We start from the raw sequence: 72,089 nt of genomic DNA, 5'->3' as shown, positions 1-72,089 counted from the left end.
AACCAAATATGGACTTAATCAAGGTATGCTTCAACAGATGGATGGATAGAGAAAGTGATATATATATATATGTACAATGGAATATTTTTCAGTCATATAAAATAATGTTATTATTTCATCTTTGGAAATATGGATGAAAAATGAGTGACATTTTGCTAAATGAAATAAGTCAGGCACAGAAAGACAAATACCACATGCTCTTACTTATATGAGAAAGCTGTAAGTGGATCCCACAGAAGTGGAGATTAGAATTGTCATTGCCAGTGCCTGGGAAGGGTAGTGGGAATGGAAAAGAAGAGAAGAATACGAGAAATAACTTTTAGTATTCTGTTCACAGAAGGATAACTATGGTTGCTAATAAATTATATATTTTAAAATACAAGTATACATGGATTTCAAAGTTTTTTTGCAAAAAAATTAACTTATCTTTTAATTCTATTCTCCATGAACTTATTGAAGTACCCTCATAATAAGCAGGGAGGATTTTGAATGTTTAAAATATAAAAGAATAATAAATGTCAAGGTGATGGATATGCCAGTTATTCTGACTAATCATTACATATTTTTGCATGTCATCAATAAGTGAAATTACTGTATATCAGTTTTTAAAATCTGTATTAAAAATAATGTGTCAGTTTTAAAAATCTGTATTAAAAATAATGAATTAGCAAAAGCTAATATGGAAAGGAGAATCAGAGCTTAACAGGAAAAAATAGAGGAGGAATGTACTGTTTAATTGCATTGCAGAACTCAATAGCAGAATGAATGAAGAAGCTACAAGAAAGGAAAAATAAAAAGTGAGATGAAATGTTAAATATCAAGAATTTCAAATTCTTTGAATCTCAAAATTCTGAAATGCTTGTTGATTTATAACATTCAGTTAGTTTACTAAAGCAGAAGCAAGGTTAAAATGGGTAGAACAGGCACCTACATTATGGCACATCAGTTTAAGCTGCTACTTACAAGGCTGGCATATCCCATATGGGTGCTGGTTCAAGTCCCAGCGGCTCCTTTTTGGATACAGCTTTCCTCATTTGATCAGTTAATGTGCCTAGGAAAGCACTAGAAAATGACCCTCAAATGCTTGGGCCTCTGCCACCCTCATGGGAGACCTGGATGGTGTTCTAGGCTCTGGACTCCATCCTGGCCCAGCGGGCATTTGGGGAATGAACCAGTGGATAGAAGACTCACACATACACACACATACACACACTCTCTCCCTCTCTCCCTCTCTCTTTGTCACCATAAATCAACATTTAAAATAAATAAATCCTTTAAAAAATAAACAAAATGGGCACAACAATAATTTAATGGATGAGTCAGTGGATATACATACATACAAACTTGTAAACATTAAAAGTTTATGAAAAATGTATAAACTTTGTTTTAGTAAAAATTATCATGTCCTTCCTCCATATTTGTTGCGCTACTTCTGGCTCTACTTGTAATTCCTTGTTTCTTTCTAGTCTCCTTAACCTCATTTTACCTTCTGATGATTGTTAGGTTCCCATTTCTATCTTTATTTTTCTCCTTTACACATTTGTTCCTAACATTTAAAAGTCTAATTATTTCAGCTCTGAGTAGTTGATATTTATGTTAGTATCTTTAGATTTGTTCTCTCTCATAACTCTGCCACTCATTGCCTATTGTCACCTTTGTATCACTACTTTACTATTGCACTTCCACTTGTAATCCAATAAACCAAAATGGAGCCTGTTGTTCCTTCACACAAATCCAGCCACCACCAATCATTGCTATCAATGATGTTGACTAATGTTTCTGGATTTGAAGTTACTGCACTATCATTGATTGCTTTATTCCTTTGCTTCATATGCCCTACATTCCAATCCAACTTCTATTTTAAGTCTATATTTTGATATTTCCCCTATCCACCTTCCCTCTAACCTCATTGTTTACACTCAATTCAGGTCCTAATTTCTTCTCTCTTGAGTTATTGTAAGAGTGTCCGAACTAGTCTTCTTTTACACCAACTCTTTTAAAATGAAGTCAAAATATTTCTAATGAATACTCTGCTATGATCCTGTCATTACTTCCTCTCCCCTCAAATATCTCAGCAAGGGGTAGTGCTGTGTTGTAGCAGGTAAAACTGCTGTTTGCAGTGCCAGCATCCCATATGGGCACTGGTCCAAGTCCCGACTGCTCCACATCTGATTCAGCTCCCTGCTATGGCCTGGGACAATAGTGGAAGATGGCCCAAGTCCTTGGGCCTCTGTACTCATGTGGGAGATTGGAGAAAGCTCCTGGCTCTTGCCTTTAGATCAGAGCAACTCCAGCCATTGTGGCCATCTGGGAGTGAATCAGCAGATGGAAGACCTCTCTCTCTCTCTTTCTCTGCCTATCTGTAACTCTTTTTTTTTTTTTTGTTTTGTTTTGTTTTGTTTTGTTTTTTTTTTTTAATTTTTTGACAGGCAGAGTGGACAGTGAGAGAGAGAGAGAGAAAGGTCTTCCTTTTGCCATTGGTTCACCCTCCAATGGCCGCCATGGCTGGCACGCTGAGGCCGGCGCACTGTGCTGATCCGAAGGCAGTAGCCAGGTGCTTCTCCTGGTCTCCCATGCGGGTGCAGGGCCCAAGCACTTGGGTCATCCTCCACTGCACTCCCTGGCCACAGCAGAGAGCTGGCCTGGAAGAGGGACAACCGGGACAGAATCCAGCGCTCTGACCGGGACTAGAACCCGGTGTGCCGGCGCCACAAGGCGGAGGATTAGCCTATTGAGCCACAGCACCGGCATGTAACTCTTTCAAATAAATAAATAACTCTCAGTGAGAATCCTTTATATTCCCATTCTAACATCTGAAGCGTTCAGGCTCTCATGACCCTACTCTCAAGATTATTTCATATTAATTCTATTTAGATAACCATAAATTAAGTCAAATGTAACCACTGGATCATTAATTCTGAGGACATAAAATTATATAGATCCTTCTGCTAACTTTGTTTCTACCTTCTTTATGTATCCAAATACTAGCAATTGGGCAGAACCCAGCTCCTCTGTCCCAGTCTTTATAAATTCCTCTCACATCAAAATAACCACCATCCTAGAACTGAATAGTGTTTTGCTGTGCTCCTGTGTATCACATGTTTTGACTAATTAAGTGTCTTTCTCATATTAGACTATAAGCTCTTAAGGTTAGATCTGTATCTAATTACCATTATATTTCTCATAGAAAATACTCCAGTGCAAATAAAATAGCAGGAATTGAACGAATGCTTTCTTAAAGCACAAATTAACAATCATAGCTAATTTTTTGTAGGAATGGATTGCAGTGTTGCATGGAACTAAGTGTTATTTTGTTCCCTAATATTTTTAATTTAAAAAAAAACTAGGGTTCAACATTATTAAGTAACTGGTCTAAGGCTCAGACTAGAACTCTCCCCGAGATAGAGTCCTATATATCCACTTGCTTTCTGTACATTTTCATGTAGGTGTCTAATACACTTCTGTTGTCATAGCTTTCATACCTATCCTTTATAGTCCTTGCTTTTCAGTCTGGTCTAGACAATCATGATCTCATAAAAATTATGAATTTTATTTAATAACTGGTTTGCCTAACCCATACTTTCCTGCATTCAATTTGTTCTTCACTTACCTTTCCAAATTATTTCCTGTAATATTGTCACAAAACTGCTCCAAAGTCTTCAATGACTGACTATTAAAAAAAAAGACAAAAATCTTCTCTCTCTGGCAACCAACAAACTATCCACAAGTTAGCCTCAATCTATGCCTCCAATAATTTGCTCCTAATATCCCTATTCTGTAGTTTTCATACCCAACCTAATGTCTTCATTGCATTTGAATATACTATTTGAATTTTTACCTTTTTAGGCAATTATATACAGGTTCTTCTTCAACAGAATACATTCCTGATGCCTACCCACTTATCAAAGCCTACAGTGACCATGCAATTTACCTTGCAAATCATTACACTTTCAGGGGAGGTAGAGATGGGGAAAGATAACTACTTAAGGATTTCCCCAAATAAACTAGTATATACAATTAACCAGCTAAGTATTCATAGATATTTCAATGTCTCTATCAAATCTTTCCCCTCCCCCAAAATGTTCAGACTCATGGATTTTAGTGATTGCTTCCTAGAAAAGCACACAGAAGTCAGCATCCTACAACAAAGAATTCAATCCTAGCTTCTCTACTTATTTACCTACATGATCATGTGATCAGGCCATGTAAACTCTTTGGGATTCTGTTCTCATTTATAAATGGAATTATTGTTCTTATTTCTTCCTCTCCATGCAATATGATGAAACCTCCACATGCTTTGCCTTGTTACTTAGTACTGTCCTCTGTGAATGGAATATGTTTCTTTTTCCCATTGATGTTGGCCTTGGCTATGTGAGTTGGTTTGAATAATGGGAGGTTAAGAGACATGACATGACTAGAGGCTTTAAATGGGCATCTGTAGCTTAGTTTAGCTTTTTTTATGCCCCTGTGATCCACTCTGAGGATAACAAGCTCTAGGTCATTGTTTCTTTATCCTGAACCTCACAATAAAGACATATGAAGCAGAACCAAATCTAACTGGAGGCCTGGAGTCAAGTGTGACACATTTGAAGTCAGGAAAACCCAGATAAGATCAGGAAACCAAAACCAACCTACAGGTCAAAGATTAGGAGAAAAAATGTTTGCAATTATAAGCCGCAGAGATGGGGATACATAACCTTTCTCAACCCAAAACGGACTGATAAAATAATCTCATACTCTTTTATGCGACTCAAATGACATGTGTAAGTAAAAATAATTTTAGGAATTGCAAAGTATAATATACTTTTTCATAATTATTCCACACAGTACCATAAATCATTTTTATGCACATATTTTTGTTCATTTATCTAAAGTATAAAATTAGACAAATAGAATTTAAGAAAATTATTAAATGAAAATATAAGAAACAATTATATAAAAAAGTATATAAAAGGCTGGTATTGTGGCATATCTGGTAAAGCTGCTGCCTACAATGCCAGCATCACATATGGGCACTGATCATTTTTTTTTTTCCTGGCTGCTCCACTTCCAATCCAGCTTCCTGATAGTGGCCTGGGAAAAACAGCAGAGGATGGCCTAAGTGCCTGAGCCCTTGCCATCCATGTGGGAGACCCAGAAGATGCTCTTGGCTCCTGGCTTAGGCCTGACCCAGCAGTGGCTGCTGTAGCCAACTGGGGAGTGATAAAGGGGATGGAAGATCTTTCTATTTTTCTCTCCCTCTCTCTCTTTGTAACTGTGTCAAAATAAATAAATCTTTATTAAAAAGGAAGTTACATAAGAATAAGAATTTTATAAGAAATATCATTGTGGTACAGCAGGTTAAGCTACTCCTTGGTATGCCCACATTCCATATCAGAGTGCTATTCAAATCTCAGCTAATCTGCTTCTGATATAGCTTAATGTTAATCTGCTGCCTGGGAGGTAGCAGATGATGACCCAAGCACACGTATCCCTACCACCTACATGGGAGACCAGTGGAGTTCCTTCAGCCCCGCCTAGCCCAGCTGAGCCCAGCCCTTGCTGTTGTGGAAATCTGGGAAGTAAACCAGCAGATGAAAGCACTCTTGCTCTTTCTCTCTCCTTTCCTCCCTTGTTTAATCTTTAAAGAATTAGAAATGTAACCAATTCTGGTACCTGGCAAAGTGTGCTGCATAATGATTTACACAGCATGCGTACTGAAAAATCATAAATGCTACCACTATTAATATTTCTCCTAAGTATATTTTGTTTGTGTCTTTGTTTTTGTCCTTGTGGTTCTTCACATTTCCATGAGACAGTATAAAATATTATTAGTAAGGTTGATTATCAAATTAAACAGCTGAATTAGGAAGCTGCCTCAAAGCCTCATTATCTATTGGAACTTGGGCAAGTTTAAACTCTCAGACTTCTTCATTTATAAACATAATGACACCTCCTTCAATCAAATTACAATTAATCACAATAAATCATCAAACACAGTGATTGTCATGTCATAAAGCATCCCACAAATAGCAGCTCTTATTATATTATCCATATTTCTAATATTCCTGTTTCCTCTTCAGAAATTTCTAAGCAAAACACTCAGACCACCCTATCCTTCTCTAGACAAATATAACTCTTCTTATCATCTTCTAAATAAACACAAACACACACACACACACACCCCTAGAACTCACAGTTTTCCTTAATTAGGTGGGGAAACTGTGCGAGGATAAAGTGATTCTGAAAATCCTTTGTTCCCTCTTTGCTCTGTGGCCTTGTTCCTAATGTTTCCATTGCCCCTGCAACAACCCATGCTCCTTGTTATCTAACTAATATTTAACCCAACTGAATCCTACCTGGAAGGCAATGCTTAAATCTGTTTTTTATATTAATAAATTCTTTTTACAAAAGAAGTTGCGGCACCCGAAGAAATGCTCACTGCTCTCAAGTTAATTAAAACATCCTATAGAAACTTTCCCAGACGTCCTGAGTTTATGTTACACAATTCTTATAAGGAGCTCTCATGAATTTGTAATTGAAGACACTCAAAAAAAAAAGAATTACAATTTATTTTTGAATTGTCAACCTTTTCAACGTAAGTTCTTTGTGGGCATGGATTGCATTCATCACTCTTCATAGCTCCTAGCACAGTCTCAGTCCATATTAAGTACTTAAAGATATAAAAAGTGGGAAAAAAATCAGAAGCACAAAAGGGAGGGAATGAGGCAAAAGAGGAAGGGAAAGAAGGGGAAGGCAGAATAGAGAAGAGGAAAGAGGAGGAGGAAAGAAATAGAAAGTTACTTTTATTTCTACTCAGGAGAGACTGCTAAGAGAATGAGTTACTATAACATTGTCAAAATTTATTTTCCACTCAAATCTACATTTTGTTTGAAATCACATATCAGAGTGTTCTCTTTTCCTCACCACAATAATAGGCTATTCAAAAACACCAATCATCATAAAATAGATTTGAGGCAAAATGGTGGATTTACTGAAATTCCTTTTCTTTTCTTCCTGGTTTTCCTTTTCCTCATTCATTTCAGAGAAAGGCTTTGATTTCATTTTAAAAAAATTCTCCTCTGGCAAGAGGCAGAGACAGCATGTATCTTATCTACTTCTGAAAATTGAGAACAAGAAAGTTTAATCATTCATTTAAGGTACTTGCTTGTGCTTCATATTTCTGGCTAGGGACTGGAAATGGCAAGTTTAGATCTGTTAGAAATGAGTAAAAACAGATAAAAAATGGACAATAAATTTTAAAAGGAGGCAATGTAAAGGGAAAAAGAGGTAGAAGAGGCCTGAGAATATGTTTGTTTATAGATCTGCTGTTTTAAGCCTGCACACAAAGTACTCAAATCTGGGCATGAACAGAGTGGGGTTCACTTGACTCCCAAGCATTCTGCAACACTGAGGTCCAGGACTGCAGCCATTTCCCTCAGGAAATTGATGAAACCTAGCTAAAATTAAAATATGGCTATGAAACCAGCAATTTGCCAACTTTGGCTAAAGAAATAACAGACCAGATGTTAATCCATAACATACAGTAAGAGCTTTCATTGCTCTTAATTTAAGTAAATAAATATTAGATATATCTTTTCTGGGTGGTGGTTCCTTTTTTTTTTTTTTTTTTTAAATCAGCTCCCAAACTTATTTAAAATGTTCCAAAAAGGAGTGGCAGAAACAACTGGGAAGCAAAACAACAACAAAAAGGTAAATAAGAAAGAACTTAATAATTTTAGCTTTCCACATGGCTCATACAATGGATTTGTCTAAGGGAGAACAATCCAGAGCACGGCCACAAAATACACAAGGAATCACTAGTGTTGCATATTCGTGTGCTTTCATTTCTATTCCATAGATGATTCCGTTAGCACATTCTTACTTCTCTGTTGTGGGCCAGGCAAGCAGAAGTGTCTCAGTAAATGTTAGTGAATGAACAAACCCAGGGGTGTATAAATGACTGATGGTGTCTTTCATTAGGACCTGAATCTTCTGAAATCAGTTAAACTTGATGAAGATAGCCTAACAGACAAGGAGAGACCATTCTTGTCTGCCACCTGCCTGCCAAGTCACTTGTCCAAACCAATTCTGCAGCTACAAGTGCCAAGTGGATGGGGAAGATGTACAGATGCTGCCTGGATGCATCCCAGGACTGGGCTGCCACTATGGCCCATTGTTGCATTTATGGCTGACAATGTAATTAACTGGCCGACTCCTTGTTTTTAAATTGGTCACCCTCAATGGACAGCTGCACTGGGGGTTGTACTAATCATGCCTCTGACAGGAGGGAGCTCCCCAGGCCCAGCTCAGCAGCAAGAGCCTTTGTGAGGTCATCCCTTTGCTGCCACACAGAAACCAAGCTCTGCTAGCTCCCCAGGGTCCTTTATCAGGCTCCCTCACTCCTAGGAAATACATGGCACTTTTTTTCTGAGTGCTTCTTTTTCTGAAGTAGAATACAACAAGCAAAATCACGTTTACGTTTGGATTTTTTCAGCAAGAATGTCTTAATTATAAACTGAAATACTGCCTTTACGAATCATTATGAGAAAGATGGCAGTAATCTCAGTATATATTACACAAATACAAAAGAAAGACAAAGTAGAAGAGAATAATGTTTGTTCATCGGTTTTCAGCTATTTTAATCCTGAACTCTCAGTTAAATCCCAAATTAAAAGTGAGGCTAGAGGTCATGTGAGGGCATCCAAAGAGGACTTAATTCACCTCTGTGTCCCAGAATCAATCCCTCTATCCATATAATATATATTTGTATACCATGGGGATTGATCTCTATTTTTACCATATGGTGAGGATTAGTTAACTAATGCTTGAAATGTATTATACATCAAACAATGCTAAAGGTGTTTTCACAAGGACAGTGCCTGCTACATCAAGCTAAGGCTCATTAGATCTGATATACACAGGGCTGGATTGATGGCACAGGCAACTCTCTCCCAATGCGTCTCTTTCCTCACCTATAGAATGGGAGTCCTTGTGCTTACCTGTCCATACTTCACCTGACTGGAGGAATTTCAAAAAACTCAGGTAACAGTTATGTCTTTTAGGGCTTCATTTAGGAAATCTGAGGACTGGACCTAGTAAATCTCTAAAATTTCATGACTACTGAGGTAAATAACTTTTTGTATATTACTAAAATTAATTTTAAAATTTGAATATGCAATGTAAGGGACATGAATTAAAATGCAAGTTTTTATTATCACAAATATCAGTGTCCAGGATTCAACAGTTTACATTTTCCTTTCTCTGGTTTGCTAATTTTCTATTCCGTTTTCCCAGGCAGACTAACAGATTGCAATGAAATCGGGTTAAACATTGATCTTCCACCCTGACATTGCATTAACTTTTATAATAAACATCTTCACTGTGTCAACCAGCACTGTGTTTACATATTGCACCCAGAAGCCAATTGTCTTGCTTCTTTTAGAAGCTTCTGAATTCCAGAAGGAATTTTATCTGGAAGACTAGAATCATGCATCTGCCATGCCTTTCAATTTTGTATTTCAGATTAACTGCTCATTTTCCTCCACATGCTTAAGGCCTTCTAAGAAATTTCCTTCCCAATTGCTAAGTGCCTGCTCTGGCTGTGATTCTATAATGAATTCACGTCTTTTCTCCTAGGTATCCTCTGTTGTCCTTGTTGTCTGGGGTCAGGATTCTGAGCCCTGACCTCCCTCCTTGTCCTGCTGCCTGAGGACAAATGGAGGCACACCGTCGAACCTCAAGTATTCCAGATTTTGAAAACTCAACTTCCTTGAATGAGGCCAGAATTGGGGAAGAAATAAGCACTGATTTTTTTGATAACTACACACTTCTAAAAATGATTTATTTCTCTTTAGCTTTAGGGACTAACTAAAAGCACAAGCCAGGAATATGCCCACAGATCTTGATCTAATACTCTCTTTTTAACATTATGTAGAATACATGTTTAGGGATCAGCTTTCTTATCTGCGAATTGAGTCAGTGCTACTTGTTTGAGGGGAATTACAGGAGGAACCAACTACCAAAAGAGAGGCTGGGAAGACACTGCTCCATGAGGTGAAGCAAAGCCTGCATTCCTGAATCTCAATCTCTCTCTGAATGCCAAGGAAATATATCATTAAGAGCAGCACTAGCTTTCTACAGGAAATTTAATATCTCATTTCTAGAGATACAGTCTACTATCAATGGTCAGGTCAGAAAATTTACTCCAAGAATCCCCTTAATTTAACAACTAAGGAGATCTTCAAAAATCTTGGATGCTTGGGAAAACATCTCATCCCGACTCACTGAAGCAGATCAGTCAAGCACAAAGCAGAGTAGCTAAAATGAAAGATGCATTAAACTGACTCTCAACATTTGCTAAGAGGGTATTTACACCAGAAATCATACTAAGCACATAACACAGAACATTTCACTGCATCATCCTTACAATAGCTCTACAAAGTGTGTGTTATTATTCTTGTTTTGTGGATAGGAAAGGAGAGGCTCTGTTGGACCAAATAACATGTGCGCAGTCACACATCTATCACATTTGCCAAGACTATAACCCAAATCAGCCCGATTTTAAAAGCTCTTAACTACTCGGTCTTACTGCAGAACTGTCACACCAGGGTGGAGCAGTACAGAAAAGAGGTGCAGATTGGATGACGGCCTAACCTTGGACCCCATGTATTCCTCTGTACAGACTTACTTTGCTGTCCTCATAGACTATGCCACAACCAACAACTCACTGTATTGGTGTTTGGGAACAGCAAAAAAAAAAAAAAAAAAGGATTTCTAGATATTAGCTCTCTTTTTTACTAGCTTGCCTTAAGCAAATTACTGAATATCTTTCAACCTAATGGGAATAAAGCTAGACCTCAACAAGTGAATTTTCAAAAGGATAATAAAATCAAAGAAAGGACTTTAGAACAATCCTTTATACATACTAGGTATAGGTACTCAGAAAATGTTGCTTCCTTTATTGACAACTTTGTCCTTACATTTCAATCTTGTCCAATGTCTCATGCCCTCTTAAAAGCAGACACCATGCAGTACGGTGCACTTTCATGTCTCTAGACAACATGCATAACATATAGTGGGTGCTCAATGATTTAAAGACATTCAGAATTCATTTATCTTGGATCCTAAGAGATATTGTAAAATGTTAGTTTCAGAACATATATATTGATTTTAAAAAAAATACATTGTTGGAGTCAGCACTGGGGTATATTGGGTAAAGCTGCCACCTGCAGCGCCAGCATCCCACATGGGCACTGGTTCTAGTTCCAGCTGCTCCACTTTCGATCCAGCTCTCTGCTGGCCAGGGAAAGCAGCAGAAGATGGCCCAAGTCCTTGGGCCCCTGAACCTGTGTGGAGACCTGGAAGAAGCTCCCAGCTCCTGGCTTTGGATTGACACAACTCTGCCCATTGCGGCCAGTTGGGGAGTGAAATAGCGGATGGAAGATCTTTTTCTCTTTCTCTGTCTTGCCTTCTCTCGCTGTGTAACTCTGACATTCAAATAAATAAATAAATTATATATATTGTTTCTTACATATTATAACTGGCCTTTTATATTTTCTAAAAGAGGGTATTTTCTGGCTGTCTTTGAATCTCAGGTCCACAGAATTAGAATGTTCCATAAAGTTACATGGGCATATTTCTATCTTTCCACTGAAGTATAAAACTGCATTACAAAATGTACTTGTCAAAATTTTATCCTCACCGGCGCCGCGGCTCACTAGGCTAATCCTCTGCCTAGCAGCGCCGGCACACCGGGTTCTAGTCCTGGTCGGGGCTCCGGATTCTGTCACGGTTGCCCCTCTTCCAGGCCAGCTCTCTGCTGTGGCCAGGGAGTGCAGTGGAGGATGGCCAGAGTGCTTGGGCCCTGCACCCCATGGGAGACCAGGAGAAGCACCTGGCTCCTGGCTCCTGCCATCGGATCAGCGCAGCGCGCCAGCCACAGCGGCCATTGGAGGGTGAACCAACGGCAAAGGAAGACCTTTCTCTCTGTCTCTCTCTCTCACTGTCCACTCTGCCTGTCAAAAAAAAATTTATCCTCTTTACTTTCAAATATAATAAAGTGAAATATTTCTGAGGATTTTAAAAAATTTATGTATTCATTTTTAATATAAACAGAACATATCTAAGTGCATAGATACATTTCTAAGAATATATTTCCCTTTCTTCCTCTCTGGAGGATATTTGATTTAACTAACGTAAATATGCTACCCAGGTATTTATTTTAAATTTTTCCTCCTCATCTTACCACATTCATTTTTTTAAAAAAATATTTATTTATTTTTTGAAGGCACACAGAAACACAGAAAGAAAGCAATCATCATGAAAGAATGTTAAGACAGAAAATCCCCCAGTAAAATTACAGAAGTGCAAAGTAAACAATAGGAATATTTATGGAAAAATAGCAGGGCCAAGTCCTTACTTATTAATAGTCACCTTGAATATAAATCGCCTCAACTCTCCAGTTAAGATATAGACTGGCTGAATGAATTAAAAGACAAAATCCATCTATTTGCTGCCTACAAAAAATACATCTCACCAACAAAGATACAAGCAGACTGAAAGTGAAAGGATGTAAAAAGATATTCTATGATAACGGGAAAACAAAAAGGCAGATGTAGCCATCCTAATATCAGACAAAATAGATTTTAACATTATGTAATGATTAATATATTGATACAATACTAATACAATAGCAGGATGTGACTAAAACAAAAGTATATGCACGCAAATACAGGGTGCCTGGCTATCGAAAAAAAAAACTGTTAATGGATCTAAAGGGAGACATAGACTCCAATACAATATTATTGGTGGACTTCAACACCATACTTTCTTTTTTTTTAACTTTTATTTAATGAATATAAATTTCCAAAGTACAGCTTATGGATTACAATGGCTTCCCCCCCATTATGTCCCTCCCACCTGCAACCCTCCCCTTTCCCACTCCCTCTCCCCTTCCATTCACATCATGATTCATTTTCGTTTCTCTTTATATATAGAAGATCAGTTTAGCATACATTAAGTAAAGATTTCAACAGTTTGCTCCCACACAGAAACATAAAGTGAAAAATACTGTTTGAGTACTAGTTATAGCACTAAATCTCAATGTACAGCACACTAAGGACAGAGATCCTACATGAGGAGTAAGCGCACAGTGACTCCTGTTGTTGACTTAACAATTTGACACTCTTGTTTATGGTGTCAGTAATCACCCTAGGCTCTTGTCATGAGTTGCCAAGGCTATGGAAGACTCTTGAGTTCGACGACTTCGATCTTATTTAGACAAGGCCATAGTCAAAGTGGAAGTTCTCTCCTCCCTTCAGAGAAAGGTACCTCCTTCTTTGATGACCCATTCTTTCCACTGGAATCTCACTCGCGGAGATCTTTCATTTAGGTTTTTGTCCCCCCCCCCCCCCCCGAGTGTCTTGGTTTCCATGCCTGAAATACTCTCATGGGCTTTTTAGCCAGATCCACAAGCCTTAAGGGCTGATTCTGAGGCCAGAGTTCAATACCATACTTTCATAAATGGATAGATCAACCAGACAGAAAATCAACACAGAAACAGCAAATCTAATTGACACTATGGACCTAACTGATATCTACACACTATTCACCCCACAGTGGAAGAACATAGATTTTCTCAGCACTGCATGAAACTTTCTCTAGGAAATACCATACACTAGGCCATAAAGCAAGTCTCAGAAAATTCAAAAAAATCAAAATCATACCGTGCAACTTCTCTATAACAGTGGATTGAAGTGCAAAACCAACAACTCAAGGATCTCAAGAAAATAAGCAAATATATGGAGATTGAAAACTAGGCTCCTAAATGAACAGTGAGTCGTAAAAGAAATCAAAAGAGAAATAAAAAATTTCTGAAAACAAATGAAGATGAAAGAAACTCATATGAAAATTTATGGGATACAGCAAAAGCAGTGTTAAGAGGAAAGTTTATAGCAATTAGTGCCTATGTCAAGAAACTGGAAAGTCACCAAATAAATGAATTGTCAATGTATCTCAGGGGTCTAGAGAAACAACAACAAATCAAACCCCAAATTAGGAGGAATGAATTAAAATTAAGAAAGAAATAAACAAAATTGAAACAAAAATACAAAATATCTATGAAAGAAGACCTGTATTTTTTGAAAAAATAAACAAAATACACACAATTGGCCCAACTGATCAAGAAAAAAAAAAAAGAGAAGACCAAATCAACAAAATCAGAGATGAAAAAGGAAATATAACAATAAATACCACAGAAATAAAAAGAATTATTAGGAATTACTACAAAGAAGTCTATGCCTAAATAAATCTTAAAAAAAAAGGGTGAGCTGGCACTGTGGCATAGCAGGTAAAGCTGTCACCTGCAGCACCAGCATCCCATATTGGTGCTGGTTCAAGTTCCAACTGCTCCATTTTCCCATACAGCTCTCTGCTATGGCCTTGCAGAAGATGGCCCAAGTCAATGGGCCCCTACACCTGTGTGGGAGACCCGGAAGAAGTCCCTGGCTCCTGCATCTTCACTGCTGAATTCTACCAGGCATTTAAAGAAGAACCAATCCCAATTCTTCTCAAGCTATTCAAAATAACTGAGAAGTAGTGAATCATCCCAAACTCCTACAAAGCCTGCATCCCCTTAATTCTTAAACCAGAAAAAGATAACACAGAAAGAGAACTATAGACCAACATCCCTGATGAACACATATGCAAAAATCCTCAACAAAATGCTAACCAATCAAATCCAACAACACATTAGAAATATCATTCACCCAGACCAAGTGGGATTTATCCTTGGTATGCAGGGGAGTGAACCAGCAGAAGCAACAAGAACTTGCGCCATCTTCTACTGCTTTCTCAGGCCATAGCAGAGAGCTGGATCAGAAGAAGAGCAGCCAGGACTAAAACCAGCACCCCCATGGGATGTCAGCACTTAAGGCCAGGGCTTTAGCCCGTTGCACCACAGTGCCAGCCTCGGAAGAATTGACATCTTCAATATGTCCATACTACTGAAAGCAATTTATACATTCAATCTGATCTCATTTAAAAAAAAAAAAAAGACATTCTGTGCATCTCTAGAAAAAAATGATACTAAAATTCATATGGAAACACAAGAGACCCTGAATAGCTAAAAATTTTAAGCAATAAAAACAAAGCTGGAGGCATCATAATAGCAGATTTCAAGACATACTACAGGGCAATTTTAATTAAAACAGCCTGGTAATGGCACAAAAATAGATGTGTAGACCAATGGTCAGAATAGAAACTCCAGAAATTAATCCACAGATCTACAACCAATTTATCTTTGAAAAAGGAGCAAAAATCAACCCTTGAAGCCAAGACAGTCTGTTCAACACACTGTGCTTGGAACCCTGGATCTCTACATGTGGAAGTATGAAACAAGATCCCTACCTTACACCTTACACAAAGATCCACTCAAAATGGATCAGAGGCCTATATCTATGATGTGATACCATCAAATTACTAGCAAAAATTGGGGAAACCCTACAAGACATTGGCATAGGGAAAGACTTCTTGGAAAAGACCCTGAAGTGTAAGCAATCAAAGCCAAAATTAACAACTGAGAATCTTTTGCACTGCAAAAGAAACACTCAGCAAAGTGAAGATGCAACCAATAGAATTGGAGAAAATATTTGCAAACTATGCAACTAACAAAGGATTAACTTCCAGGATCTATAAAGAGCTCAAGAAACTAAACCACACACACACAAAAAAAAACCCTAGTGAAGAAATGTGCAAAGGACCTGAACAGATATTTTTTCAAGAAGAAATTCAAATAACTCATAGACACATGAAAAAAAGCTTAGGATCACTAGTTATCAGGGAAATGCAAATCAAAACTACAGTGAGGTTTCACCTCACCCCTGTTAGAATGGCTCTCATACAGAAATAAACAAATAAAAACTGCTGGTGAGGATGTTGGGAGACCCAGCCATCTCACTCCTAGGAAACTATCCAAGGTAAATGAAATCAGCATATGAAAGAATGATCTATACCTACATGTTCATCTCAGCTCAATTTACAAAAGCTAAGATACAGAATCAACCCAGATGTCTATCAGCTGAACACTAGAACACACTATGGAATATTACACAGCTGTAAAAATGAAATCATGTCATTTGCAAGAAAATGGATGCAACTAGAAACCATTATACTTAGTGAAATAAACCAGTCTTAAAAAGACAAATACCATATGGTCTCTGTGATCTATGGTAACTAACAGAGTACCAAAATTCAATCTGTAGGAATGAAACTGACACTCTGAGATGTAATGATTTTGAATGGTGCTTGCCTTGACTGTTGAGGAACAATATTTTTTTCATATTAGTCAGTGAACTCTTCACTTAGTTTAGGGTTAATCTCACGAGTATAAAAATTAACTGAAATTGACCTCTGTAAAAAATAAGAATGGGAAAGGAAGAGGGAGGAGGAAGAAATGTGGGAGTATGGGTGAGACGATGTGGCGGGGAAGAATCATCATTTCCCCAAATCTGTATTTATTAAATGCATAAAGTTGTATTCCTTAAAAGGAATGTAAAGAAGCAGAGTCAGGGTAACCCAATCGTGGACTTCACTGACATAACTATTGAATGAGATGTGCAACAAGTGCTCCAAGTTAATCAGGTAAATTGATTAAACAGGAAAGAATATATTACTGACTTCTACAGGAAGTAAAACACCATTTTAATAGAGAAAAAAAGATCTAGGAAATGTAAGAATCCCTGGGAAAAGAGCACTTATATTATCCCAGATCAGAGCAAAGCACTGTAGCATGAAGCATAACTTCATTCAGTTTTCCTATCTGGGGGTATATAAGAACAAATGTGACAGCTATAAAGGTGACATTAACCATGGGAAATTTTAAGACAAATGAAAATTACACATTATACATGTGGCTGTTTGGCTCTTGTTGAATTTCTATGGCACTTTAAAAACTGATCAGTTTGTAAGGACATAGAGTCATCAATGGTAGTATATGTAGTATCATTTCTATTGTGTAAGTTCTTTCACATGCTTTTTTGATTATCCAGTAAACAATATCTATGTATACAATAAATGGGAATTCTTCTGTGTTAGTGTAATTGAAGCAGCATTGTGCTTGTTATCTAAGAGTAGTGGTTTTAATCAGAATTCTGTTACAAGTAGATAAAATACAAATGAATATTCTTTTTGCATTTGGACACGCAACCTGTGTATTCATAATGACAGTGTTGATGTTAAGCACATGCAACTCAGCACTGATTTCTTCCTTGGTACAAGAAGCAGGATCCAGAGGGAGAAGAAACATGGAAAAGAGGCTGGCCTTATATTGTAAGGGAATGAGACATAAGGTATGTGAGGAAAAATTTCCAAGATATCTTGCTGTTTTAGTAAGAATGTTTCTGGGAAATATATAGATTGTTAAGAATAGAAAATCTTAAAAGAAACTTACAGGGCAGAGGATAGGGGGTAATGTTCTTTCCTATAAAGGAAAAAAATTAAACCTACTGCAAAATCTTTAGATAAAATAAGCAATCAAGAAGAGGATAATCAGTTTAAAGAATTGAAAGAACAAAATAATCAACCTAGTATCCAGAAAAATAATCCTCAGGCAAAGAAAAACAGAAAATTCATTTCCAGTAGATATGCACTACAATGTACATTAAAAGATGTTTTTTGGGAAAAGGAACAATATGAACTTTTATTTTAATTTAACTTTTTCCTTCTTTGTTCTTCCTGTATGTAGATTTCAGATTATGAACAATTCCACACCTACCAATTTCCTTGAAAAACACAACCCACATCCAGAGAAACAAAAAAATATGGTAATTTTATATCTACTGAAGAAAATGAATAAATAGTAACCTTTAAGAAAACACATAGCTGTCTCAGATCATTTCCAGGGCTTCTACTAAACACTTAAGGAAGAAATGATACAATACATCACAATATTTTTGATAAAAACAGAAGGATCATGAAAATTCCATAAATTATTCTATGAGGTGTACATCACTCTAATTTCAAAGCCAAGTAAAGAGATTACAAGAAATGAATATACAAGATAAGGTCTCTCATAAGCTAAAGTATTCAACAAAATATTAGCTAATCCAACAACCTATAAATAGAATTGTATACCACAACTAAATGGAATTTATTCAAGGTATACAAAGCTGGTTAAACATTCCAAAAGTGATCAGTAAAATCCACCACATTAACAGGTTATTAAAAAACAATATTAATTACACATGACAATAAATATGTGAAGTTACATATTTTATATAATCTTATACATAATTCATATATAATCTAAAATATGTGTATAATTTCATGTATTCAAAAGAAGATAATAATTACTAATGTCAGGAACAAATTTCTTTTATAGATTTTATTAGAAAAGATAATATAGCTTTGTGTCAATACATATTAAGAAAATTCAATTAAAATCTATTTTTCAAAACAACAAAGTAAAAAATCTGAATAGCTCCTTATCTATGTAACAGATTGAAACCACAACTAAAACCTACAATAACATCAAAGTTAGATCATAGTCAGACAATTTCAGCATGAGTTCTTCCTAGTAGCTTAAGGAAAACAACCATCCATATAAATTAGTTCTGAAAAATCAGAAAGTAAAAAAATGTAAAAGTTCCATGATTGTTTTTTAAAGTCAACATATTATTGAAACCAAAATTTGTCTAGTTCTTCCTAAGGAAACTTATGAGCTAATATTTCTCAAAAAAGATGAAAGATTTGAAAATGTATGAATAAATAAAACTCAAATATAGATAAACAGAATAGTACATAACAGCAAAATTGTATTTGTTCTAAAAAGAAAGGTTGTCTTAATGTTCTAAAAATTAAAGTAATTCACATTAACAAAATAAAAAGGAAAAATTATATGATTATCTCAATTAGATACAGAAAAAAGCCTTTGAAATAAGTAAGATCCACCAGCACCGCACCTCACTACGCTAATCCTCTGCCTGTGGCACCAGCACCCAGGGTTCTAGTCCCGGTTGGGGCGCCAGTTCTGTCCCAGTTGTTCCTCTTCCAGTCCAGCTGTCTGCTGTGGCCTGGGAAGGGAGTGGAGGATGGCCAAAGTACTTGGGCCCTGCACCCACATGGGAGACCAGGAGGAAGCACCTGGCTCCTGGCTTCAGATCGGTGCAGTGTGTCAACCATCGGCCGTTTTGGGGGTGAACTAACAGAAGGAAGACCTTTCTCTCTGTCTATCTCTCTCACTGTCTAACTCTGCCTCTCCAAAACGATCCAACATGGGAAGTGAGATACACAGCAGACCCATAGAATGGCAGATGTCCTAAACAGCACTCTAGCCTCAGAATCAGCCCTTAAGGCATGTGGATCTGGCTGAAAAGCCCATGAGAGTATTTCAGGCATGGAAAGCTAAGACACTCTGGGGGAAAAAAAAAAAAAAAACACACTAAATGAAAGATCTCCGTGAGTGAGATGCCAGTGGAAAGAATGGGTCATCAAAGAAGGAGGTACCTTTCTCTGAAGGGAGGAGAGAGCTTCCAATTTGACCATGGTCTTGTCTAAATATGATCAGACTCGGTGAACTCAGGGGGCTTCCATAGCCTTGGCAACTCATGACAAGAGCCTAGGGTGATTACTGAGGCCATAAACAAGAGTGTCAATTTGTTAAGTCAACAACAGGAGTCACTGTGCACTTACTCCTCATGTAGGATCTCTGTCCTTAGTATGCTGTACATTGTGATTTAATGCTAAAACTAGTACTCAAACAGTATTTTTCACTTTATGTTTCTGTGTGGGAGCAAACTGTTGAAATCTTTACTTAATGTATGCTAAACTGATCTTCTGTATATAAAGAGAATCGAAAATGAATCTTGATGTGAGGGGAAGGGGAGAGGGAGTGGGAAAGGGGAGGGTTGTGGGTGGGAGGGACATTATGGGGGGGAAGCCATTGTAATCCATAAGCTATACTTTGGAAATTTATATTCATTTAATAAAAGTTAAAAAAATTAAATAAGTAAATATTAAAAAAAAGAAATAAGTAAGATCCATCACTAAAATACTTTAGAAAACTAAAATTAGAAGAAAAAACTTCCTTACCTAAAAAAGAAAAAGTTTTCCACAAAATAGCATCTACCACAATTATACTTGTTGCTATAGTATTACAACTTTTCCTCCTGGGGTTGGCACTGCAGCGTAGTAAGTTAAGCCTGAACTTGCAGCGCTGACATCCCATGTAGGTACCGGTCTGTATCCTGGCTGCTTCTCTTCCAATCAAGCTCTCTGCTATGGTCTGGGAAACAGTAAAAGATGGCCCGAGTCCTTGGGCCCCTGCACCTGTGTGGGAGATCTGGAAGAAGCTCCTGTCTGCTGGTTTCAGATCTGTTATGCTCCTGCTGTTGTGGCCACTGGGAAGTGAACTAGTGGATGGAAGACCTTTCTCCCTCTCCTCTTCCTCCTCCTCCCCCTCCTCCTTCCTCTTCCTCTCCCTCTCTGTAACTCTATCTCTTAAGTAAGTAAATAAATACTTAATTAAAAATAAATCCTTCGGCCAGCGCTGAGGCTCACTAGGCTAATCCTTTGCCTGTGGTGTCGGCACCTGGGTTCTAGTCTGGGTTGGGGTGCCAGATTCTGTCCCGGTTGCTCCTCTACCAGTCCAGCTCTCTGCTGTGGCCCGGGAAGGCAGTGGAGGATGGCCCAAGTGCTTGGGTCCTGCACCGCATGGGAGACCAGGAAGAAGCACCTGGCTCCTGGCTTTGGATGCAGCGTGCCAGCCATAGCTGCCATTTGGGGGGTGAACCAACGGCAAAAGGAAGACCTTTCCCTCTGTCTCTCTGTCTTTCTGTCTCTCTCTCTCACTGTCTAACTCTACCTGTCAAAAAAAATAATCCATTATTAAAAAAAAGTTTTCCTCCCGGGACTAGGAAAGATATATGCATGTACTCTGTCATCACTTTTATTCATCAGCATGTTGAAGAACCCTACTAATTCAATAAAGACAAAATTAAAAAAAAAAAAAGAGGAAAAATAAAGGAAGAGGTACAGGGAGACAGGGAAGACACTAGCCCAGGAAGAACTAGAAGGATTTTAACAGGCATTCCAAGTGAGAAGACCAAACGTTCCAGTGAAGATCATGGGCAGCAGAGACGCAAATCGACATTTGAATTTCACTATGACTTTGGGCAAGTTATTTATTCCCCCTGAGCTTCAGTGTTCTCATCTACAGTATTAGTAAAATACTAATACCTATTTCATCAGGTTGCTGTAATGATTAACTAAAAATAATGGACATAAAATGCTAAATATTGCCTGATGTGGAGTAAGCACTCAGTACATATTAACCAGGACAAAGATGAATGTGTTAGAGTACTACAGAATCCTGCATCAATAGTCTTCCATTATAAGACCCTTTTAAGTTACTTTAGCCCTGTCCCAATAATGTCTTACTAGTTGAAAAGAAGCTTCCATCTGATATGATGGTGTTCTCTTCGGTAGGCTTGTGTGTACACTCATTAGGTCCATAAAATATAACCTGTTCCAGATAAGTTGTCATATGACATTTTCACTGATGTTAATTGACATTTTACCTCCTAATACATCAAAGTCTTCATTAAAAGTGCGATTCTTTGCATTTTGACATCAATCCAATATGCTACAGTATTCTCTTCTAACTTTAATTTCTTAGGCACATAAAATTGAGAATCTATAATTTCCCATGTACTATATATTAATATAGAGATAAAAGTTGATAAAACAGATACACTAAGAGATTAGTGAAATATTGAATGATGATATATCATGATAGACAAAATTCTAGGAATTTTAGAAGCACAGAAAAATATCTCAACCATGCTAATCAACAGCAGAGGATGATAAGAAAGAATGCTGAATGTCAGGAGAATGTGAAGCCAAGCTAAGTTTTTTGTTTATTTTATTTTATTTTTGACAGGCAGAGTGGACAGTGAGAGAGAGAGAGAGAGAGAAAGGTCTTCCTTTGCCGTTGGTTCACCCTCCAATGGCTGCCGCAGCCAGCGCACCGTGCTGATCTAAAGCCAGGAGCCAGGTGCTTATCCTGGTCTCCCATGCGGTGCAGGGCCCAAGCACTTGGGCCATCCTCCACTGCACTCCCTGGCCACAGCAGAGGGCTGGCCTGGAAGAGGGGCAACCGTGACAGAATCCGGCGCCCCGACCGGGACTAGAACCCAGTGTGCCGGCGCCGCAAGGCAGAGGATTAGCCTAGTGAGCTGCGGCGCGGGCTGCCAAGCTAAGTTTAACATGACAAAAAGAAATTAGCCAAATTTGAATGAGAGGTGATTCTAAGGAACTTGCACACAGACAAAGTGGTAGAACTATGCTATGTGAAGGGAAATACAAGTGTTTCAACAAGGTCACCCTCTTGCCTTTCAACGATTGATGCTTATATAATAATCTCAAATTTAATATAAACTTCCAAAGTATTACATGTGGAGTTAAAACTACATATGCTCTTATTGACTCATTATCAATAAAAAAGAGAATGGATAGCAAATAAATGATTTATTAGCCAACTAAATTCCACTGTGAACAGGAAGTGCCATATTTTTAAGACTTACTTTTACATTTTGCCTGGTAACCACAATCCTAATCAGCTGATATATCTTAGGGGGCAAGCTAAGGAATATTTATATTGTACTTTTGTAAACTCAGCAATTATCTCATATTCCCAGTCAGCCTATTCAATATCATATACACCTTTAATTCTATCCTCTAGAAAAAAAAATGATATGGTTGAAAGGAGGACCAAGGAGCAGGCATAGGGGCAATTTATTCTTGACACATTTTTGTGCTGTGACCCTGTATTTAATGCATTTCATCTAAGAATGAAAAAGCATTTTCATCCTGCAAAAAATTGGGTTATTTTAGGTGAAAAACTATATACTATGCTTTTTAAATCATATGAATTTCAGGATTATATGAAACCCACCCAAAAAACAATGAATAGTTACTTATCAAACACCATTCAGCTGAAGTAATTCTTAACCTGTGTTTCAAATCTGAATCCTTGACAATTTTAGTGAACCTACTCAAATAAGTGTCTTGATTAAAATCCACTTTTTAGTTTCTTTTATTTGGGACATAACTTTAAAAAAAAAAAACTCAGTGTTACATGAGAATGAAGAACTGCACACATGAAGTAAAAACTTTTAATTTGTTAGGAGCGATAATAAGCCTGGCAAGATTTTCAAGAACTACAACTAGTATTCATATTGACTGTGATGCTAACTTCCAGGCCACCCACATGAAGGAACTGATACATCAAAACTTGCCTGAATGTTCACATTCTGAATTATATGTGTGTGCTATGCTGATTTGTAATAAATGGTGCCTAATTTCAACTTCTTTGCCAAAAAGTACTCAAACTTCAGATTTCACCAATAGTATTTCTATAGTTCTGTAACTTTATGCTGATAAACAAGCAATTCTGTAATTCAAAGTGTACTTTATTTCCATATACTCTGCAAAAATGCCAATCATACTCGCTGTGGCCTGGGGATGACATCCCTTGTACATTTTCTGATCTCTGCTATGGTGTTCTACATATGCTCTCTTAAGTAGCTGAATTATTGACAGACAGAAGGACAAGACTTTCAATATTGCACTTGAAAATAGCTCCGCACTATGAAAAATATTAGACTCTAGCATGCTATTTTTTCCTTTAACAGAGGTAACTAAATTTTAATGTAATTGTACATTGGAATACTAAGAAGTAATAATAATAAACAACTATACACAGTAACCAGGATAAAACTTATGTAAGTATTGTTGAGCAAAGGAAGCTTGAAACAAAAGACTATATACTAACTAATCTATGCTATTAGAAGTTAAAATATTGAGTGTTTTTGAACAGAAGTCCAAGAACACAGGGGATCTGACAAAGGTTGGGTTTCTTAAAAAGAGATACAAACATAGATGTGTATAGTTTGTGAAAAATCTATTCAGCTACACTACATTGTAAAATCTATGGTACTGTATGTACCATAGATTTTCATTTATAAAAGATGTATTTATTTATTTAGAGTTTCAGAGAGAGAGAGAGGGAGAGACAGATTTACCATCCTCTGGTTTACTTCCCAAGTGTCCCCATCAGCTAGGGTTGGGGCATGCTGAAGCCAGGAACCATGAATTCAATTAAGTCTCCCATGTGAATGACAGGAAGCTAAGTACCTGAGGCATTATCCACTGCCTCCCAGGCACATAAACAGGGAACTGGATTGGAAGTTGAGTACCCAATAAACAGGCATTCTGATACATGATACTGACTTCGTAAACTGTGGCTTACCAGACAGCTTCAGATTTTGATTTTGAACATTGTTTGTGGACATAGTAATGTATATAGAATACATAGAAAGTTCATCAAACGCAAAATTATTTTGGAGAATTAATAAATGATATGAGTTCAGATATTCAACTAAAGAAAACTATCTAGGCATAAAGAATTAAATCTGCAAAATTAAAAGGGAAGTGAGTTATCTTTTTCTCAAAAAATCTTAAATAATAATGAATGCCATAATCACATGTTACCAAAATCACTAAATTTGAAGGCTAAAGAACCACTTTCAGAACTTCAAGCTTCTGGTACCAAATTTGAAATTCAGAATACTTCTCCTAGAAAAGAAAACTAGTGGAAATGCTGAACAAAATGCATTTCAAAAATATGAAAGACAGGTTGAGCATTGTGACACAGAGTGTAATCCACTGCTTCAGACTCCAGTTCAAGAGCGGATACTCTGCACAGCAGATCCAGATTCCTGTTAATGTGCCTGGGAAACAGCAGAGGAGGACTCATGCACTTGAAATGCTTCTTATGGAACACTACAAAAGATATTCATTGCAATAACATCTCTTTTCACTCTGAAATCTACCATGTAATATCACAAGATTTTAATGTTTATTTTTCCCAAAGAAACCTTTTATTTAAGTACTACAAATTTCACAACTTTAGGAATATAGTGATTTCTTCCCATCAAACTCATCTTCCCACCCACATTCCCATCCATCCTCCTCCTCTCTCTCCCATTCACAGTCCCATTCTCTTGATTCATTTTCAATTAATTTTATACACAGAAGACCAACTCTATACTAAGTAAAGATTTCAACAATTTGCACACACACACACACACACCAAAGAAACTGTTTGAGAAGAATTTTTACAGTTAACTCTCATAACACAAGTCATTGAGCACAGAGGTCCTGCATAAGAAGTTAGTACATGTGAATCCTGTTGTTAATTTACAAATAACACTTTTATGTATGATATCAGTAAACACCTGAGGCTCTTCACATGAGCTGCCTAGGCTATGGAAGCCTTTTGAATCCACAAACTCCATCAGTATTTAGACAAGACCATAAGAAAAGTGGAAGTTCTCTCCTCCCTTTAGCGAAAAGTACATCCTACTTTGATAGCCACTTCTTTCTGCTGGGGTCTCACTCACAGAGTTAATTCATCTAGAACATTTCTATGCCACAGTATCTGGCCTTACATCCCTGAAATACTCTCATGCGCTTTTCAGCCAGACCAGCATGCCTTAAGGGCTAATTCTGAGGTCAGAATGCTACTTAAAGCAATTGTCATTCTATGAGTCTGCAGTGTGGACTGCTTCCCATGTTAGAACATTTTCTATTTTTAATTCTATCTACTATTATCTCCACACACTTGATCCTATTTATTTGATCACTATGTTAGTCATATTTATAAGTTCACTTTAACACTTATTATGATCACTTTAACACTTAAGATAGCATTTTTACCACCCAGCTTAGTAGGATTTAGAGTCCTTTGGCAAGTTTTTAAACTGTACCCTTAGAAGTAAGTCCATAGGAATGTATGCAAAACTATACAGATTTATAGTTACAAACTTCCACCTCCCTCTCTTATTCCCATTCTTATTTCTTACTAAGATCTATTTTCAATTGACTTTATACACATATGATTAACTCTATGTTAAGTAAAGAATTCAACAACTACTATGCAGAACAAACAAAAAACTGTTCCTCAACAGACAAGACAAGGGATGTTCAAGTTATTGCTTCCAAAAGTGTCAATTTCACTAAAACAGATTTCCTTTTAGGTACTCCTATAGTTATCACAGATCAGGGAGAACATATGGTATTTGTCCCTTTGGAACTGGCTTATTTCACTAAGTATGATGTTTTCCAGATTGATCCATTTTCAGCAAATGACTAGATTTCATTTTTTTTTAATTTTTTACCACTGTGTAGTATTCCATAATATACATATTCCATAATTTCTTTATCCAGAGTTCAGTTGATGGACATTTCAGTTGAGTCCATGTCTTAGCTATTGTGAATTGAGATGCAATAAATATTCAGATAACTCTTCTATTTACTGATTTCATTTCCCTTGTGTAAATTCCCAGGAGTGGGATGGCTGGATCATATGCTAGATCTATATTCAGATTTCTGTGGTATCTCCATACTGTCTTCCATAGTGGCTTTATCAGTTTGCATTCCCACCAACAGTGGAGGAGAGCACCTTTTCCCCACATCCTCATCAGCATTTGTTGCTTGTTGATTTCTGTATGTGCCATTCTAACTGGGGTGAGGTGAAAATTCATTGTTTTCGAATTGTATTTCCCTGACAGCTAAGGATTGTGAACATTTTTTCATGCGTTGCTGGCCATTTGGTTTTCCCCTTTTGAAATATGTCTATTTAAGTCCTTTGCCCATTTTGTAACTGTGTTGTTTGTTTTGTTGTGGAGTTTCTTGATCTCTTTTATATATTCTTGTTATTAATCCTTTATCAGTTGCATAGTTTGCCAATAATTTCTCCCATTATGTCAGTTGCCTTTTCACTTATCTAAGTGTTTGTTTTGCAGTACATAAGCTTCTCAATTTGTTGTAGTTCAATGTGGTAATTTTGGCTTTGATTGCCTGTGCCTCTGGGGTCTTTTCCAAATTCTCTTTTCCTGTAACAGTGTCATGCAGAGGTTCCCCAATGTTTTCTAGTAATTTGATGGTGCTGGTCATACATTTAGGTCTTTAATCCATTTGGAGTAGATTTTTGTGTGAAGTGTAATGTAGGGGTCTTATTTGATACTTCTGCATGTGGAAATTCAGTTTTCCCAACACCATTTGTTGACTAGACTGTCTTCACTCCAAATGTTGGTTTTAGCTCCTTGGTCAAATATAAGTTGGCTGCAGATGCTTGGATTGATTTCTGACATTTATATTCTGTTTCATTGGTCTATCCACTTAGTTTTGTACCAGTGCCAAGCTGTTTTCATTATAACGGCTTGTAGTATGTATTAGAATCTGGTCTTGTGATGCCTCAAGGTTTGATTTTGCTTTAGCTATTTGGGGTCTCCAGTGTTTCCCTATGAATTTTAGCATCATTTTTTCTATATCTGAAAAGAATGTCTTTGGTATTTTGATTGGTATCACATTGAATATGTAAATAGCTTTTGGAAGAATGAACATTTTGATGATATTGATTCTTCCAATGCATGAACATGGCAGATTTTTCCATTTTTTATCTTTTTCTATTTCTTTTTTTAATGTTTTATAATTCTCATCATACAGATCTTTGACATCCTTGGTTAAATTTATTCCATGGTACTTGATTTTTTGTAGCTATTTTTTTAACTTTTATTTAATGAATATAAATTTCCAAAGTACAGCTTATGCATTATAATGGCTTCCCCCCCATAACGTCCCTCCCACCTGCAACCCTCCCCTTTCCCACTCCCTCTCCCCTTCCAGTCACATCAAGATTCATTTTTGATTCTCTTTATATACAGAAGATCAGTTTAGCATATATTAAGTAAAGATTTCAACAGTTTGCTCACACACAGAAACATAAAGTGAAAAATACTGTTTGAGTACTAGTTATAGCATTAAATCTCAATGTACAGCACACTAAGGACAGAGATCCTACATGAGGAGTAAGTGCACAGTGACTCCTGTTGTTGACTTAACAAATTGACACTCTTGTTTATGGCATCAGTAATCACCCTAGGCTCTTGTCAAGAGCTGCCAAGGCTATGGAAGCCTCCTGAGTTCGCAAAGTCTGATCATATTTAGACAAGGCCATGGTCAAAGTGGAAGTTCTCTCCTCCCTTCAGAGAAAGGTATGTCCTTCTTTGATGACCCGTTCTTTCCACTGGGATCTCACTAGCAGAGATCTTTCATTTAATTGTTTTTTTTTTTTTTTTCCCCAGAGTGTCTTGGATTTCCATGCATGAAATACTCTCATGGGCTTTTCAGCCAGATCCGCATGCCTTAAGGGCTGATTCTGAGGCCAGAGTGCTGTTTAGGACATCTGCCATTCTATGGGTCTGCTGTGTATCTCTCTTCCCATGTTGGATAGTTCTCTCCCTTTTTGATTCTATCAGTTAGTATTAGCAGACACTAGTCTTGTTTATGTGCTCCCTTTGGCTCTTAGTCCTATCATTATGTCCAATTGTGAACAGAAATTGATCACTGGGACTAGTGAGATGGCATTGGTACATGCCACCTTGATGGGATTGAATTGGAATCCCCTGGTATGTTTCTAACTCTACCGTTTGACATAAGTCAGCTTGAGCATGTCCCGAATTGCACATCTCTTCCCTCTCTTATTCCCACTCTTATATTTACCAGCGATCACTTTCAGTTAAGTTTCAACATTTGAGAATAACTGTGTATTGATTACAGTATTCAACCAAAAGTATTAAGTAAAACAAACAAACAAAAATACTAAGAGGGATAACATATTAAGTTGTTCATCAACAGTCAGGGCCGAGGGCTGATCAAGTCACCGTTTCTCATAGTGTTCATTTCACTTTCACAGGTTTCCTTTTTGGTGCTCAGTTAGTTAGATTTCCACATGCAGATTCATGAAGCAAGACCCCTACCTTTCTCCTTACACAAAAATTCACTCAACATGGATTAAAGACTTAAATCTATGACCCGGCACCATCAAATTATTAGAGAGCATTGGAAAAACCCTACAAGATATAGGAACCGGCAATGACCTCTTGGAAAACACCCCAGAAGCACAGGCAGTCAAAGCCAAAATTAACATTTGGGATTGCATCAAATTGAGAAGTTTCTGTACTGCAAAAGAAACAGTCAGGAAAGTGAAGAGGCAACCGACAGAACGGGAAAATATATTTGCAAACTATGCAACTGATAAAGGGTTGATAACCAGAATCTACAAAGAAATCAAGAAACTCCACAACATCAAAACAAACAACCCACTTAAGAGATGGGCCAAGGACCTCAATAGACATTTTTCAAAAGAGGAAATCCAAATGGCCAACAGACACATGAAAAAATGTTTAAGATCACTAGCAATCAGGGAAATGCAAATCAAAACCACAATGAGGTTTCACCTCACCCCAGTTAGAATGGCTCACATTCAGAAATACACCAACAATAGATGCTGGCGAGGATGTGGGGAAAAGGGATACCAACCCACTGTTGGTGGGAATGCAAACTGGTGAAGCCACTATGGAAGTCAGTCTGGAGATTCCTCAGAAACCTGAATACAACCCTACATTCAACCCAGCCATACCACTCCTTGGAATTTACCCAAAGGAAATGAAATTGGCAAACCAAAAAGCTGTCTGCACCTTAATGTTTATTGCAGCTCAATTCACAATAGGTAAGACCTGGAACCAACCCAAATGCCCATCTACAGTAGACTGGATAAAGAAATTATGGGACATGTACTCTATAGAACACTATACAGCAGTCAAAAACAACGAAACCCAGTCATTTGTAACACGATGGAGGAATTTGGAAAACATCATGCTGAGTGAATTAAACCAGTCCCAAAGGGACAAATAACATATGTTCTCCCTGATTGGCGACAACTAACTGAGCACCAAAGTGGAAACTTGTTGAAGTGAAATGGACATTATGAGAAACAGTGATTTGATCAGCTCTTGTCCTGTTTGTTGATGTACAATGTAATACTTTATCCATGTTAGTATTTTTTTGTTCTAGTGCCATTGGTTGAACTCTAATTAATACACAATTATTCTTAGGTATTTAAATTTTAACTGAAAAGTGATCCCTGTTAGGAATTTGGAAAACATTATGCTGAGTGAAATAAGCCAATCCCAAAGGGACAAATACCACATGTTCTCCCTGATAGATTTTTTTGTAGCTATTTTGATTGGGATTGATATGAGAAGTTCATTACCATCCTAGGCATTATCTATGTATACAAAGGCTGTTAATTTTTGTTTACTTATTTTATATCCTGCTACTTTACCAAACTCTTCTATGAGTTTCAATAGTCTCTTGGATCCCCTACATATAAAATCATGCCATCTGGCTAAAACTCTCAGGACTAGAATGAGTAGCAATGGTGAAAGTGGGGATCCATGTCTTGTTCTGCATCTTAGTGGGAATACTTCCAACTTTTCCCCCATTTAATATGGTTCTCTCTGATTTTGTAGTAAATTGCCTTGATTATAAAAGCAATGTTCTTTCTAGACCCAATTTGCTTAAAGTTGTAATCATGAAAGAGTGTTGTATTTTATCAAATGCTTTCTCTGCATCTATTGAGATAATCATAAGTTTTTTTTCTGCAGTTTGTTAACATGATCTATCACATTGATTTGCAAATTTTGAATGATCCCTGCCTACCAGCGATAAATCCTATTTGGTCTGGGTGGATGATCTTTCTGATGTGTTTTTGGATTAAATTGGCTAGAATTTTGTTGAGGATTTTTGTGTCTATGTTCATCGGGGAAATTGGTCCGTAGTTCTCTTTCTCTGCTACATCTTTTTCAGGTTTAGGGATTAAGGTGACACTGGCTTCATAAAAAGAACTTGGGAGGATTCCCTTACTATTAATTACTTAGAGTAACTTGAGGAGAATTGGACTTAGTTTTTCTTAATGTCTGGTAGAATTCAGCAGTGAAGTCATCTGTCCTGGGCTTTTCTTACTGATTCAATTTCTTTCTTGGTTACTAATCTGTTTAGGCTGTTTATGTCTTCATGGCTCAATTTAGGTTGTATGTGGCCAGGAATCTATCCATTTCTTCTAGGTTTCCCTGTTTGTTGGCATACAATTCTTTGTAGTAATTTCTGATGATTCTTTTTATTTCTGTGGTATCTTCTTTTTCATCTCTAATTTTCTTGAGTTGGATATTTTATTTTGTTTGGTTATTTCAGCCAATGATGTGTCAATTTTGTAATTTTTTCAAAAAACTAGCTCTTTGTTTTGTTGATCTTTGTATTTTTTGATTCAACTTGGTTGATTTCTTTTCTAATTTTAATTATCTCTTTTCTCCTTTTGGATTTGGTTTGTTATTGTTATTCTAGATCCTTGAGCTGGACTGATAGCTTATTTATTTGGTGCCTTTCCAGTTTCTTGATGCAGGCATCAATTGCTATAAAATTTCCTCTTAACACTGCTTTTGCAATATCACATAAGTTTTGATGTATTGTGTTGTCATCTTCATTTGTTTTCAGAATTTTTTTGATTTCTCTTATTTTATTCTATGACCCACTGTTAATTCAGTAGTGCGCTATCCAGTCTCCTTGTGCTTGCATATGTTCTAGAGATTCCTGAGTTGCTGATTTCCAGCTTCATTTCATTATGTTCTGAGAAGACACATGGTATGATTTTGATTTTTTTTTTGTATTTTCTGACTGCTTTATGGCCTAGTATTTGGTCAATCCTAGAGAAAGTTCCATGTGCTGGTGCAAAGAATATGTGTTCTGCAATTGTAGGATGAAAAGTTCTGTAGATATCTATTAGGTCCATTTGGTCTATAGTGTCAATTAACTCAGCTGCTTCCTCGCTGATTTTCTGTCTGATTGATCTGTCCATTGCTGAAAGTGGGGTACTGAAGTCACCCATTACTATTGCATTGGAATCTATGTCTCCCTTTAGACTCATTAACATTTCTTTTAAATACCCAGATGCCATGTAATTAGGTACATATACATTCATAAGTTTTACATTGTCCTGTTGAATTGATCCCTTAATCATTACATAGTGCCATTCTTTGTCTCTTTCAACAGTTTTTGTGCTAAACTCTATTTTGTCTGATATTAGGATGGCTAAACCAACTCTCCTTGGTTTTGTTAGCATAGCATATCTTTTTCCATCCTTTGACTTTCAGTCTGCATGCATCTTTGTTTGTGTGATATGTTCTTGCAGGGAGCAAATAGATGGTTCACCCCCCCCCCCGTAACTTCCCTCCCACCCACAACCCTCCCCTTGGGTTTTGCTTTTTAATCTGTCAACCAGTAGGTCATTTATATTCAAGCTGACTACCGATAGGTAATGATTTTTCCCTGCAATTTTTCCAAAATTATTCCTATATTTTAATTTAAATTACCCTTGAACTTTTACTGGGAGTTTTTCTTTCTATACCTTCTTTTGTAGTGATGACCATGTTTCTGTCTTTCTGTGTCCAGCTCATCCTTCAGCATCTTTTGTAGGAATGGATAGGTGGTAACAAATTCTTTGAATTTCTGTTTGTTATAGAAGGTCTTTATTTCACCTTCATTCATAAATGAAAGTTCTGCAGGGTATAGTTTTCTGGGTTAACAGGTTTTTTTTCCTCTTAAGATTTGGACTATATCTCACCATTCTCTCCTAGCCTGTAGGGTTTCTGTTGAGAAGTCTGCTGTGAGTCTATTCTCTGAAAGTAATCTGATGTTTCTCTCATGGACATTTTGGAATCTTTTCTTGACGTCTTACTGTGATGCATTTGATTACAATGTGTTGAGTGAAGATCTTTTCTGGTCACGTCTGTTAGGAGTTCTATGTGCTCTCTGCACTTGGGTGTCCCTTTCTTTCTCCTAATTAAGGAAGTTTTCTGTTATAATTTCATTAAAAAAGGCCTTCTAATCCTTTCTCTCTTTCCATGCCTTCAGGAATTTCTAGATCCTGAATGTTGGGTTGTTTGATAGTATCCTGTAGATTCCCAACAGTGCTTTTTAGCTTTCTAATTTCCTCTACTTTTTTGTCTAATTGTATGATTTCCTGTGCTTTATATTATAAGTCAGATATTCTTTCTTTTACTTCACTGATTTGGCTGTTATGATTTCCACTACATTTTTTATTTGTTCTACTGAATTCTTCATTTCTAAGATTTCATTTTGATTCTCTTTAAGATCTTTATTTCATGGGATACATTTTCTTTCATGAATGTACAGATTTCAGTAGTACATGCATTTGCATTTGTTTACTTTTATGTAATCTTATGATCAATTTTTTGAATTACATTTCTGGCATTTTTTCAATCTCAACATCTTCACAATGTAGTATTAAAGTGTTGTGTTCTTTTGGGGGCATCATGTTGTCTTTGTTATTCTTGTTTCTTGAATTGGTGCTTTTGTTATTTGGCATTTGTGTAGTACTGGTTGGCTGCTTCTTTGTTTTTTTTAATGTGGTAGCTTTTACCTTTATATTAAACCTCTGTAGACTAGTGGAATGTCTGCTTTCATTGAATACCTAGAGGCAAGTGGTGGGTGTGGCCAGGGGGCTCTGTTCAGTTCTCCAGGGTAAAGGGCATATCTAAGGGGACACACCCACATTTGGCATGGTAATTTTTTTTTTTTTTCAGAAGGGAGGTTTGTTCTGCTCAGCTGAGCTCCTCTCCTCAAAGGAGACCAGTGCCTGAATGTTAGCCCCAGTGGGTATAATATTAATCTTATCTTCCCCAAAGACCACACAAAGGATTTGTGCAGTCCTCAGTGTAAGCTCAGATTCCCAGCGATGTCCCTCACCAGGTAAACCGGGAACCCTGAGCATGTGGAATAGACCATTGTGACTGCCCAAAGTCCCAACCACACTACGAGCCCTCCCACAAAGCCTCAGTTTTTTCCAGAGTCCCAGCACACAAGCTTCCCACAGTCACAAGCACACAGCCCCCTGTTTGTTCTCGCTACAAGACTCAGGAGTCTCCACTCCGTTGGTTGCTGGGCACTGATACAAGCTGGTGTAGCTGCTACATATGTCCAAAATGGGCCCTCTCTCTATCAGTTTGTTATAGGATGCTGTTGCAGGGTGATTGAGGAGAGAGAAACATGCCCTTCCTTTTTTTTTTTTTTTTTCCTCTCCACTGGTTTGGCAGGTACACTATCCCCTACGGGGCACCAAGGCAGATTCCCTCTAGGCTCTTCCTATAGCTTTATCACCAGTGGTTTACGCTGCTAAAATCGTCTCACCTCATTATCCAATGCTGGTGTGGAGAATCTCAGCTGCTGCTGGGGTCCTAAGTCATGGGTGTGCACGCTCTCCACGTAGGTCCACTATGTCCCTCTAATTTGTGTAGTCTTCCCTTTGCCATTTTCTCCTTAACACTTCCCTGAGACTGCACTCTCTCCACTTTTTTTAAACTATCTTCTCCTAGACTAGAACATTAAGCTCACTCCCTACTCTTAGTCCCAAGTCAACATGATTTTAATGTTTAAACTTTTGTGTCTTCGATAAACATATATGAGTTTTGTGATCATTAATTAAAGATAAAACAGTTAAATAACATATCTTACAAGAAATACTAACCAATACTACTTTGTAATTTTCAAACTAGCTCAAACCAGAAGAAGCAAACATAGATAAGTTTTATATCAAATATGACAGTTTGTATAGTTTTACTTGAGCAACTAAGAGAAAGATGAATATGCATGAAATTTCCACTAAGGACTTCGATTTCCTTTTATTCAATTATCAAAATCTGTGACTCTTATTATCCTTTCTCACTCTACATTTGGATTCTCAGAACCTCTTTACTATCAGATCACATGCGAGATGATAGAGACAACGATATTTTTACAAAATTATGAACAGAGAAGGGAAAATAGTTGCTTCATTTTCTTTTAGTTAAAATAAGTCTTTTAATACTTCTCAATGCTTTATCCTTGTCAATGAGAATTAGGTTTATTTTTATTACCTTCATTAATAAATCTAATTGTATTTCTTTATCTACCCTTCATTTATCTTATTTTTATCTTCTTGATCTTGTCTTTTATTTCTACTCCAGTTTCATTTATTATTTGAGAAGGAGGGAGGGAGAGAGTGGGAGGGGAGGAGAGGGAGGGAGGGAGGAAGAGAGAGAGAGAGAGAGAAAGAGATCCCCCCCCCCCAAAGTCTGCAATAGCTGGTACTGGCCAGGCCAAAGCTGGAAGCAGGGAAATCAACGCAGATTTCCAACATGGGTGGCAGGAACTCAACTATTTGATCCATTGTAACTAGTTACCAGAGTCTGCATTAGCAGGGAATTGGAGTCAGGGGCTGGGGCTGAGAACTGAACTCAGTTCCTTAGATAAGGAATACAGGCCTTCTGAGCAATGTAATAACCATTAGGCCACACACAACTGCTTGTTAATGTTTTTAAGAATTACTTTATGCTTAAAAGACTTCTAATAACTTCTAACAATAGTATATTGTGAAAATCAATTTTCTCTAGTTAGATGATTTAAAGAATGTACAATGATAGCTGTTATCTACTTAACCAAATATTAACATTAATAATTTAATATTAAGGCCTTCTAAAACACGAGTATACTAATAACACACCATATGTCCTCTTTTTTATAAATCTGTTATGGGACAGATAAATATTTCATATTGCTTAAATCTCTTACATACAAACACAAATCAGAATAGAATGCAGAAGTAGATGCAAATTAAGGTCACTGTTTCTTTAGTTGAGTGTCTTGCTTTAGCTTAGTGTCTTAGCTGTCTTGCCTTCTCAGGCAGGAGAAATAGCTGTTCAGTGAAACTTGATCCAAAGCCTCCTGTTCATGAAACACCAAGATGGGTTTGAGAATGATCAGAATTTGTCTATATTTTGCTTTCAAGTCACAAATTTTGCCATTATATAGCTTCGGAGGCAATCAATACAACTCTGCAGAACTTGAAAGGCTGGCATAAAGCATTTTAAAAATAACTTTTTTCACAGACACTTTTTTTTTGTATAAAGGAAACAAATTTCATGTATTTTTAAGAGAATAATGAGGGGCCGGTGCTGTGGCATAGCGGGTAGAGCCACCGCCTGCAGTACCAGCATCTCATATGGGTGCTGGTTCAAGATATGGCTGCTCTGCCTCCAATTTATTTCTCTGCTATGACCTGGGAAGGCAGTAGAAGATGGCCCAAATCCTTGGTTCCTGCACCCATGTGGGAGAGCGGAGAGAGCTCCTGGCTCCTGGCTTTGGATCGGCACAGCTCTGACCATTGCGGCCAATTGGGGAGTGAACCAGGATATGGAAGACCTCTCTCTCTGCCTCTCCTTCCCTCTCTGTGTAACTCTGACTTTCAAATAAATAAATAAAACTTTTAAAAAAAGAGTATAATGATATTTCCAATCCTACCCTTCCTCCATGTCTCACCACCATCCTCCATCCTCCTTCTTTATTTTACTTACAATTTTTGCAATGACATACTTTCAATTTACTTTATAGACACTTTCCCTTTTTAAAGATTTATTTATTTATTTGAAAGTCAGAGTTAAACAGGGATAGAAGAAGAGGCAGAGAGAGAGATCTTCCATCCGATGTTTCACTCCCCAATTGGCCACAATGGCCAGAGCCAAGCCAATCCGAAGCCAGGAGCCAGGAGCTTCCTTCGGGTCTCCCACGTGGGTGTAGGGACCCAAGGACTTGGGCAATCTTCCACTGCTTTCCCAGGCCATAGCAGAGAGCTGAATTGGAAGTGGAGCAGCTGGGTTTTGAACCGGCGCCCATATGGGATGCGAGTGTTTCGGGCCATGGCGTTAACCCACTGAGTCACAGCGTTGGTTCCTATAGTCACTTTCTAGTCTATGTTAAATTCTATGAAACTCTTATGGATAAACAGAAAGTAACTTCCTTTCTCAAGAATTGGCTCACAAGTAAGGTTAAAATGCAGTATTTGTAATGTTATAATAATCTTCAGTCTCAGGTGAAATAATAAATATAAGTTACTTCCCAGCGATTTAGTTTTACTTTAGTACTTATTTAACTCTCAAGCACTTCTTCATTTTTAATATTTATTTTTTCTTAATTTTCTATGACTAATTTTCATTTTTATTGCAACTTCAAGTTTATAGAATAAAACAGCAAAATCTGGAGATGAATACCTAAACCCAAGCTCCCTACCCTGTGGCCAAGTCTGCCTGACAAATTCTGATCTCCAGATTAGTTTCCCTTCCAAACCCTCCATGTATCTGTCTATCCTGGCACACAGGCATGTGGATACCAGTCTGCTTTGTGCACATCTATGGTAACAGGAATGCCTCAGGTCAAAGGATGGGGTGCATCCTAGATGAGCTCTTAAAGAAAGAAGTCCTGTGGGACATGGAAGATGGCTGAGTGATTTTTACATGCAATTCCAAGGTAATATCTGTTGCATATTAGTCAATTAAGCAATGGAAAGACTTGGAGTGAGTCCATCCTATTGGTCCCATGGACTACTGATCCTATAAAAGAAGTGAAATCAGTAGAGACCCACGATGATACACTCTCAGTGCAGGACTAAGAACTGGGCCCAAGTATTCCTGGTCAGAATGTCCTACCATGCAGAAGTCTGCTGGATACACATGGAGGAGTAATAGATATTATATACAGAGATAGTCTCAGGTATGATGGGTAACATCAGGCAACTTATACTTATTTTTTATAAAAAAAAAATTTACTTATTTATTTTGAAATTCAAAGTTACAGAGAGTTAGACAGAGAGAGATCTTCCATCTGCTGATTCATTCCCAAGATGTCTGCAATGATCAGGGATTAGTTGGGCCAAAGCCAGGAGCTATGAGCTTTTTCTAGGTCTCCCATGCGGGTAAAAGGGTTTCAAGTACTTGGACCATCATCTCTGCTTTCCCATGCCATTAGCAGAGATCTGGATTGGAAGTCAAGCAGCTAGAACTCAAACTAGTGCCCACGTGGGATGCTGACATTGCAGGTGGTGGTTATGCACTACACCACAATGCCAGCCCCCAAGCAGCTTATATTTAATTAAAATCATGGAGTTAAAAAGCAAATATTTTTCATACATATTCTGAAACTAAGCAAAATAAAACTAATAAGTGAGTCAAAGAAGGATAATATTTGTTCATATTGATGAAAATGCTCTGATAATCCTAGGTTAGTATTCACTCACTCCACATATATTTTATAGAGCCCAACTACATTTCAAATGTTGTACTAATTGCAAACCAATGGAAGAAAAAGACAATGTTTCTGTCCTCATGTAGTTTATGTTCTAGTGGGAAAAGAAACATTTGAAAAGTGTTTAGAACATAACCAGGTGTATACTTGAACTATTTAAAATATTAATAAGATAGATGAATCAAGTAAACATTGGAAGACGAGTGTTCCAGCCAGGGATGAATAGGTACAAATGTTCTGTGCTGAGAAATGGTTTTTCATGGAATAGTAAGAGATGGAATTGGAGGAAAGAGTATTCAACACCTTGTGAACTGTGGTAAGGATCTGAATTTCATTCCAGGAGGTATAAGAAGTCCTTGAAATATTCTCAGCAGGAAAGTTTTAAGATCCAATTAACTTTTTTTGAAATGTAATGAGAAAACTGGGGTTAGCACAACAAATTTACTTGAGTCAGGAAAAGTTTCTAAAACATTCTAAATCAAGGGTAGTTCTAAATGTTCTACCCCCCCTTACATTGTGGTGACCTATTTGTATACCCCAAAATACAGAAAATGGCACATAGAAATGATCTGATTGTTGTAGTCTGCCCTTTGCCTTATTTGGGTGTAATCTGACAGCTTTTAGTCTCTGATTGGCTGAGACTCAGTTGCTTGGTTTATAAGAATATATCCCAGCTGCAATTGCAATCTGTTTACATGTTAAGTTAGGTTGTTGCTCACTATATATGGAGGCCCCTTTAGGTAAACTCATCATTCAAGTAAGGAATATGATTTAGGCATTTCAACAGAAGATCACCATGTTAGTCAGTTCCAGCTACCAAAATAAATTAACATCAACCTGATGGCTTAAACAACAGAAATTTATTTTCTCACAGTCTGAAGGCTGGAAGTATGGGATCAAGGTGCCAGCACAGTCAAGTGTTAGTAAGGCCTCCTTTCTGGGTTACAGACATCTATCTCTTCACTCTGATTGGTTGCAGATAGATTTTCACTCAACTGTGCACTTACATGGCATACACACACACACACACAGAGAGAGAGAGAGAGAGAGGGAGAGAGAGAGAGAGAGATGGAGAATGTCAAGTGCTCTGATATCCCTTTTTATAATAGCATTAATCTCATAGAGAAGGCCCCCTCTAATGACCTAATTTAATCATAATTATACCTAAAGAATCTATCTCCAAATATCACCATCACATTGGGAGTTAAAGCTTCAACATATGAAAGGGGATAGGGAAAATACACATTCAGTCCCTATCAGTCTGGTTGCCATGTGAAGAAAGGTAAGAGTGGCAGCAAGAGACTAGATCATGTAATCCCAAATGAATGAACGTAAAGAATGTCATCACAGAGACTAGATAGAGAATGAACAATAACTTACTCAAGAATCTAACTAAAATAACATAGAAAGTGCTTAGGGATGTCCCAATTTGAGAGTCATATTTTAAAAATTACATTGAGCATTCTGGAATGATGGTCAGATGCCAAACTAGAAATCATTATGCTTACTGAAATAAGCCAGATCACAAAAGACAGACTCCATATTTTCTCTGATTTGTGGTAGCTAATATATAGAATATAAAAAATTTAATGTAGATGGGTAAAATTGAAATCTTGAGATTTGATTAACATTTATAGACCTTTTCTATATTTCTGCTTAATAGTGTCTTTTTACTTTTTACTTGTTGAACTCTTACTTGGTGGAGCATTAAGCCTTTGACTATAAACTAAATTAAACATATATTATCTCAAAAATTAAGGAAGGGGGAGGGAAGTATGATTATATTATTAGAATTTTATCCATGAACTACATTAAATCTGTTCCCTACATATGAAAATAAATAAAGACATTATTACTTTTTTTAAAAAGTGAATGTAAAAGGAAAAGGCCAAGAGTAGGTTAGCATTTCTTTTCAATCTGTGCCTTTCAAGTCATATGGCTTGTCAACTCTGTGAGTAACAGCATTCAATGAACACAAGTAGGTAAGTAAAGTAGATTCCAACCAAGCCTCTTATATAAGCAGTTTCTAGGTTCCCACCCTCAATTCCTCCTAAAATGGTTCAATGCTTTGTTGTCAGTCAAATAAACAGACCAGGCTATGATGAAAAGAACAGGACACCAAGTTAAATTTGAAGCTGATTTCAGGTCTGGCTCCCACTACCACCTGCCTGACATTTGTTCTGAATCTGTGCCATTGCTTTTTCCTGGGCAGCTTCGTGGCTTCAACTTCACTGGACTTCAGCTATCTGCAAAGCAATATTGCCTTCCCATGAAATCCTCACTTTTTGACCTTTTCTTTAGTTTGAACGCAGACACTCGTTAGAGACTGGGTGTTAATTCAGTTTGGGACAGTAAGAAATGGGAAAAACACAAGACTTCTTGTTTCAACAGTCTTCTGTTAGATTTCTCAGCTCTGAAAAGTTATCAACTTCAACCGAGTGTATTAGTACATATAAAAAAGAGTAAGGTCATAGCAGGGATCTTTAGTATGACACTGAAAAGCATACTATTTCTAATCATTGAGAAAAATAATTGTTAAAGTGTACCCCATAGCTGTTGTAGACAGAGTAATGGACTATGGGGGTTGCAGCAGTAAATGATCTAGTGTCTGCTCTCATCTTCCTATGCCCTGACAACATGGCCTCATTAATTCCAGCAGGCCCTGTTAAAAGGGCAGCAAGTGCTCTGCAACCTTGTTTTCTCACCCATTAACCACAGCGCCCTGGCCACAAGATGGCCTTTTTCATGTAGCATTACATGATTCCACTCTGACTTTCCCAAACACAGTGCCCAGAGTGTAACAAGAAACTATTGGCCTTAGCCAAACAAGGTTCAGCTGCTTCCAGCCCAGTGACACTCCTTCTTGTCACTACAGAGTTATGAACTAGTTGGGGAACAAAGAATGTACTTACATGAAATAACCACTAAACAATTCCAGGCAATGTAAAAATAACCTCTGTCAATTAAGTGAAACTATGAGAAGGAGGTTCTGAGTGAGCACCTATTCTTACTAGCCTCATCATACTCTACTACTCATGCATAAATGTTTCAAAGACTGATTCATTCCTTAGGTCACGTCTCCATTTTTTGCCTTGAGAAAGGTCTATAGAGATGCTGTTAGCAAAACGCTCAAGACAGCTGTAGACATAAACTCCATTATTCACTGAGCTATTCTTCCAGAAACAAATTTGATTCACCACAGAAAAGTGGACATGGAGGCCTAGAGAGTGAGGCTTTGAAACTAGATATGATCATTGCCAGTAAATCTATTTGGGCAACTGAACACCAAATACAGCCTACTCTGAAAGATGATATAGATACATGTCAATAGAAGTATACATAGAATTGTAGTGACTACTGCATGCAAAGCTCTAAAGCTCTTTCAGGGAATTACAAGAAGCATGATTCCTGCCCATTCTAGGAGGACAAGTAGTCGCTAAATAAATGTGCATACAGCAAATTCTGTGATTATGATTATGATATGATCTGCTCTGGCCTCCCAGCTAGGCAAAGGTTCCTCTACACTCTGCACTGGCTTACAGTAGAACTCTAGTCTTTCTGTAGAGTTTTCAAACTCCACCTCATGAAACACTAAGTAACACCAGTGCCAGGAGGGAAGATAATCAGGACCAAGTTCCTCACATCCATATCCTTAGTTTGCCTCACTAAGCTGGACCACCAATGCCCTCCTGTTAATAGTAACAACTTAAGTTGTTCATCATGATGAGAACATATCCCTGTGCAGCTCTGTACATGCCCTGAAGTCTGACTCAATCTTCCTTTCCTCCACATCACCCTAAATTTTTGTCTTGTAGCTCCTAGAATTTACAGTTTATCAACTAATGTCCATATTTTCAACCTGTTCTCAGAGCATCCTCATTACCCATCTGCCTTCACTGAATTTGACCTTCTCCAAGGCCACAGGTTCCCCTTGAAGCCTTCTATGTAGTAGCCTTTTTCTCTCCCACATCCCATGGCTTGCTAGGTCTTTCTCTTCATTGCAGTTTTCTCTATTCTCCCTGAAAAATACATGCTTACAATCACACATAAGCACATGTATGCATGCATGCACAAACATACACACACACACCTGTCTGATGGTACCAAAAGCCAATAACAATTAACATTTTTATAATGATTACTTTGCATTTAGCATTGATCCAACTTAATCCTCACAACAACATCAAAAGTTACATGTATCCCTAGTCTTATTTTATTGATGCACTTGAGGTACTAGAATGTTATTGTCGACACATAGAAGATACTAAACTCTGCATCTGAATCCTGGCAGTCTGTCTCCAGAGTTCATTCTACTAATGACTACATCATGTTGTTACCAACCTTTTGCTGCCTCAAATTCAGTCAAGATTCTAGCTCTGAGATGACTTTTTTTTTCCTCCATAACTAGTCATCAGTCGCCATGATTTTAATTGATGAGGAGTAGATATGTCAGCACCAAGGTGTCCCAGTTTCTTTTCATCTCTTCCACCAACCACTCTTTGAGCACCCATTAGATCTTGTCATCACCAATAATTCCATTTTACAAATCTCACTTTCAATATCCCACCATGTGATCACTATCTCTCATCTTCTCACCTAAAGACTCAGGTGCATCCACTCCTTCCATTGCTCTTCCATACCATGTCCCTATTACCTCCTAATTAATTTGCTGTCCATGCATTACTACAATCACTGCATTGTATACATTCTATGTTTCTTTGTCTCTTTATTCCTTAAACTTTCTTACTTTGCACAATTCTAATCCCTGTCAAATCTAGTTCTTCATCTACATTAACAATCATGTGCAACCAAATTTGAAGAAAAAAATGTACTCATACTTTCTTTAAATTTCTGAAATCAGATCTCAGCATTGCCTCTTAATCTTATATCTTCCTAATCATTTCTCTCTCCCAGCCTCCGAGAAAACCATTTTGTTCACTCTTTTCTCTCCATAAACCTAATGCATCACCTATTTAATCTTGCATGGGTGATAATGTTACCTCTTATTTTCTGAGAAAACAGAAGCTATAAACATAGATCATCTTCATCCTTCTATCTCAAACCTCCAACAATGCACATAGACAGTCTCTTCTCTCATCAATACAAGAAATGTAAGCTCAATGAGAGGTCTAAGCCCACTGACAATAACTTGTTTTTATTTTCTGTTCACAATCTAAATAATTCTTAGTATCATTTAAAAATCAAACTATATATTAAAAAATGAAAACAAAATTAAATTAAATGAACCTATGCCCAATATTTGTGGAAAAATTTCCCCCTGCTTCAGTACTGTTTTCCTCTCAGATACCTATCCTAGTAGTTTTATTTCATTTTTCACCGAAGTCACTGTGTATATATCAACACAGTTAATTGAAGAAAAGTAACAGATGTAACATCTTCCCTTTATTATTGTATTTCTGCAATGAATTTGGCATACTGAGCTTTTAAATAAATGATCATGCACATAGTCTGAAAACACATGCATGACATACAATGTAAAGAGAGAAAAAATTATATTTTCTTTGTTGTCCTGTGTTCCTGGTAATGGTGTAGACCTTTGGAGGAAATCCTGAGGTATTTGAACATATTACCCAAGAAAGAAGAAGAAAATAAGTTTACAGAATAAGGAATCTTCAGCAAAACTGCATGCACTCATCTTCTAGATAGTCTGGTGTGATCAGTAACAAACAACTTACTTCAGCTTCCCGTCGCATACTTTTAAAGAAAGCATGAGTTGATTTCTTATAGAATGAGCGTTTATGGCTTTTTAAATTAATATCGACATCAACTTTTTAGTTTACTATTCAAATATATTTAATTTAAAAATCCAATCATACTCTTTTTTAGAAAGTAGCAGAGAGGTTGAAACACCCTGGTTACACAGGTTGGAAATCTGATATCAGATTTCTTCTTTCCCCTTTCCACCTCCATCTCCTCAACAGAGTTGAGGCATCAGTAATGGAGCATGCTAGATTTAGAAAATTTACATGAAATTTATAATCAACTTGGGAAAATAGGATATAACTATGACTTTAAATAATTTTATATAGTTTATAATATATGCAAAGGTAGTGTATTCCATCCTGTGAAATATGGTATGGATTATATGGTATGGATTATGTCTAATGAGTTATAAAATTTTTTCTTTTATTCTTCAAAATGTCTCCCACACAGCATTTAAACTTGTTATTCTTTTAACTACTCACACTCTGACATTATCATGGGACATGCTCAGGCTGACTTGCCCCAAGTGGTGGAGTTGGAAGCATACCAGGGGATTCCAATTCAATCCCATCGAGGTGGCATGTACCAATGCCATCTCACTGTTCCAGGTGATCAGTTTCAGTTCACAGTTGGTCATGGTGAAGGGACTGGGAGTCAAAGGGAACACATAGACAAGTCTAGTACCTGCTAACGCTAACCGATGGAGTAAATAAAGGGGAGAGTGATCCAACATGGGAAGTGAGATACTCAGCAGACTCATAGAATGGCAGATGTCCTAAATAGCACTCTGGCCTCAGAATCAGCCCTAAAGGCATTCGGAGCTGGCTGAAAAGCTCATGAGAGTATTTCAGGCATGGAAAGCCAAGACACTCTGGCAAAAGATCTCTGCGAGTGAGATCCCAGTGGAAAGAACAGGTCATCAAAGAAGGAGGTACCTTTCTCTGAAGGGAGGAGAGAACCTCCACTTTGACTATGACCTTGTCTAAACAAGATAAGAGTCGGAGAACTCAGAGGGCTTCCATAGCCTTGGAAACTCATGACTGGAGCATAGGGAGATTACTGATGCCATAGACAGGAGTGTCAATTGGTAAAGTCAACAACAGGAGTCACTGTGCACTTACTCCTCATGTAGGATCTCTATCCTTAATGTGCTGTACATTGAGATTTAATGCTATAACGAGTACTCAAACAATATATTTCACTTTGTGTTTCTATGGGGGTGCAAACTGTTGAAATCCTTACTTAATGCATACTAAACTGATCCTCTGTAAAAAAAAAAAAAAAGAAAAAAAAAAAAAGAAATTATCAATTCCCAACTTGACTCTCACTGGGATTAAACATGACAATAGGTCTGCTCTGATTTCATCATCATTTAAAAAAATCATCTATTATTTTTCACTTTATGTTTCTGTGTGGGAGCAAACTGTTGAAATCCATACTTAATGTATACTAAGCTGATCTTCTGTATATTAAGATAATCGAAAATGAATCATGATGTGAATGGAAGGGGAGAGGGAGTGGGAAAGGGGAGGGTTGTGGGTGGGAGGGACGGTATGGGGGGGAAGCCATTGTAATCCATAAGTCGTACTTTGGAAAATTATATGCATTAAATAAAAGTTTAAAAAAAAAAAAGTACAATACCTTCCTATCAAGTCTTTATCCTCCAATCCTTGCTACAGTTCATTACCCATATATGCTTTCCTCAGGATTGCTTTTGTTACTCCCTGCTCAGAAACAGTCTAGATGCCCCTAACTCAAACAAACCTTGGGCAATCTGAATTACTTTGCTTGACTTTTAAGAAATGTCAAAATCTGGTCACACCCTTAATACCTATTCTTTTTCCAATAATTCCTAACTCCTTTGTCTAAAAAAAAAGTCCAGTATCCTCCTGGCCATTAACAAATCTGTTGTTTTCAAATATTCACAGCTCTGTTTTTCTGTCACTGAAGGAATATTCCTCTCTTTTCTCCCTTACATTTCACCCTCTCTTTCTAGGTTAAAAACTCATTGTCTTCACTCTGAATGTTTTTTTTTTTTTCCTCTCCAGTATGCTCCTGGGGCACTCATGACATGTTCCACACAGATCAGAACATGTCCACTAAACTGTTCAAAGGCTTATTAATTCATTTTGGCCCTTTAACACCCATAAAAGCAGAAACTGCATTTTGTTGAAATTCTAGAGCACCTGCACAGCAATTAATCTATACACAGTAGGAAGTTACTTGATACGTAACCAGGAAGTTTATGAACTTCTCGCTGCTTGATATTTTCTTAAAAATATTTAAATAATATAAAATATTTACCTGTTATTTAATTTCTATATAAAAGTACATAATGAGTATGCATAGAATAAAATAGATTTGTAGCATTTATTTAAATGCTGCTTATTAAACTCTCAAAAATTTAATAATCACTTCAGATGGTACTTTTATTTCCTTATCTCTCTTTTCTTTTTATTTGAGAATATTAGCAATATTCTAGATTCAGTACAAAGAGCAAAAGCTGTGTTATATGGCCCCTGAATAACACAGAACATAATGCACTAAACACTTAAGTTTTACTTTGTATCTTCCAGACAGCTAAAAATGTAAGGTTCTCTATAGTGCCTAGCACAGACCTGGGAATATAAGTGCTCACTAAATTCTTGTTGAGTGATTGGATTTTTGATAGTTTACCCTATAAAAGATGCCATTTCTGAACTATGTGCATAAAATCTTCAGGAATTAGATTTACATGGTGTTTCTTCAGGCCATCCTTCATTTTAACTTTGAGAAGTGATGTGATTAATGGGTAGCTGATATTCTAATTTCCCATTTTTAGATTTTACTATCTCAAGAAGTACTGTAGAAAGCCAAGAGCCTTGCTGTGATACTTTCAGTAATTTCTTTTGGATGGGAAAAAAAATTAGAGCTAGAAAGTTTCAGAAAACATTTATTCTAACTTATTCACTCTACAGATGAAGGTACAGCACCACAGAAAACAATAGAGTCATAAAGAGAACCCAAGGCAGGAATCAAGCTCTCTTAATGCAGGAACTACCTTTTCTACATTTCAATAATGAAAGATGGCAAAATACCATCAGCTCCTGGGGCTGAATGGAACTTACAGATGGTTCATTATTCTTTTGCTTTAGCACTTCCAGTAATTGGCAAACAGCTCTTTCTACAATAGAACGCCTCTAAAAATTAGAAATGTTCCTTGAAGAGTATATATTCATATCTCATGTTGAATCAAAATTTGCCTTCCTAGAACTCTGTAGAAGTAGTCCTAACCTTGAATTCTCAAACAATAACAAGAATCCACTCCATCTTCCATGGGACAACATGCCATATGACCCTGAAGTTTTTCTCTCTTGTTCCTCTGAACTTCCCTCTTATAATTTGGCTTTCTTCTGTTTTAAAAATAACCGCTTCATGGCCACACGTGCTGACTCCTGAATTCTCCAGTGGTGTTTTCACTCTAAGGGCTGGCAGCCCGCGAGGATGGGCTGGGGGAAGCAGAGCCCTCCACGGAGGCAGGCACCCCCGTCCGTGTCAGGAGACCTGACGTGATGGCCCACGACCCAAGGTGACCTGGCCTCTCTTCCCACACAGGTGCCCCGACACCGCCCCTCCCCCAGGCCAGGCGCCTTGAAAAGTACTTTGGAAGGTACTGGCATACATCTGAATTAAACTCAAAAATTTCAAAATAAGCCCTAATTTAAAAAAAAAAAACTATTCTATATTCAAACTAAAACAATTTTAATAGAACTTTCTTTTCCACAAACAATAATAATGAAAACAAGGCATTTTGTAAAATGTGGTCCTGAACAAGTATATTTATTTTATTAGAATTATTTTATTAGAATTTTGCCCTTGGATCTTTTAGAATGTTTTCAGTTAAAGGTGACAAAAAACCAAAACCCTAAGGTAGCTTAAAGTTGGGTTAAAAACTAAAGCATCAAGGCAATTTAGACAAAGTTCAATCAGGGCTCTGGATCCATTTTCCTGTCTATGCTCTTCTCTGCCTTTATCTCAGCATTAACTCTCTCCCCAGACTGACTTTCCTCATAGTTGTTGCATGCCTGCCAGGAGCAATTAGTGCTGCATGATGCCTCATTCAGCAGGAGAGGCAGGTTGCTTTCCATTAAGTGCTGGGAAAAAGAAAACACTGAGATTTACATCAATTGGACACTGCTGAACCAATCTGTAAAACCAGTGGAATGTCATGTGCTATAAGCTGAGGCTTGGATTAATTAAAAAGATTACAATACAAAGGAAGATAGAATTTTCCCAATTGGTCTTAGCCAAACATAGCTTATTATTGAATCTGGGATGAGGTGAAGTCCACTCAAACATTATTGCCAGTATCAACAGGGCAGGTGGAATGAATTTTGATGACACAACCTGTCTATTACACATCTATAACTCTATGTGATATTCAGGATGAATCCATCTAGTGTCCAAATTAGTGAGATAATAGGAATCATTCTTATGGCCATTTCCTTCATTTTGGAAGTGTTTTTCTCTTCAAGTGGTCTTACCTTGAATTCACCTCTATTTAAGTATGACTTAGAGTCTGTGGTTGGCAAAAGTGGGATTTTTAAAATTATTTTCTATTGCTTTAAGATGAAATTTAAAAAATTCCACCAAGCACATTCTTACAGAACTGATTGTAAAAGCCAAAACTATATATTCATTTTTGCTGCTAAATCTCAATGTTTTAGTTTTTATGCAGTGTTCTATATACTAAAAGGTTGTTAATTTTTTTTTTCTAGAAGTCAATGTATTAGCTTACCCTTTGCAGACTGACATCTCTTCACCTAGATTGGATTTTAAAATGTGACCAAGACAGGGCCAAGGATAAATCCATGATACATACAATAAAAAAGCTCTCACAAATTAACATCCAATTATGAATTGCATGTAGTTGTTCAACCAGCTGCAGGTACACCTACTTGGACTATCACCCAGTCATATTTCTATCCTTGTCCACAAGCACATGCTAGTGATTTCATCAAAATCCTTACTGAGACACAAATATTGCAACCTTTCAACTCTGAAATTTCCCAGGCTCTCTCAACCGACAGAAAATTAAATGAAACTAATTTGGCAGGAATGCTTTTAATGCACTCAGACTGGATCCTAGAGGTAGTCTCATTATGTTCTAAGTACTCTCAATTCCTTGTTAGAGAAATCCATTCTAGAATGCTATTAAAAGTCAATATTGCTGATTTAAAACTTTCCAGCATCTACCTCTTCTCCCTGTGAAAGAACTGGAGAGATACTCACTCTGATCGCTTCTGGTGACTCCTCTTCTCAATGATTGCTGTCGATTGCTGCCAGTCATTGTGTGATTACATCTACAAGGTTTTCCAACACCTTGGAAGATAATTTGTCGATGGCTGCAAACTTGAATTCTCTTAAAATAGCTGAGTGTCTTCTTAAAATCACTTCTTTTTATTTTTTCTGGGACTCCAATTCACTCATAATATGTTTTTCCAATCATCCTATTTATAAAAATTTTTATTAAGAATAATTGTACATGTCTGGGCTACTGACTGATATATCAAAGCATGTATACAATTTATACTGATCAAATCAAGGTAATAAACATTTCCCCTTCATGGACTGTATGTTATGATTAGAGCCTTGACCCTCCTTTTTCTACCTGGCCATACAACATATAATAGGCTATTGTGAACTATAGTGTCTGTTCTGCTTTGATGATAACTTTCCCAGAGTGGCAAAGACAGATACAAAATAAAAGAGGAGTGATTCTGCCACCAACCTGCATCTGTTAACTTCCCATCATCTTTTCAAAGCAATGAGTTGACTCACTAAATGCTTGAAATTATGATTCCTAGCCTTGGTTTAAGTCCCTATTGACACTGAAAATACTGTTCCTGTTCTCAGTCTTTCAGTTCTCTAATTTTATTCATCCATTAAGCTTCTCTGAGAAGTTTTCAGATATAAATTAGGCACCCTCCCTATGTCATACAAAACTTCATGACCTTCATTTGGTTGAGTTTAGTATACTACATTGTAAATGCCTGTTATGGTGTCTGTATTCCCTATTTGAATGTGTTTGGTAAGTATGGACTTCACTGATTCTGTTCTGTGAGAGATTTCCCAGTGGTTAGCTTAATCAATATTAATAGTTGTTAATGGAATTAAACCAACAAGGGTCCTGTTTGTTAACTTTAGCATTTTCCCCTAATTCTTACACTTTCTCCCAAGATTTATTTTGTCATGGCACTGAACTAGTTTTAATGGTAGTCAAAACTAAATCTAGAGACACAACAATCCCTCTATAACTTTAATCAGAAAAGCCTCCTGACTGGACCTCAAGGATGTTTGTTTTTAGGAAAGCCTAGGAAAACTCTCATGGTAGAACGTTTAGTTTGTGAAAAATTATTCCAAGTAACCCAAAAATACGAGTCTCCAAAATTCCTACGTAATGTCATATTCTGGTCTCATGTGACCCAAATTGACATTCACTGAGAGTTACATCAAACCCAAGGCCATCACTGAGACATTATAATTTTTAAAAACTAAAGAGGTACCTTTCTCTGAAGGGAGGAGAGAACTTCCCCTTTGACCATGGCCTTGTCTAAATATGATCAGAGTCGGTGAACTCAGGGGGCTTCCATAGCCTTGGCAGCTCATGACAAGAGCCTAGGGTGATTACTGAGGCCATAAACAAGAGTGTCAATTTGTTAAGTCAACAACAGGAGTCACTGTGCAATTACTCCTCATGTAGGATCTTTGTCCTTAGTGTGCTGTACATTGAGATTTAATGCTATAACTAGTACTCAAACAGTATTTTTCACTTTATGTTTCTGTGTGGGAGCAAACTGTTGAAATCTTTACTTAATGTATGCTCAACTGATCTTCTGTATATAAAGAGAGTCGAAAATGAATCTTGATGTGAATGGAAGGGGAGAGGGAGTGGTAAAGGGGAGAGTTGTGGGTTGGAGGGAAGTTATGGGGGGGAAAGCCATTGTAATCCATAAGCTGTACTTTGGAAATTTATATTCATTAAATAAAAGTTAAAAAAACTAATGAATAATGGAAATATTCTAAAATTGGGAAAAAATACCATTAATGAAAAAACAAGAAAAATTCTGACACATATACATACTTGAACTGAAAACTATGATGATTATAAAATTCCTTTTTGAGGTAAATAGAATCTATTCCTACAGAAGGACACATTTGAAAATAAAAATGAAGTCATCATTTTTCACAAAACAAAATCAAACAAAGTTCTTGTTAGGAGTTTTTAAAACACATTTCAGTCATAAACAAAACTTCAATACTTTGAAAATTTGAAAATACATTTTTGTTAAGTACACCATACATTTTATATGGTCTTTAGATTTTTTGTTTCACCAAGGTTAATTCATACATGTTGTCATCCATTTGGTAGTTTATTAAATTTTAAAGCTCATGATACTATAAAACTAGGAAAAATCAAATAATGATATTTCAATGACTGTTAATGTACAATTTAATACTTCATCCCTTTTAGTATTTTTTTGTTCTAGTACTATTGGTTGAACTCTGTAACTAACACAAAATTATTCTTAGGTGTTTAAATTTAACTGAAAAGTGATCCTTGTTAAATATAAGAGTGGGAATAAGAGAGGGAGGAGATGTACAATTTGGGACATGCTCAATCGGACTTGCCCCGAATGGTGGAGTTAGAAACGTGCCAGGGGATTCCAATACAATCCCATCAAGGTGGCATGCACCAATGTCATCTCACTAGTCCAAGGGATCAATTTCAGTTCACAGTTGATCACACTGATAGGTCTAAGAGTCAAAGGGATCACACAAACAAGACTAGTGTCTGCTAATACTAACCGATAGAATCAAAAAGGGAGAGAACGATCCAACATGGGAAGCAGGATACACAGCAGACTCATAGAATGGCAGATGTCCTAAATAGCACTCTGGCCTCAGAATCAGCCCTTAAGGCATTTGGATCTGGCTGAAGAGCCCATGAGAGTATTTTAGGCATGGAAAGCCAAGACACTCTGGAAAAAAAAAAAAAAAAAGAAGAAAACCTAAATGAAAGATCTCTGCGAGTGAGATCCCAGTAGAAAGAACGGGGCCATCAAAGAAGGAGGTACCTTTCTCTGAAGGGAGGAGAGAACTTCCACTTTGGCTATGACCCTGTCTGAAGAAGACACGAAGTTAGCAAACTCAAAAGGCTTCCATAGCCTTGGCAACTCATGACAAGAGCCTAGGGAGATTACTGAAACCATAAACAAGAGTGTAAAATTGTTAAGTCAACAACAAGAGTCACTGTGTACTTACTCCTCATGTAGGATCTGTCCTTAATGGGTTGTCCAATGTGAAGTAATGCTATAACTAGTACTGAACCAGTATTTTACACTTTATGTTCTGTGTGGGTGCAAACTGATGAAATCTTTACTTAATATATACTAAATCGATCTTCTGTATATAAAGATAATTGAAAATGAATCTTGATGTGAATGGAATGGGAGAGGGAGCAGGAGATGGGAGGGGTGCAAGTGGGAGGGAAGTTATGTGGGGGCAAACCACTGTAATCTATAAACTGTACTTTGGAAATTTATATTTATTAAATAAAAGTTAAAAAAAGAAAAGTCAGCAAAAAATATTTCATATTTGCAAATGAATCCTGTAATTAATAAGTAATGAATATATAGTGGAAGGTCTTAAGAAATTTTCTGTCTACCAAGAGATGGAATAGCCCTAAATCCATCTGATTTTAAAATAGTAAGTGTGTTTGATTCAGGCTGGTTCTTGAACAGGCACTCCTTTTTTTATCTTCTGTTCATCACTGTCTTATGCAGCAATTATCCTGGTCTAATACAACAGATTAGATGCATAGCTGCTGCAGTGTTTTCTCATAAAATAATATCTATAACACCAATAATATAACACTAACAGCGAATATTTTCTATTATGTTTCATAAATATTTTCATATTTTAATAAATGTATAACAAACACAAATTATCCAATTATCTATTTGGAAAAGAATAAGATCTGCCTTCTAGTTCGAAGACAAGCATGGATGATATGCATATTCAAGAAAAAGTGACTTAAACTCCATAGATTTCAATTTTCTCTATCAAAAAATAAGGCTCTCCAAAAATTGTAATCTATAAAATTTGTATTAGGGGGCCCTTGAGTTATTTTTAATTTTAATTTTTTTAAAGATTTATTTATTTATTTGAAAGTCAGAGTTACACAGAGAGAGGAGATGCAGAAAGAGAGAGAGAGAGAGGTATTTCATCCGCTGGGTCACTCCCCAGTTGGCCGCAATGGCTGGAGCTGCGTCAATCCGAAGCCAGGAGCCAGGAGCTTCTTCCAGGTCTCCCATGTGGGTGCAGGGGCCCAAGGACTTGGGCCATCTTCTACTACATTCCTGAGCCATAGCAGAGAGCTGGATGGGAAGTAGAGCATCCAGGTCTTGAACCGGTGCCCACATGGGATGCTGGCACTTTAGGCTAGGGCGTTAACTCTGTGAGCCACAATGCCGGCCCCTTTAATTTTAATTTTTTAAAAAGATTTATTTATTTCATTTGAAAGGCAATTACAGAGATGCAGAGAGAGAGAGAGAGAGAGAGAGAGAGAGAGAGGTCTCCCATCTGCTTGTTCACCCTCCAGATGGTCACAATAGCTGGAACTGTGCAGATCCGAAGCCAGGAGCCAGGAGTTTCCTCTGGGTCCCCCACGTGCATGCTTGGGCCCAAGGACTTGAGCAGTCTTCCACTGCTTTATCAGGCATTAGCAGAGAAGTGGATTTGAACTGGAGCAGCTGGGACTTAAAGCAGAGCCCATATGGGATGCTGGTGCTGCAGGCAGTGGCTTTACCCTTACACCATATCATTGGACCCTTAATTTTGAATTTTAATTAGTCAGAAAGCTATTGAAGACTTTGGACTTCACCACAATAAAAACTCAAAAATGCAGTAATTAATAAATTAGGGAATGAATCATAGAATAAATAAAAAAGTAAATGAATGGATAAATAAAGGAATGAATATAAATTAGAATATGAATTGTGGTCAACATTTAACATAAACTCTATATTATGATTATTCTTGTTGACCTCATTTCAATTGTATACACATTTGAATATTTAATAATAAATTAACAATTCTTATATACAAATTGAAAAGTAAAGTAAGTAAAGTCTATATAATACTCAGATAAATTATTCCTCCTCTGAATCCAGCTCTCTGTTAATGGCCTGGGAAAGATGCAGATGGCTGTAGTGCTTGGGCCCCTGCACCTATGTGGGAGACCAGGAAGAAGCTCCTGGCTACTGGTTTTGGCCTGGACCAGCTCTGGCATTTTTATCCATTTGGTGAATGAACAAATGGATGCAATGATTAAGGGATAAATTCAACAGGAATATGTGACTATAATACATGTATATGTACCAATGCCAGACAACTTGACTATGTAAAATAAAGAGAATTGAAACATACCAGGCATCATTTCTAAACACAAGGAATGAAGCTTGAAATTAACAATTTAAGAATATCTAGAAAATATGCAAACACATGGAAACTGAACAACATGCCCCCAAATGAACAGTGGATCATAGAAGCAATAAAAGGGAAATTAAAATATTCCTGGAAATGAATTAAGATGACAATAAAACATATCAAATCTTATGGAATACAGCAAAAGCAGTGTTAAGAAGGAAGTTTATAAAAAAAAATGTGCCTGCATCAAGGAATTGGAAAGGCACCAAATAAATGAGCTATCAATGTATCTTGAGGACCTGGAAAAACAACAAACCAAACCCAAAGTTAGTAGGAGGAAAGAAATAATTAAAATTATAAACAAAATTGAAACAAAAAATATAAAACTTCAGTGAAATGAATATCTGCTTTTTTGAACAATAAGCAAAGTTGAAACACCATTGGCCCAACTAACCAAAAAAAGATGGAGAAGAGTCAAAGCAATAAAATCAGAGATGAAAAGGAGATCAAACGATGGATACCAAAGGGAAAAAAAAAAACCATCAGGAATACCACAGAGAGCTGTATGCAAACAAATTGGAAAATCTAGAAGAAATGGATAGATTCCTGTACACATATAATCTACCAAAATTGAATCATGAAGACATCCAAAACCCAAACAGACCAATAACCAAGACAGAAATTGAATCAGTAATATAAGATCCTCCCAGCAAAGAAAAACCAAAGACCAGATGGCTTCACTGATGAATTCTACCAGATTCTTAAAGAAGAACTAATTCTAATTCTTCTTGAATTATTCAAAACAGTTGAAAGGGTGGGAATCCTTCCAAACTCCTTCTATGAGGCAAGCATCACCTTAATTCCAAAACCAGAGAAAGATACAATGAAAGAGAACTGTAAACCAATACCATTGATGAATACAGATGCAAAAATCCTCAACAAAATACTTGTTAAAATTTGAAAAACTATTAAGCCATGCATTATGTAATATAAATTTCAAATATGTTATATCAAAAATGTAAAAACAACAGAAAAAAGAATGAGCAGGATAGGAAGGGGAGTTAGGGAGTGAAAAAGAGATCTGGTAAGGAAATTTCATTATACTCAGAATTTTTTTTTAACTTTTATTTAATGAATATAAATTTCCAAAGTACGATTTATGGATTACAATGGCTTCCCCCCCATACCGTCCCTCCCACCCACTACCCTCCCCTTTCCCACTCCCTCTCCCCTTCCATTCACATCAAGATTCATTTTCGATTATCTTAATATACAGAAGATCAGCTTAGTATACATTAAGTAAGGATTTCAACAGTTTGCTCCCACACAGAAACATAAAGTGAAAAATAATAGATGATTTTTTTTTAAATGATGATGAAATCAGATCAGACTTATTGTCATGTTTAATCCCAGTGAGAGTCAAGTTGGGAGTTGATAATTTCTTTTTTTTTTTTTTTTACAGAGGATCAGTTTAGTATACATTAAGTAAAGATTTCAACAGTTTGCACCCCCATAGAAACACAAAGTGAAATATATTGTTTGAGTACTCGTTATAGCATTAAATCTCAATACACAGCACATTAAGGACAGAGATCCTACATGAGGAGTAAGTGCACAGTGACTCCTGTTGTTGACTTTACCAATTGACACTCCTGTCTATGGCATCAGTATGCCATATGCTCCAGTCATGAGTTTGCAAGGCTATGGAAGCCCTCTGAGTTCTCCGATTCTTATCTTGTTTAGACAAGGTCATAGTCAAAGTGGAGGTTCTCTCCTCCCTTCAGAGAAAGGTACCTCCTTCTTTGAAGACCTGTTCTTTCCACTGGGATCTCACTCACAGAGATCTTTTGCCAGAGTGTCTTGACTTTCCATTCCTGAAATACTCTCATGGGCTTTTCAGCCAGATCCGAATGCCTTTAGGGCTGACTCTGAGGCCAGAGTGCTATTTAGGAAATCTGCCATTCTATGAGTCTGCTGAGTATCTCACTTCCCATGTTGGATCACTCTCCCCTTTATTTATTCCATCGGTTAGTGTTAGCAGGTACTAGACTTGTTTATGTGCTCCCTTTGACTCTTAGTCCTTTCATTATGATCAATTGTGAACTGAAATTGATCACTTGGAATAGTGAGATGGCATTGGTACATGCCACCTTGATGGGATTGAATTGGAATCCCCTGGTATGTTTTTAACTCTACCATTTGGGGCAAGTCAGCTTGAGCATGTCCTGAATTGCACATCTCTTCCCTCTCTTATTCCCACTCTTATGTTTAACAGGGATCACATTTCAGTTAATTTTCAACACTTAAGAATAACTGTGTATTAATTACAGAATTAAACCAGTCATATTAAGTAGAACAGACAAAAAAACTACTAAGAGGGATAATGTATTAAGTTGTTCATTAACAGTCAGGGCTATGCTGATCAAGTCACCGTTTCCCATAGTGTCCGCTTCACTTCAGGAGGTTTCCTTTTTGGTGTTCAGTCAGTTGTCACCAATCAGGGAGGACATATGGTATTTGTCCCTTTGGGACTGGCTTATTTCACTCAGCATGATGTGTTCCAGATTCCTCCATTTTGTTGCAAATGACTGGATTTCATTGTTTCTTACTGCAGTATAGAATTCTAAAGAGTACATATCCCATAATTTCTTTATCCAGTCTACCGTTGATGGGCATTTAGGTCTGTTCCAGGTCTTAGCTATTGTGAATTGAGCTGCAATAAACATTAGGGTGCAGACTGCTTTTTTGTTTGCCAATTTAAATTCCTTTGGGTAAATTCCAAGGAGTGGGATGGCTGGGTCGAACGGTAGGGTTATCTTCAGGTTTCTGAGGAATCTCCAGACTGACTTCCATAGTGGCTTGACCAGTTTGCATTCCCACCAATAGTGGGTTAGTGTCCCTTTTTCCCCACATCCTCGCCAGCATCTGTTGTTGGTAGATTTCTGAATGTGAGCCATTCTAACTGGGGTGAGGTGAAACCTCATTGTGGTTTTGATTTGCATTTCCCTGATTGCTAATGACCTTGAACATTTTTTCATGTGCCTGTTGGCCATTTGGATTTCCTCTTTTGAAAAATGTCTATTGAGGTCCTTGGCCCATCTCTTAAGTGGGTTGTTGGTTTTGTTTTTGTGGAGTTTCTTGATCTCTTTGTAGATTCTGGTTATTAACCCTTTATCTGTTGCATAGTTTGCAAATATTTTTTCCCATTCTGTCGGTTGTCTCTTCACTCTCCTGACTGTTTCTTTTGCAGTACAGAAACTTCTCAATTTGATGCAATCCCAATAGTTGATTTTGGCTTTGACTGCCTGTGCCTCCCGGGTCTTTTCCAGAAATTCTTTGCCTGTGCCAATATCTTGAAGGGTTTCTCCAATGTTCTCTAGTAACTTGATGGTGTCAGGTCGTAGATTTAGGTCTTTAATCCATGTTGAGTGGATTTTTGTGTAAGGCGTAAGGTAGGGGTCTTGCTTCATGATTCTGCACGTGGAAATCCAATTTTCCCAGCACCATTTATTGAATAGACTGTCCTTGCTCCAGGAATTAGTTTTAGATCCTTGATCAAATATAAGTTGGCTGTAGATGTTTGGGTTGATTTCTGGTGTTTCAATTCTGTTCCATTGGTCTATCCATCTGTTTCTGTACCAGTACCATGCTGTTTTAATTACAACTGCCCTGTAGTATGTCCTGAAATCTGGTATTGTGATGCCTCCGGCTTTGTTTTTTTGTACAAGATTGCTTTAGCTATTCGAGGTCTTTTGTGCCTCCATATAAATTTCAGCACCAATTTTTCCAGATCTGAGAAGAATGTCTTTGGTATCTTGATTGGTATTGCATTGAATTTATAAATTGCTTTTGGGAGAATGGACATTTTGATGATATTGATTCTTCCAATCCATGAGCATGGAAGATTTTTCCATTTCTTGGTATCCTCTTCTACTTCTTTCTTTAAGGTTTTGTAATTTTCATCATAGAGATCTTTAACGTCCTTGGTTAAGTTTATTCCAAGGTATTTGATTGTTTTTGTAGCTATTGTGAATGGGATTGATCTTAGAAGTTCTTCCTCAGCTATGGCATTGTCTATACAAAGGCTGTTGATTTTTGTGCATTGATTTTATACCCTGCTACTTTGCCAAACTCTTCTATGAGTTCCAATAGTCTCTTAGTAGAGTTCTTTGGGTCCCCTAAATAAAGAATCATGTCATCTGCAAAGAGGGATAGTTTGAGTTCTTCCTTCCCAATTTGTATCCCTTTAATTTCTTTTTCTTGCCTAATAGCTTTGGCTAGAACCTCCAGAACTATATTGAATAGCAGTGGTGAGAGTGGACATCCCTGTCTTGTACCAGATCTCAGTGGAAATGCTTCCAACTTTTCCCCATTCAATAGGATGTTGGCCGTGGGTTTTTCATAGATTGCTTTGATTGTATTGAGGAATGTTCCTTCCAAACTCAGTTTGCTTAGAGTTTTCATCATGAACGGGTGTTGTATTTTATCAAATGCTTTCTCGGCATCTATTGAGATAATCATATGGTTTTTCTTCTGCAGTCTGTTAATGTGGTGTATCACATTGATTGTCTTGCGCACATTAAACCATCCCTGCATACCAGGGATAAATCCCACTTGGTCTGGGTGGATGATCTTTCTGATGTGTTGTTGCATTCTATTGGCGAGAATTTTATTGATGATTTTTGCATCTATGTTCATCAGGGATATTGGTCTGTAATTCTCTTTCAGTGCTGCATCTTTTTCCGGCTTAGGAATTAAGGTGATGCTGGCTTCATAGAAAGAATTTGGGAGGATTCCCTCTTCTTCGATTGTTCTGAATAGTTTGAGAAGAATTGGAGTCAGTTCTTCTTTAAATGTCTGGTAGAATTCAGCAGTGAATCCATCTGGTCCTGGGCTTTTCTTTGTTGGGAGGGCCTTTATTACTGTTTCAATTTCTGTCTCAGTTATGGGTCTGTTTAGGTTTTCGATGTCTTCCTGGTTCAATTTAGGTAGGTTGCATGTGTCCAGGAATCTATCCATTTCTGATAGGTTTCCCTGTTTGCTGGCATACAAGTCCTTGTAGTAATTTCTGATGATTCTTTTTATTTCTGTGGTGTCTGTTGTTACGTTTCCTTTTTCATCTCTGATTTTATTGATTTGGGTCTTTTCTCTTCTTTTTTTAGTTAGTCAAGCCAATGGATGTCAATTTTGTTTATTTTTTCAAAAAACCAGCTCCTCGTTTGGCTGATTTTTTGTAATGTTTTTCTTGATTCAATCCTGTTGATTTCTTCTCTGATTTTAATTATTTCTCTTCTTCTACTAGATTTGGGTCTGGTTTGCTGTAGGTTTTCTAGATCCTTGAGGTGAATTGAAAGCTCATCTATTTGGTGCCTTTCCAATTTCTTGATGTAGGCACCTATTGATATAAACTTTCCTCTTAACACTGCTTTTGCTGCGTCCCATAAGTTTTGGTATGTTGTGCTGTTATCCTCATTTACTTCCAGAAAGTTTTTGATTTCTCTTTTGATTTCTTCTATGACCCATTGTTCATTCAGGAGCATGTTGTTCAATCTCCATGTGTTTGCGTATGCTCTAGGGATTCCTGAGTTGCTAATTTCCAACTTCATTCCTTTATGGTCTGAGAAGCTGCATCGTATGATTCTAATTCTTTTGAATTTGCTGAGACTTGCTTTATGGCCTAGTATGTGGTCAATCCTAGAGAAGGTTCCATGTACTGCTGAGAAGAATGTAAAATCTTTAGCTGTAGGATTGAAAGTTCTGTATATATCTGTTAGGTCCATTTGGGCTATAGTGTCGTTTAAATCTACTGTATCCTTGTTGATCTTCTGTCCTATTGATCTGTCTATTTCTGAGAGTGGAGTATTGAAGTCCCCCAGTACTATTGTATTGGGGTCTAAGTCTCCCTTTAAGTCCGTTAACAAATCTTTTAGATAAACTGGTGCCCTGTAGTTAGGTGCATATACATTGATAATTGTTATATCTTCCTGTTGAATTGATCCCTTAATCATTATGTAGTGTCCCTCTTTGTCTCTCTAAACGGTTTTTCTGGTAAAGTTTATGGTGTCTGATATTAAGATGGCTACGCCCGCTCTTTTTTTCATTTCTGTTGGCATGGTATATCTTTTTCCAGCCTTTCACTTTCAGTCTGTATGGATCTTTGTTGGAAAGATGTGTTTCTTGTAAGCAGCAAATAGATGGGTTTTGTTCCTTAACCCAATCAACCAATCGGTGTCTTTTAACTGGACAGTTCAGGCCATTCACGTTCAATGTGACTAATGAAAAGTGGTAACTTTGCCCTGCCATTTGCCAAAGATAAGTTCTAATATATGCTTTGAATTCCCTGTGATCTTTTGCTGTGAGCTTTCCTTCCTTGGTTTCCTTCCTTCACCTTCTTTCATATTGATGACCATGTTTCTTTGTTTCTGTGTGTAACACATCTTTAAGCATCTTTTGCAGGGCTGGACGAGTGGCAACAAATTCTTTCAATTTCTGTTTGCTATGAAAAGTCTTTATTTCACCTTCATTCACAAATGATAGCTTTGCAGGATATAATATTCTGGGCTGGCAGTTTTTCTCTCTTAGTACCTGGGCTATATCTCGCCATTCCCTCCTAGCTTGTAGAGTTTCTGATGAGAAGTCAGCTGTGAGTCTGATTGGAGATCCTCTGAGAGTAATCTGACGTTTCTCTCTTGCACATTTTAGGATCTTTTCTTTATGTTTCACTTTGGAGAGTTTAATTACAACGTGTCGTGGTGAGGATCTCTTTTGGTCGTGTTTATTAGGGGTTCTGTGAGCTTCCTGTACTAGGATTTCTCTGTCCTTCTCCAAACATGGGAAATTTTCTGCTAATATCCCACTAAAAAGGCCTTCTAATCCTTTCTCCCTTTCTATGCCTTCAGGAACTCCTAGAACCCGAATGTTGGGTTTTTTAATAGTATCCTGAAGATTCCCGATAATATGTTTTAGATTTCTAATTTCCTCTTCTTTTCTTTGGTCTGACTGTATCCTTTCCTGTTCTCTGTCTTCTAAGTCCGATATTCTCTCTTCTGCTTCACCCATTCTGTTTGTAAGGCTCTCTATTGTGTTTTTCATTTGATCTATTGAATTCTTCACTTCAGTCACTATCACAGTTTCCTGTTGTACTAGTTGTTTCGTTTCATTTTGATTCCTCCTTAATATTTCATTTTCACGAGAGAGATTTTCTATCTTGTCCATTAAGGATTTCTGTAGTTCAAGAATTTGTTTTTGAGAACTTCTTAATGTTCTTATCAATTTTTTGAGATCTGCTTCTTGCATTTCTTCTATGTCATCATCCTCATAATCTTGAATTGGGGTGTCTTTTTCATTTGAGGGCTTCATGATGACTTCCTTGTTTTTATTACCTTGGTTTTTGCGTTTGTTATTTGGCATATTGGAGATATTTGGTTTCTTCACTGTGGTGCTTTTTCTTGTTATACTATGACTCTAGATTAAGTGGACTATCTGTTTTTGATGGAGCCTTAGGGCTTGAGATGGGTGTGGCCTGAGAGCTCTGTTTGGTGTGCCAAAGGTGACACTCCCAGGTTAGGCGTGGTAAACCTCTCTCTCTCTCTTTCTTTTTTTTGATTCAAAAGGGAAGTTATTCTGCACAGCTGAACGAAGTTGGAGGTAGTTAGCAGGCAAATGATATACCCACAGGAGCCAGAGATCGGAAGCTCTTTCCCAAGGACCACACAGGGAATCTGTTTGGCCCTCAGAGTGGGCTCAAATTCTCCTTCAGTCTCCCACTGGGTTGCCAAAGTTACGGAATTATAGCGTCTCTGGAGAGTGCTCCCGTGAATTCCGTGATTTCTCTCCCCCACCGTCTCTTTTTTCACAGTCTCAGTTCAGTAGCACCACAAATTTACTAGGTCCTAATCTCCTGTTAATTTGCCCCGCCCAGAGTCAGGTTTTTCTGCTAGGCTCAGGGCCGGTGCAGACCTGAGGTCGCTCTGCTTATGACGTATGTGCAAGATGGTGCCTGCTCTTTGTCTTGCTCGCCCTTGAGAGGTGAGCGGAGAGAGAGAAACCCGTGTCCATACCAGTCACCTTTTTTTTTTTCCCTCTCTCTCTCTTCCAGTTAGCCTGGTGAAGTCCTCCCCCCCCGGGGGTCGTTCCCTCTAGTCTCCTCTCTCCACTTGCCTGCCGGTGTCTCGGGCTATTTAGGTTCGGCTCACCTCGCGTTCCAGCGCTGGTGTGTTGAGTCTGCCGCTGGTGTCCCGAACTGTGGGCTCCCGCGCTCTCCATGCAGGTCCGCTCCCCTTCCAGTGCCCATGTGTGGACTCGGAGCCCTGGACGTCCCAAGTCTCCCCGCTGTTGTCTGTGTGGCACGCACTCCCCTTCGAGCACTGGCGCGCAGAGCCTGCGGCTTGCGCAGCTCAGTCCCGCGGCTTGGCTTCCGCGGCTCGGTCCCGCGGCTCGGCTTCCGCATGGTGGGCGACCTTGTTCTCCCAGTAGGTCCTCCGATTCACGGCCACTCAATCCAGAAGAGTTTCCTCTGCAATATTTTCCTGGTTCTTTTTTCTGAGGCTACAGTAACTCCCCTTTTATTAAACTAAATTTTCCCGGACTATCGGTGCGCGCCCTCACTATTCCGCCATCTTGGCTCCGCCCTATACTCAGAATTTTATCTATAAACCATATTGAATATGTTAAAAACTAGTTAAAATTAAAATAATAAAGAGACTATCAAATTAAGGAAATATTGAAAAAGAAGAAATATTCCCATCTCTACAATTACTATGAATTATTTTCGATAACTACATTGCATCTATAAAAATTTCTAGAACTTCTTCAAAGGGGTCATTGTCTATTACTTTTATCCCCTTGTGAGAGTTGATCGTGTGACTCTGCCTTAGTCTAAAATCTCAAGTAAATTTGTAAACATTACTAAAGAAAATCAGTAAAAATTCTCTCATATATAGTGGTTACCACTAACATAAATTAAGCTAAATTTTATTTCATTTAAATAATACTTGCCTCAACAACTCATCCATTCATAATGAAAATTCCAAAAGGGAAGTGTAAGTCTTACATCTAAAAGAGGGCCTGATCAGAGAAGAAATGGGAAGAAAGTTTTTTTTTTCCTTGTACCTAATGGGAAATTATTAATGCTTCTGATTATCTTAAGGAAAAATGACAGTTTTTTTTCATTTTTTGAAGTTGTAGATTTAAACTTATTTATAGAAAGCTTCTATTTAATAAAATATAAATTTCATAAGTACAACTTTTGGATTATAGTGATTCTTCATCCCATACACAACCTCCTATCCCCAAACCATTCCACCTCCTTCTCCCTCTCCCATCCCATTCTTCATTAAGACTCATTTTTAATTATCTTTATATACAGAAGATCAACTCTATACTAAGTAAAAATTACAAAAATTTGCACCACACAAACAAAGTATAAAGTACTATTTGAAGACTAATTGTGCCATTAATTCTCATAATTCAACACATTAGGGACAGGGGTCCTACATGGGGAGCAAGTGCACAGTGGTTCTTTTTGTTGATTTAACAATTAAAACTTATTTAAGATGTCAGTGATCACCCGAGGCTCTTGTCATGAGCTGCCATGGCTGTGGAAGCCTTTTGAGTCCACAAACTCCAACATTATTAAGAAAACTCCATAATCAAAGTGGAAATTCTCTCCTCTCTTCAGAGAAAAGTACTTCCTTTTTTGATGGCTGCCTCTTTCCACTGGGATCTCACTCAGAGAGATCTTTCATGTAGGTCATTTAGTACCACAGTGTCTTGGCTTTCCATGCCTGAAATGCTCTCATGGGTTTTTAGCCAGATCTGAATGCCTAAAGGGCTGATTCTGGGCCAGACTGCTGTTTATGGCATTTGTCATTCTATGAGTCTACTGTTATGGCCTATTTCCCATGTTGGATCCTACTATCCTTTTTAATTTTATTATAATTATCAGACACTTGGCCTTATTTATGTGATAACTTTGACTGAATCCTATCTTTAGATTCAGTTATGAACTTAAACTGATCACTTTAACTAGTAAGGTGGTATTGGTACCTACCAACTTAATGGTATTTGGAGTCCCATTCAAGTTTTTAGCATTACCCTTAGGGACAAGTCTGAGGGAACATGTGCTGAACTGTAAATCTCCTCCCTCTATTGTTCACACTCTTATTTTAACAAAGATCAATTTTGAATGGTATTAAAACACCTAAGAATAACTCTGTATTAAGTAAAGTGTTCAACCAAAGGTATTAAGCAGAAAAAGAAAAATAGTAAGCTGTTCCTCGACAGTCAGGACAAGTGCTGATCAAATCATTGCTTCTTGTAGTGTCAGTTTCACTTCTACAGGTTTCCATTTAGGTGCTCAGTTAGTTGTCACCGATCAGGGAGAACATTTGATATCTGTCCTTTTGGGACTGGCTTATTTCACTCAACATGATGTTTTCCAGATTCCTCCATTTTGTTGCAAATGACCAGATTTCATTTTTACCACTGTGCAGTATTCCATAGAATACATATCCCTTAATTTCTTTATCCAGTTTTCCATTGATGGGCTTTAGGTTGATTCCATGTCTTAGCTATTGTGAATTGAGCTGCAATAAACATTGAGGTGCAGATAGCTCTTTTATTTGCCAATTTAATACTTAATGTATGCTAAACTGATCTGTATATAAAGAAAATCGAAAATGAATCTTGATGTGAATGGAAGGGGAGAGGGAGTGGGAAAGGGGAGGGTTGCGGGTGGGAGGGACGTTATGGGGGGGAAGCCATTGTAATCCATAAGCTGTATATTGGAAATTTATATACATTAAATAAAAGTTTAAAAAAAATTTCCTTTGGGTAAATTCCAAGGAGTGGGATGGTTGGGACATGTGGTAGGTATATTCAGGTTTCTGAGGTATCTCAAAATGCCTTCCACAGTGTCTTTACAAGTTTGCATTCCCACCAACAGTGGGCTAGTGTAATTTTTCCCCCAAATCCTTGCCAGCATCTGTTGTTGGTAGATTTCTGTATGTAAGACATTCTAACTGGGTTGAGGTGAAACCTCATTGTAGTTTTGATCTGCATTTCCCTGATGGCTAGTGATCCTGAACCTTTTTTCATGTGTCTGCTGGCCATTTGGATTTCCTCTTTTGGAAAATGTCTATTGGGGTCCTTGGCCCATATCTTAAGTGGTTATTTGCTTTGTTGTTGTGGAGTTTCTTGATCTCCTTGTAGATTCTGGTTAATAATCCTTTATTAGTTGCCTTATTTGCATTTTTTCTCCCATTCTGCTGGTTGCCTCTTCACTTTCCTGATGGTTTCTTTTGCAGTAGAGAAACATCTCAATTTGAAGTAATCCCAGTTGTTAATTTTGGCTTTGACTGCCTGTATCTCTGGGGTTTTTTTCAAAGAAGTCTTTGCCTGTGCCAGTATTTTGCAGGGTTTCTCCAATATTCTCTAATAATTTGATGGTGTCAGGTAGTAAATTTAGATTTTTAATCCATTTTGAGTGGATTTTTATGTAAAGTGTAAGGTAGGGGGACCTGCTTCAATACTTCCGCCTGTGAAAATCCAGTTTTCCCAGCATCATTTGTTGAACAGACTGTCCTTGCTCCAGGAATTGGTTTTAGCTTATTGATCAAATATAAGTTGGTTGTAGATATTTAGATTGACTTCTGGTGTTTCTATTCTGTTCCATTGGTCTATCCATCTGTTTTTGTACCAATACCAGGCCGTTTTGATTATAACTGCCCTGTCCTATGTCTTGAAATATGGTATTGTGATGCCTCTGGCTCTGTTTTTGTTGTATAAGATAGCTTTAGCTACTCAAGTTACTCTGTGCTTCATATGTATTTCAGCATTATTTATTCCAGATCTGAGAAAAATGTCTTTGGTATTTTGATAGGTATCACATTGAATCTATAAATTGCTTTTGGAAGAATAGATATTTTGTTGATATTGATGCTTCCAATTCATGAACATGGAAGGTTTTGCCAATTTTGTATCTTCTTCTATTTCTTTCTTTAAAATTATGTAATTCTCAGCCGGTGCCGTAGCTTACTTGGCTAATCCTCTGCGTGTGGTGCCGGCACCCTGGGTTCTAGTTCTGGTTGGGGTGCCAGATTCTGCCCTGGTTGCTCCTCTTCCAGTCCAGCTCTCTGCTGTGGCCTGGGAAGGCAGTGAAGGATGGCCCAAGTGCTTGGGCCCTGCACCCACATGGGAAACCAGGAGGAAGCACCGGGCTCCTGGCTTTGGATCGGTGCAGTGCTGGCTGTAGCAGCCAATTGAAGAAGACCTTTCCCTCTCTCTCTCTCTCTCTCTCTCTCTCACTGTCTAACTCTGCCTGTCAAAAAAATTTTTGCAATTCTCATCATAGAGTTCTTTTACATCCTTGGTTAAGTTTATTCCAAGGTATTTGAATTTTTGTTGCAGCTATTGTGAATGGTGTTGATCTAGGAATTCTTTCTCAGCTGTGGCCTTGTCTGTATATACAAAGGCTGTTGATTTTTATATATTTATCTTATATCCTTCTACTTTACTAAACTCTTCTATGAGTTCCAAGAGTGTCTTAGTGAAGTTATTTGATCCACTAAACAAAGAATCATATCATCTGTAAATAGGGATAATTTGACTTCCTCCTTCCCATTTTGTATCCCTTTGATATGTTTTTCTTGCCTAATGGATCTGGCTAAAACTTCAAGTAATATATTGAAGAGGAATGGTGTGAGTGAGCATCCCTGTCTGGTATCATAACCCAGTGGGAATGCTTCCAACCTTTCCCTATGAACTATGATTTGGCCATGGTTTAGTCATAAATTGCTTTGATTTGTTGAAGAATGTTCCTTCTAGACCCAATTTGATTTAGAGTTTTCATCATGAAAGGGTTTTGTATTTTATCAAATGCTTTCTCTGAGTCTATTCAGATAATCATACGGTTTTCCTTCTGCAATTTGTTAATGTGATGTATTACATTGATTGATTTGTGAATGTTGAACCATCCCTGCATTAGGGATAAATCCCATTTGGTCTGGATGGATGATCTTTTTGATGTGTTGTATTCAAGTGGCTAGAATTTTATTGAGGATTTTTGAGTCTATGTTCACCAGGGAAACTGGCCTGCAATGCACAATCTGTGCTGCATCCTTTTAAGGTTTAGGAATTAAAGTGAAGCTGGCTTCAGAGAAAGAATTTGGGAGGATTCCCTTTCTTTAAATTGTTTTCGATAGCTTAGGAATTGGAGTTAGTTCTTCCTTTAAAATCTGGTAGAATTCAGCTGTGAATCCATCTGGTTCTGGGATTTTCTTTGTTGGGAGGACCTTTATTACTGATTCTATTTCTGTCTTTGTTATGGGTGTTTGGGTTTTCTATGTTTTCATGATTCAATTTAGGTAGGTTATATGTGTCCAGAGATCTATCCATTTCTGATAGATTTACTAGTTTGTTGGCATACAACTCTTTGTAGCAATTTCTGATGACTTTATTTCTGTGGTGTCAGTTGTTACCTTCCCTTTTTCATCTCTAATTTTATTGATTTGGGTCTTTTCTCTTCTTTTTTGGTTAATTGGCCAATGTTGTTTCAATTTTGTTTATTTTTTCAAAAAATAGCTCTTCATTTTTCTCATCTTTTGTAGTTTTTTTGGATTCAATTTTGTTGATTTCTTTTCTAATTTTAATCATTTCTTTTCTCCTAATAGTTTTGGGTCTGGTTTGCTGCAGTTTTTCTAGATCCTTGAGATGCACTGAATTCTCATTTATTTGGTGCCTTCCCAGTTTCATAATGTAGGCACCTATTGCTATAAACTTTCCCCTTAACACCGCTTTTGCTGTATCCTGTGCATTTTGATATGTTGTGTTGTTGTCTTCATTGCTTCCAGGTGCCTTGTAATTAGGTGCATATACATTTATAATAGTTACATCTTCCTGTTGAATTGATCCCTTGATCATTATATAGTGCCCTTCTTTGTCTCTTTTAACAGTTTTTGTGTTAAAGTTTATTTTGTCTGATATTAAGATGGATACACCAGTTCTTTTTTGGTTTCTGTTGGCATGGAATATCTTTTTCTAGCCTTTCCCTTTCAGTCTGCATGCACCTCTGTTGGAAAGCTGTGCTTCTTGTAAACAGCAAATAGATGGATTTTGTTTTTTAATGCATTCAGCCAGTATGTGCCTTTTGAATGGAGAGTTGAGGCCATTTACATTCAATGTAACTATTAATAAGTAGTGACTTTGCCCTTCCATTTTTCCAAAGATATTTCTAATATATGCTTTGGATTTCCTGTGATCTTTTACTGAGAGATTTTCTTCCTTTACCTTCTTTCATATTGATGACTGTGTTTCTATGTGTAACACATCTTTAAGCATCTTTTGCAGGGCTGTACAAGCGGTGACAAATTCTTTCAATTTCTGCATATTATGAAAGATCTTTATTTCACCATCATTCACAAATGAGAGCTTTGCAGGATATAATATTCTGGGCTGGCAGTTTTTTTTTCTCTTAGTATTTGGGCTATATCTCACCATTCTCTTCTAGCCTGTAGCTTTTCTGATGAGAAGCCTGCTGTGAGTCAACTGGAAATCCTATGAAAGTAATCTGGGATTTCTCTCTTCCACATTTTAGAATCTTTTCTTTATGTTTCAGTGTGGTGAGTTTGATTACAATGATCGTGGCAAGGATCTTTTCTGGCCATCTCTATTGTGAGTTCTGTGTGCTTCATGTACTTGGATCTCCCTTTCTTTCTCCAAACCTTGGAAGTTTTTTTGTTGTTATTTCACTAAAAAAGCCTTCTAATCCTTTCTCTCTCTCCATGCCTTCAGTAATTCCTATAACTTGTAAATTGTTTTTTTAAATAGTATCCTGCAGATTCCCAACAGTTTTTTTTTTTTATTATTTTCTAATTTCCTCTTCTTGTTTTTGGTTTGACTGTATACTTTCCTATGCTCTGTCTTCTAAGTCTGATATTTTCTCTTCTGCTACACTGATTCTTTTTTTAAGGCTTTCCACTGCATTTTTATTTGTTCTACTGAATTTTTCATTTCATTTTGATTTTTCTTTTTAGATCTCAATTTCATGTTCTATTGAATTCTTCATTTCATTTTTATTCCTATTTAAGATCTCAATTTCATGGGTGAAATTTCCTTTCATGTCCTGCACAGATTTCAGTAGTTCATGTGTTTGCTTTTGATTACTTCTATTTGATCTTATGATTAATTTTTTGAGTTCCATTTCTTGCATTTCTTCTATCTCATCATCTTCATAATCTAGTATTGAAGGGTCATAGTCTTTTGGGAGTGTCATGTTGTCTTTCTTATTCTTATTTCTTGGATTGTTGCATTTGTTGTTTGGCTTATGTGTAAATACTCGTTGGTTTCTTTTTTTTTCCTGCTGTGGCAGCTTTTATCATTGTACTATGACTCTTTAGACAAGTGGACTCTTGCTTTCAGTGACTCTCTAGAGGCTTGTAGCAGGTGTGGCCAGAGAGCTTTGTTCTGTTCTCCAGAGTTAAGGGTGTGCCTAAGGTGATACACCCTGGTTTGGCATGGTAAATCTATCCCTTTTTTTAAATCAGAAGGTAAGTAGATTCTGCTCTGCTGAGCTCTTCTCCTTGATGGAGACCCATGCCTGAGTGCTAGCCCCAATGGCTATAATATTCATCTGCTTTGTCCCAAGGACCATACAAAGGATCTGTGTAGTCCTCAGTGTAAGTTCAGATTCCCTAGCAATGTCTCTCACCAGGTAACCAGTAACCCCCAAGCTTGTGGCGTCTCCCACTGAGACTGCTCAAAGTCCAGTCACACTGAATTCTCCCACACATCCTCAGTTTTTTTTTTTTCTTTTTCATAGCCCTACCTCAGAAGCTTCACAATGTCAAAAGCTCCTAGCCCTCTGTTATTTCTCCCCACCAAAGTCAGGAATCTCTGCTTGGCTGGTTGCTGGGCACAGACACGAGCTGCCACAGCTGTTACATATGTCCAATATGGCACTCACTCTTTCATCCTGTACACCTTTGTAACATGATCAGAGAGAGAGAAATGTGTCTGTATTGTCCTTTTATTCCCCTCTCCTCTAGGTTGGCTGGGTACATTTTCCCCCACAGGGCTTCAAGCCTTGTTCCTGCTAGGTTCTTCCTTCTACTTTTTCCCCAGTGGCTTGGTCTACTGCAGTCTCCTCTCACTTCACTTTCCAGCGCTGATGTGTAGGCTCCGTAGATTAAAACTTAATATGATTTCTTTAAAATTTGTCCCTGAATTCCATTAAAACTGTACTCACTTTTTGTTTTTCATACAGCAAAGTGGATAATAGTTTCCAGTATGGTGATTGTTAATAAATGGCAATCTCTGTTGCAAGACTTTTGCTGAAAAGTTGTGAACAGAATTTATTGTGGTATATTCTACAGGTACTATATACAAAGCAAGAGTATTCAGTAACATCTATATCTAATCTCATATTAAACCTATCCATTAATATTGATAAGCAATGCATTATGGTATAATTATATAATGTTTGTAACAGTTAAGTGGAATAGACTGAATCAGGCTGCTTTTTGACTAACTGAATTGTTAGTCAGCAGAACATTTCATATGCAGGAAGCAACCCACATAACTTTTCTAATAAATAAATAAATGTATGGCTTGTCAACCAAATTGACCTTACTTGACATTAGGAGAAATGTACATATAGCATTATGATAACAAAAAATTAGAGAAATTGACTTGTTTCTGAAGACCAAAAAAAAGTGGCTCAGATTCATTGAAACTGAAGACAAAGCCAATGCTCATCAAAGTTGACAAATCTACTAGACATTTCTGCCTAATTCAGAAAAAAAAAAAAAACAACCCAGTAGTATTCACAGCAAAAGAACACTCACCACTCTGATTTGTAGCCTGAATCCACATTTACTTGATGGCCCAAGAAACCTGAGTTCAATAATCTGTTCAAACTGCTCCTGTACTAGTGGTTCCTCTTGGAATCTTAGAGGAGCCTAGGAAAATTTTCATTGATGGAATTTACCTCCACTCAGGATTCCAAAAATTCCTACAAATAAAAAAGTTACAAAGAACATGAATTCAGTAAAAGTTTATAAAATAATACCCCCAAAGAACCAGTAGAAATAAATTATTCCAGTAGAAATAACAGATGATAGGATGACTTTAGATGCAAAACACAAAATTATATGTTTCAGGGCATGCATTTGGTATAGCAGTTAAGATGCCATTTGAGATACCCATGTCCCATACTGGAGTGGGTAGATGTGCTCCCCAGCTCCATTTCCAATTCCAGCTTCCTGTTAATGCACTCCAAGGAATATAGCAGGTGATGGCTCAAGCAGCTGGGTTCCCTGCCACCTACTTGGGAAACCTGGATTGAGTTCTCCACTCCTGACTTCGGACTGACCCAGCTCCAGTTATTTAGGACATTTAAGGAATGAACCAACAGATAGGAGCATTGTCTGTCTCTCTCTTTTTCAAAAATAAGCAAAAATTTATCTTAAAAATGAATAGATAATTGAAACATAGAAGTCAAAACTATAAAAATACAAGTAAGATCTTAAAAAGTCAAATAAAACTTCTTATACATGTAATTCACATTTAAAGTTCAGTGGGCAAGTAAACAGCAAACTAGACAGTTAATGGGAAATCTAGTAACTAGACTATCAAACTGAAGAAATGATCTGTTATATAACTTGGAAACACAAAAAGTTACAAAATATAAAAGAGAAGTTAAGAAACACAGAAAATGGGGCTGGCACTGTAGTGTAGCAGGTAAAGCTGCCACCTGCAGGGCTGGTATCCCATATGGGTTCCAGCTGGAGTCCCAGCTGTTCCACTTCCAATCAAGCTCTCTACTATGG

Source organism: Oryctolagus cuniculus, chromosome 8 (genome assembly GCF_051225735.1).
Source record: "Oryctolagus cuniculus isolate XC-2025 breed Fujian yellow rabbit chromosome 8, ASM5122573v1, whole genome shotgun sequence".
Classification (NCBI taxonomy): domain Eukaryota; kingdom Metazoa; phylum Chordata; class Mammalia; order Lagomorpha; family Leporidae; genus Oryctolagus; species Oryctolagus cuniculus.
This window is presented reverse-complemented; position numbering follows the sequence as displayed.